The sequence below is a fragment of the Arabidopsis lyrata genome (assembly GCF_000004255.2).
Source record: "Arabidopsis lyrata subsp. lyrata unplaced genomic scaffold ARALYscaffold_8, whole genome shotgun sequence".
NCBI classification, from domain to species: domain Eukaryota; kingdom Viridiplantae; phylum Streptophyta; class Magnoliopsida; order Brassicales; family Brassicaceae; genus Arabidopsis; species Arabidopsis lyrata.
Window position 1 is genome coordinate 1,362,122 of NW_003302548.1, and position 52,884 is coordinate 1,415,005.

At 32.0% G+C, this 52,884-nt stretch overlaps 8 protein-coding genes, 1 long non-coding RNA gene and 1 pseudogene across 10 annotated transcripts; 9 read left to right on the forward strand and 1 right to left on the reverse strand.

Moving 5' to 3' along the window:
- The first annotated feature begins 1,375 nt into the window (after positions 1–1,375).
- Positions 1,376–2,325, forward strand: LOC110230009. The gene is made up of 2 exons (XM_021031523.1): positions 1,376–1,572; positions 1,645–2,325. The coding sequence occupies exons 1-2, from the start codon at positions 1,456–1,458 to the stop codon at positions 2,323–2,325; spliced, it is 798 nt and encodes a 265-aa protein (XP_020887182.1). The 5' UTR covers positions 1,376–1,455.
- Positions 2,326–5,027: 2,702 nt separating this feature from the next.
- LOC9299520 lies at positions 5,028–6,193 on the forward strand. Of its 2 annotated transcripts, none has more exons than XR_002331433.1 (3): positions 5,028–5,094; positions 5,267–5,343; positions 6,132–6,193. It is a non-coding gene; the product is annotated as an uncharacterized LOC9299520 (long non-coding RNA). The 2 variants fall into 2 exon arrangements; XR_002331432.1 differs by having other exon boundaries at positions 5,028–5,075.
- Positions 6,194–6,200: 7 nt separating this feature from the next.
- On the forward strand, positions 6,201–8,091 carry LOC110227752. Its single transcript, XM_021023236.1, has 5 exons — positions 6,201–6,381; positions 6,768–6,894; positions 6,998–7,297; positions 7,393–7,614; positions 7,738–8,091. The coding sequence occupies exons 1-5, from the start codon at positions 6,209–6,211 to the stop codon at positions 7,993–7,995; spliced, it is 1,080 nt and encodes a 359-aa protein (XP_020878895.1). The 5' UTR covers positions 6,201–6,208; the 3' UTR covers positions 7,996–8,091.
- Positions 8,092–10,091: 2,000 nt separating this feature from the next.
- LOC9299521 (pollen-specific protein-like At4g18596) lies at positions 10,092–11,471 on the forward strand. Its single transcript, XM_002863399.2, has 2 exons — positions 10,092–10,383; positions 10,995–11,471. Exons 1-2 carry the CDS (start codon positions 10,206–10,208, stop codon positions 11,339–11,341), a joined length of 525 nt encoding a protein of 174 aa, XP_002863445.1. The 5' UTR covers positions 10,092–10,205; the 3' UTR covers positions 11,342–11,471.
- Positions 11,472–16,096: 4,625 nt separating this feature from the next.
- LOC9299522 (protein LIGHT-DEPENDENT SHORT HYPOCOTYLS 9) lies at positions 16,097–16,988 on the forward strand. The gene has a single exon (XM_002863400.2). The coding sequence runs from the start codon at positions 16,358–16,360 to the stop codon at positions 16,904–16,906; it is 549 nt and encodes a 182-aa protein (XP_002863446.1). The 5' UTR covers positions 16,097–16,357; the 3' UTR covers positions 16,907–16,988.
- Positions 16,989–17,080: 92 nt separating this feature from the next.
- On the forward strand, positions 17,081–20,043 carry LOC9299523 (abscisic acid receptor PYL12). Its single transcript, XM_021022135.1, has one exon. The coding sequence runs from the start codon at positions 19,503–19,505 to the stop codon at positions 19,980–19,982; it is 480 nt and encodes a 159-aa protein (XP_020877794.1). The 5' UTR covers positions 17,081–19,502; the 3' UTR covers positions 19,983–20,043.
- Positions 20,044–29,303: 9,260 nt separating this feature from the next.
- LOC9299524 (abscisic acid receptor PYL11) lies at positions 29,304–30,445 on the forward strand. Its single transcript, XM_002863402.2, has one exon. It carries the CDS (start codon positions 29,468–29,470, stop codon positions 29,954–29,956), a length of 489 nt encoding a protein of 162 aa, XP_002863448.1. The 5' UTR covers positions 29,304–29,467; the 3' UTR covers positions 29,957–30,445.
- Positions 30,446–37,031: 6,586 nt separating this feature from the next.
- On the reverse strand, positions 37,032–38,326 carry LOC110225832 (annotated as a pseudogene).
- Positions 38,327–39,026: 700 nt separating this feature from the next.
- Positions 39,027–41,020, forward strand: LOC9299525. The gene is made up of 2 exons (XM_021015972.1): positions 39,027–40,642; positions 40,763–41,020. Exons 1-2 carry the CDS (start codon positions 39,341–39,343, stop codon positions 40,802–40,804), a joined length of 1,344 nt encoding a protein of 447 aa, XP_020871631.1. The 5' UTR covers positions 39,027–39,340; the 3' UTR covers positions 40,805–41,020.
- Positions 41,021–42,351: 1,331 nt separating this feature from the next.
- LOC9299526 (protein MALE DISCOVERER 1) lies at positions 42,352–46,182 on the forward strand. Its single transcript, XM_021015971.1, has 14 exons — positions 42,352–42,477; positions 42,693–43,024; positions 43,116–43,251; positions 43,329–43,400; positions 43,490–43,633; positions 43,718–43,867; positions 43,961–44,041; positions 44,138–44,187; positions 44,275–44,703; positions 44,785–44,975; positions 45,061–45,193; positions 45,288–45,442; positions 45,577–45,768; positions 45,841–46,182. The coding sequence occupies exons 2-14, from the start codon at positions 42,925–42,927 to the stop codon at positions 46,096–46,098; spliced, it is 2,091 nt and encodes a 696-aa protein (XP_020871630.1). The 5' UTR covers positions 42,352–42,477; positions 42,693–42,924; the 3' UTR covers positions 46,099–46,182.
- The last annotated feature ends 6,702 nt before the right edge of the window (positions 46,183–52,884 follow it).

Sequence of the window (52,884 nt, forward strand, 5' to 3'; positions counted from 1 at the left end):
GCATATGGAATGTTATCTGGGTGGACAACGCATGGAAGGCTATCATGTCCCTTCTGTCAGGATACTACAGATGCATTTCAGCTTAAGCATGGAAAAAAATCTTGTTGGTTTGATTGTCATCGACGGTTCTTACCAAAGAATCATCCATATAGGCGAAGTAGGAATGTGTTCAGAAAAAACAAAATGGTGAGTGATGACTCGCCTCCGATGTTATCAGAACAAGATATACTGACACAATTCAGAGATTTTGGTGTTTTTAAGACAACCGATGTTGGCGGTAATGGACATGATCCTATATATGGGTATGGTCTTAACCATAACTGGCACAAAAAAAGTATCTTCTGGGATTTACCGTATTGGAAGGATCATTTGCTAAGGCATAACCTAGATGTGATGCATATTGAGAAGAACTTTTTTGACAATATCATAAATACAATCTTGGATGTGCTAGGCAAGACAAAGGACAATCTAAAATCGAGATTGGACCTTCCTGATATATGTGAGCGTCCTGAGCTATATGTTATGGACAATGGAAAAGGTCCAATTCCAATCTTCAGATTAGATGCAAAGGGAAAGAAAGCGCTATTTGATTGGATAATCAATAGTGTTAAATTTCCTGATGGTTATGCATCTAATCTCTCGCGTTGCGTAGATATTAACAACGGCAAATTTTCTGGAATGAAGAGTCATGATTGCCATGTTTTTATGCAACGTTTGCTTCCTTTCGCATTGGCTGAACTTTTACCCAAAAATGTTCATCAAGCAATAGCCGGTATGTACTGTTAACTTAACTATTATTTTACTTAGATATATATATATTATGAAAACATATTTACAGGTTTACTAATAAATATATAAAATTACTGCAGGGATAAGTACATTTTTCAGAGACCTTTGCTCAAGATCCCTCACAGCCGATGGCATAGCTCTCCTAGATAAGAACATTCCTTTGATCTTATGCAATTTAGAAAAAATATTTCCACCATCTTTTTTTGATGTTATGGAACATCTTCCGGTTCATCTTCCTCGAGAAGTAGCGCTAGGTGGACCTGTTCAGTATAGGTGGATGTATCCATTCGAAAGGTTCATGTTCCATCTTAAAAAGAAAGTGAAAAATCTGAGCAAGGTCGAGGGTTCTATTGTGGCGCAGAGTATAAATGAAGAGACTTCATATTTTTCTTCGTACTACTTCGCACCTAATGTTCAAACAAAAGCTAGAAAACCAGGCCGCTATGATGATGGCGGTAAGAAACCTTCTTACCACACCGATATCCCAAAAATATTTACAGAAGTTGGGCGGTTTAGCGGAAAACAACAGTCAGTTTGGTTGACAGATGAAGAATACAAACATGTGCATAACTATATACTTCGTAATTGCGAAGAAGTATTACCATATGAGAGGTATTTTAATTCTCTCTATATATTTATTTTGAGTAGATTTTTTTGATTAATTTGATGGGTAACTTTTTCAGAAAATTTGTCCAAAATATCAAGAGCTCATATCCACAGAAAAGTGATAACGAAATAGAGATCATGAAAGAAGAAGAATTTCCGAAGTGGCTAAAATACTATGTGAGTTGAAAACCTCTTTGTTTTTTTAATTGGATTGTACTAAGTTGCTAAACTGTTAATTCATATTTGTAGGTTAAATCAGCGTCTTCTTTGGGTGAGCCAGTTCCAACGTGGCTTCGAGAGTTAGTAGGAGGACCACTTTCTGAGACGATTTCATCGCCAATATATTGTACTCGTGGATATGTATTTAAGAGAAGGACTGCCTCAAAAAATAGACAGACCGTCAACCATGGAGTTGTTGTGCGTACGATGGATGAAGAATACTATGGTGTGATAGAAGACATTTTAGAGGTCGAATATCCTGGACTCATAAAATGTGTGCTTTTCAAGTGTCAGTGGTATGATCCTACAAGGGAACGTGGTGTTCGACTTACCAAATTTGGCGTTACGGAGATTAACTCGTCGAAAAAGCTGAATAAGTATGATCCATTTGTTCTTGCATCCCAAGTCGATCAAGTGTGCTATATTCCATATCCTAGAGTTAAACGCATCCACGATCCGTGGATCACAGCTACACAAATTAATCCAAGAGGAAGAGTAGATGGAGTGAAGGACCACGATCCGATGCAACAAAACTCTGTAGACTCTATTAGTGTGGTTGAACACTCTCTTGAAAACACTATATTGGTTGATGTTGAAAATCTCCATCTTGATGATGTTAGTGTAGGTGGTGATGACAATGCAGATGAATTTGACGATTCTGACAATTCAAGTAGGTCAAGCGACTCATCAGATTCAGATGATCATGAGTAGAACTATTGTTTTTTTTTTTTTGTGAGCTCTTTGTTCCTTCTACGATTTGCTTGTCTTTTTTGGTTCATTCAGATACATTTTCTGTTTAGTCACTTTCTTCTCCCCTTGTGTTTCAGTTCACTGATTTTGCGATTTCGTTTTGAGTTTTTGAGTTCATTGCTCTCGATTTCATCTAAATTATCTTCTGTAAGTACAATCTCAAGTTTACTATTTTAATGACTAACAAGTTGTTGTTGAGATTGTGTTTTGCAGGTTAATCAAAGATTGTTTCAGGTATTGGAGTAATCTACGATTTTGGAAATTCTGTTTATGATTCAAAAGGTCGACATTTTGAATTAAGTAGCAGAGAGTTTAAGGTTTGATTTAGTCACTAGAACAATCTTCTATGGAGTTCACAAGAACCATAGAGTAGAGATTGTTTGATTACTCAGAAGTGGTTTTCTTATGAACTAGCTGGTTCTTTATTGACAATGGTTTGTTCTGAGTGGTTTTATCTCAGGTATCCTGGTTAAAGAGGTTAAAAGTATCAATGAAGAGTTTTGCAAAGCACAAGTTTGTGTGTTGCAGGTTTTAACCTTGGAGTTTGTGTGTTGCAGGTTTGTGTGTTACTACAAAAGAACGCAACTTTGTTTCGAAATTTCGATCCTTGGAGTTTCAAGATTGTTTTTTTTTTTTTTTTGGTTTCATCCTTTGGGTCCATAGCGTTGACAGGTCCTGCTTCGTTTGGCTGTAGATTACAAATCTGATTGCTTTAGGGTTTTGTCTTTTTGCCGATTTTGGGGATGGTTGATCTTTCAATTGAATCCTCAATCTGATTGCTGACATTAGAATGTTCATTCCAGTTTTGTCTTAATTCCCATCTAGTTGGTGAAAGGGTTTAGATTTTGCTTGAAATTTATGCTTCAGATGCGTTGAAGTTGTACTGTTTATAATTCTGTGTTGTACTCGGATTCAAAGTTGTTGCCTTTACATGTCATATATCTGTTTTGGCTATTTCATGCCTCACCATTGAATCCTTCGTTTCAGGCCAATCAACCATTTACGAGAGCTATCTTTCAGGCCTGAGTTCACTTAAAGGGTCCCTGCTTGGTTTGCTTATGAGACTGACTATTGTTTGTGGAGTTGAATAATATCTGCAAATGTCAAGTCTTCTTAATGTACTGCCACATATCCTTTATATCAATGTGTTGCAGTATTACTAATCTAGCTTCTAGGATTTATTCATGTCTATCATTCCTCTGACTAGTGGTAGTTCCAGTCCTCAAATTTATCAGACTGTTCAGGGAGAACGTTTATTTTTAGAAAATAATGCAAAAATGACCCCTTTCTTTGGCTCTCCCTCTCAATTTTCATTTTTGATTCTCATTTGCAGATATATCACTGTAGCTCTCTTGGATACTCAGGACTCTCTAGTAGGTGATTTCTCATCTTCGATTCAAACAAGCGAGAAGTAGTGAAAAAGTCCATTAATAGCTCAAATGCTATTTGCAGGTATGAGTATAAACATTGCAATGGGTTGTACGTTTCAGCATGGGAGAGCAAAAAGCTTAAGTCAGGAAAACGCTAACAACACTAAAAAACCGAATCGTGAGTTTGATATACTACAATCTTGCAGATTAATACTAGTGGTAGTTCCAGTCCTCAAATTTATCTAATTCTCTGGTCGTGGTTGATTTTTATCGCACTGCTGCAAAAATGACCCCTTTCTTTGGCTCTCCCTCTCAATTTTCATTTTTGATTCTCATTTGCAGATATATCACTGTAGCTCCTGTTATCTTCCTTAAGCATAATGTGAGTATTTGATTTCTCATCTTCGATTCAAACAAGCGAGAAGTAGTGAAAAAGTCCATTAATAGCTCAAATGCTATTTGCAGGTGGTAGATGAATATGATGAACAATCTGAAGTCGCAGAAAGGCTCCGTATCAAGGTAATCCCTCTTTAGAATTTTGGTCGCTAACAACACTAAAAAACCGAATCGTGAGTTTGATATACTACAATCTTGCAGATTAATAAGTCCGAGATAGAGCATGGTTAAAAGTGTTCTGAGGGGCTGCTCACATGAAGTCTTTCAAGCTTGAATCAAGGTGGAGAATGTTGAAGTATGATCCAACCTTGAGACTCATTTAGCATGTTGGAGAGAGCTAAGTCAGAACGTTTTGAAAGAAGATTAAGAAGAAGCTACTGGTGGAAAGAGAGGGTCTCAAGTCATAGAATAAAGAGTCACGTGAGTGGAGGTGAGAAGAAACGACACGATGCCGTTTTAGCTCTCTAAGAGAGACTCGAAGCTTCTTCTTCACATACAGTACCAGACGAGAAGATTCAAGATTCTGATTCTCAATTTTCTGGGTTTCTTGGTGAGAGTTAGAGAGAGAGAGAAGTGAGAGAGAGTAATTCTCAGGTCCTTCTTGTTCTTTATCTTCTTATTCTTCGTCTTCTTAGATAGAGAGAGTTAGTGTGAGGGATCTCCATTGAAGAGCACCATTGTAACCTCTTGAAACATTGGATAGTGGATTCGGCTTGTGAGGAGCAATACCTCACCGAGACGTACCTCAAAGTTGCGGTTTGCAACAGAGGGAACTCGTAAATCTCTTGTGTCCTTAGTTTATGTTTTATCACGTAATCGCAATAATCGAAGAAAGCAAATCAGTGTGAAATTGAGTCTGATTTCCAACAGTGATGTTGGTTATTCAAAATCTTGGTTTTGGTTATTCATAATTGTTGTTATTAACTTGATTAAACAAGAACAGAGGTATTGTTTATGAACAAAGGTTTGTTCTTTCATTGAATCTGTCGGCTTTATGTGAAAAGTGTTGTTTATGAAGATTTTTTCAAATTCGATTTGGGGTTTCTCAGTTTGTTGTGATTTTTTGATTGATTGTGGTCTTGAGAGTTTCTTAATTTTATATCATAATTAAGAATTTTCTTTTGAATGATTTGAAGGTTTCTCTTGAGGATTGTACCTTGAACAATGAAGAAGCTTTCACTTTCTAGGAATGCTCTCTGCTCAAAGTGTAACGGTTAGTACATTCGTTCACTCGATGTCATTCTTTTAATACGTTTTTCGGTGTAGCTTTGAATTAGCTGAAGCTTGAACTTTATTTTGATGGCCTAAACTGGTGGTTCTATGAGCAACATGCCACACTTTGAACCTTATACATGATTCTTCAGTTTTTAAATTTGACAATTAAGTCGTAGATTTGGATTTTGCTCTATAATGGTATTGGTTGGTTTGTTCTGTTTTCATCTATCTAATGATACTTACATTGTGGACTGCTGGATTCAGCCAAAGCTACTTACTTGATTTGAATCTAGAATGAAATTAGGATTAGCTTCTGATTGTAAACTATGTTTGTTAGTGGTATTGCAGTGTTCTCTCTCTTTTGATCTAATCTTTAGCTCGTTCTTGAATTCTATAATGGTTTTAGGATTGAAAAAGTTGTGTGTATGGAGATAATTGCCTCTAAAATGTCTTATTCTCTAAATTGCCGCTTATTATTTTTACAGAAATTTAGAAATTGCCGCTGTTTTTTTAGAAAATTTGTTTAGAGAATATATCCCATTAATTTCGGTTGGTTTTACCACAACTATTAATACCCATAACCTCTTATGTTAACCCTAATTTTTATTTAGCGATCCCCACTCCACAAGTTCTTTACTACTCTTCACGTCTCACCACCGTAACTCTTCTTTTCTACAGGTAATTTTATTACTTTTTTGATCATAAAACTGGCTTTGTTGATGAATTTTCTTGTTAATTTCGAACTTTGTAACTGAGTTTCTTTATCTATTTCATGAACTCATGTAGACATGGGGACTTGGGATGACTATATGGCTTATAGACGAAGGATGGACCAAAACCTATTGGGCTCGAGTTCTCAACAGATGAGTGACTCCCCTACAGATGCTGGAGAACCGTCTAGAGTACCTGAGACGCCTACAAATGGACAAAGCTCAACGGATCCAGCAGATTTATTGACTCTGGACCAATTGCTTCGATCTGCAGGCCGTGCAAGCCTAAAAAAACTTGATCCGAGAAGAATGAATGGTGATGGATGGTAAATTCCACTTAAACTTCTGTTTTAATTCTGTAACTTTATTCTCTGAGTTTTTGTTCTCTTAGTAAGATTAGAGAAAAAATGTGGTCCGTGAATGACTTGAATGAGTTGTCATGATAGATTAGTTTATGTTGAATTAGAAGTCAACGAAACCTAACATGCCTTTTTTTTTTTCTTAATCTAAGATAGTAGATTCATTACAGCCGAGTTTGATTATTCTATGTGCAAACACTATGTCTAAGCCACTTAATTAGTTACAAAGTTTACACTATGTCTAAGCCACATAAACAGAGCTATTAGAACAAGCGTATCATTGATTTATATTTATGATCATTAGCGTTGATTTCCTGTTTATATAACTACTCTTATATTTATTAACATACAAGGTTTGAATACACCAAGGGGATTACTAAGGCTGTGAAAAAAATTGTGGAGAGCGATTTCAAAGAAGTGGCTCCTAATTGGTCAACACTCTCAAGCGATACCAAGTTACGTTGGTTCAAAGCATTTGCGGTATGTTTTTTCTATATTTGTTTTGTCAAAGTCTTTATAATTAGTGTTACTATTTAGACATTGTTATCTATTTGATTTTCATTCTTTTTATTTGATCTTGTAGCAAAAGTATAATTGGCGTTATGAGATAACAACACTTGTTCAACATGAGTTTGAGACTTTGTGTGCATCTCGTTTGCTGGGATATGTCCATGAATGGAAAAAGGCATGGAAGCAAGACAAGGGGAAGCCCCAATGGATGTTAAACTCTGTTTGGATTGGTCTTATTGCTTTCTGGGAAAACGAGAAAAGCATCAAGAGAAGCAAAACCAACTCCAAAAATAAGAAGAGCGATCGTGGTGGCTTAGGGATAGCTAAGCACACATGTGGGTCAATGCCATATGTCCGGAGAAGAGAAGAGATGGTAATTTGTTTTATTTTTTGCATTCGATATAGTTTCTATCAAATTCAGTCCAAGTTTTCTATAATGACATATTTGTGTGTTTCAAAACTGTTTAGCGTGATAAGGTGACAGGAGAGCTCCCAGATATGGTTACTTTTATGGAAGCAACCCATAAGAGAAAGTCTGATGGTGTATTTGTGTGCAAAAAAGCTGAGTTGATCGCCAAAAAATGTCGAAACATGGAGCACCAAATTCTTAGTCAAAGAGACAATGATGATGGTGACACTTTGGACACTAACCATCTTACACAAGAAGAAATTGATGCCATTTACCAAGGGGTAAAATGCTGAAACTTCTATTATTTTTTTAATTATACTTCATGTGTTTTTTTTTTAACCATACTTTATGTTTTTAATACTTTTTTCTTATGTGAATTGTAACATGCAATTTTGAAATTCCAGGAAGTTCAAGTGAAGAAAGGCAAGAAATTTGGCTATGGTTCAATTCCGGAAGCTGATCCTAGTGTTGATGCATCTCCAAATTATGAAGAAATGTATCTTGAGACTCAAGAAAAGCTCCAGAAATCGGACCAAGTGATTGAGGGAATGCTGCTGAAGTTTAAAGATGTTGATTTTTGGATTACTATGATGCAGAACAAGTTTCCAAATGAAGTTCCACCTTCCATGATAACAACAATGAACACCAATGGTGGTCTTTGAATTCAATTAGTAATTTGGTTTCATTAAGACTTTAAGCATTTAGGATTGTTTTTCAATATTATGTTTGGATGTTTAAGTGTTTTGAGATTTTAAAATGTTTACTTATTATGATATTTATTTTTATTATTTATTTTTATTTTTATTTATTTCTTAATTTTATAATATTTTTATTAAAAATTACCTAAATAATATATTCCAACAAAAAGTTGATAAATGGTTCATGAGACATTTTGTTGGAAACTTAGTAGAATATATCAACATATTTTCAACGATTAATTTCTGATAAAATTCCAACAATTAAATCATTAGAAGTTTTTCACAAATTTACAAGAAAAATAGCAATAAATTTTCAACAATTAAATTATCAATAAATTTCTATGAAGTTCCAACAAATAAGGCGTCGGAAATTTCTCACACGTTTCCAAGAAAACATTTCAACAAAGTTGCAACAAATATGTTATTAGTAGTTTCCCATAAACAAACTTTCAGAATTATTGAATATTTGTGACAAATTATCAATGACATTCCAACAAAATATATGTTGGAACAATTCGTTAGAAACTTCACGGTAAATTCCAACAAATATCCAACAAAAAAATTATCAGAACTATCCAACAAATTGGTCATAGAATTACTCGATGGAAACGTTTCCAATAAATTCGTGACAAATGTAGATTTCCAACGATCATATTCCAACAAATATATGTTCTATTGAAAATTTATTGGAAACATATAATTCCTACAAATTAACAACATAGATGGATGTTGGAATTTAGCTTTTTTCTTGTAGTGAGTCCACTATGTAGCACCTCGGTGCATTCCTACCGGGGCCGACCGGATAGCCAATAGGATTTATAAAAAAAAGAATAATAATAAAAAAATATTGTTTTATATTGTAGTGAGATATTGATTTTTCTTACACAAACATACAAAAAAATAAAGACACATTCTTGTGCAGAAAAAACGAGATGTAAATGTTTGTGAAGGAATCGCCCTAGCCAAATACAAATGAAATCACAATAACCTCGACTTTTCCTTGAACCAAAGGTACCAAGTGTCCACTACAAAAAAAAGCTCACATTGATAGCACTGTTTTATAGCACGATTTTCGAAATTGCTATCGAAAATAAAGTTGTAATTTGGTTTTGATATTATAGCAGTGCATAAACGCTAAGATATAGTTTTAGTAAGCGGGAAACCTTTTTCACTTACTCCGCCAATTACTTAGCCAATTTTTCACTTTTTCGAGCTCTTTTCTTATTTTCTCTTTTTTCTTTTGTTCTATCTCTTTTCATTTCAACACTTGCTCGAAAACCCTCAAGCTTAACAATTCTGCCCTAAAATCTCTTATACACACTAACTCCATCATCTAGCCACAAATTAAACCCTCAAGCTTAACACTTCTGCCCTAAATTCATAGCCGCTAGCTGTGTAACTTACCGTTGGCCCTAATTTCATATCTATTTTCCGGATAGAACTCCGATTGAAGGCATGTGTATCTTACTCAATTGAGAGACGTCTCTCTGTTTTGTTGACTTGGCCCAATCTTTCTTCTTCGTCTCTTTGCAAAACGATTAAACCCAAATATAATTAACTAATATGGCCCCAACAAATTCTCGAGAGATCCAAAGCTATAATACAAATACTCGGTATGACCAAAAGATACTAACCCATTAATCATTCAAAAAATTTAATGTCATATTCTAAACACATTTTATCACTTCATGAATACCATGTGAAGAAAATGTTATTTAAATACCGATATACTGATGAAAATAATTCATAATCAACTGTTTTCATTAAAAGAACAAGTTTCGTCTATAAAACATAGAAATTTGTTTTTATTCAATTTGACCGTAAACTAAAAGTTATGGGTTCTTCTAATTTTAAGAAAACACTGCACCAAAGAGAGAAAAAAGGGCGGTCAAAAAAACAAATTTAGAAATCAATGCTATAATTAAGGTATAATAAACTAATCATTCTTTTATTCGAAACGTATTGAAACTAATTTTGAAATTTAACAATCAACGATTTTACTTTTTTGTTTCAATCTAAAAATAACAATTGGGCTTCTAATATAAAACCAAACTCGGTGCTCCACGAGAATAGTTGTCCTCTTCTCAAACATATCTCAACTTATTGTTTGAATATAAAAAGAGATATCAAAAAGAAGAGAAGACCAAAAACAAAACCAAAAATCTCTAACAAAAATGGCTTCCAAAGCTATCTTCTTCTCTTTCTTTGTTGTTTCCGCCGTGTGTTTGTCTTCTCTCGCCGGTTTCGCCGCCGCTGATGCTGATGACTTCGATCGTTTCCAGATTCAGGGATCAGTTTACTGTGACACTTGCCGTGTCCAATTCGTTACCCGTCTCAGCAAATTCCTCGAAGGTAGATCTGTATTAATATACATGTATGCATGGCTTTTTTTACCACATGCAAATGTTGCATTGAAAAGAAAATTGATCTAGAACACTTTACGTTTAATAAAAAAATATCATGTCACTTTATAGTTTTGATTTGGCCATGCATATATATATATATGCGTACGCACACTTCTTGCATGTTAGAGGATGCATGCAATGTCGTAAAATAGCTATATCAGTGTCTAAATTCGAATAATTTGATGCAATGTTTTTAGACTACATTTTTCAAATTTCTCGTACATCAGTTTCTAAAATTTACGTTAGACATGAAGCGAGTCTAACCTTAACATATTCAAATCTCCAAAATATATCCTTTTCGCTTAGATCAATATTATTTGTATTTTTTTTGCTTTAAGCGGAGATAGATCTTTTACCCAAACTAATTCTTTTGGTCTGTAGAAATTCGAATATTTTGCCATTTAAAACATTTACCGTGGTCAAAAGAAAACGATGAAAATTTCAGAGAGTAAAATTCGATCCGTGATCTTGATCCATTTTACATCCACTCGAACAAACTATTTATAGTCGAACTATTTATTATTATTATTTTTACAATTGTTGTGTGTGTTTGTGAAGGTGCGAAAGTGAAGTTGGAGTGCAGGAGCAGAACAAACGGAACCGTAACATTGACCAAAGAAGCTGTTACCGACAAAACAGGAAGCTACAAGATGGAAGTAACTGGTGACCACGAGGAAGAAGTTTGCGAGCTTGTTTTGGTCCAATCACCAGACAGTGGTTGCAGTGACGTCAGCAAAGAGGCTTACTTACGTAACGCCGCTAAGATCAGTTTAACGGCGAATGACGGAATCGTCTCTCACGAGACACGTATCGTTAACCCTCTCGGTTTCATGGTTCAGACTCCATTGGCTGATTGTCCTGCTGCTTTCAAGGAGCTTGGTATTGTCCCTGACGTCACATTCTAAGCGAAAGAAAGAGAAAAAAAAAACATATATGACATGAGAGATTTTCTATTTGCTTAATTTTATCAAGTTTATTATCATTATAATGAATTAATATCATCATTAATTAATTTTCGCGTTTTGGTTTTGTTTATTTTGATGTGTGAGTAATATATATTTTGTTGTTCGATAGTAAAAAGAATGTAATTTAATTACATACGGTTGAGGAAATTATTTATTATTAGTTTATAAAAAAAAATAACCAAATTTAGAAGGAAAAAAAGTTTGTCTAAAACATAAGTAATTTGGTTGTGAATGTGATCAATCAAGTTGTTTATTTTACTACAAAATGATATCATCATTAATTTATCGCCTTTTGTTAATTTTTATATGAGTGATACATGGTTATGGTATAGTAAAGTAATTAGGGTGAGGTTATTATCAATTAATTACAAATTAACATTAGTAATAGAAGTTTATTTTTCCTTGGATATGTATAGTGGTTTGTATTAGTGTTGTTATATATTGCGTTTATTCACATTCATCAAACTCACATAATGTATCATTCTATATAGTTCATCTGTATATATTAATGTTGGTACAGTTTGGTTTAACTATGTATAGTCTGGTTTAGGCTTTGGTTTAGTTAAGTAATTTGTATATAAATACTCTGATTGTAATCATATTCTAATTAATGAGAATGAGAGTCAAAACACTAATAATGCATATTGCTGAAAAAAAGAAAAAAAGAAATTTAATGTAGAAAATTGGATTTTAGATTTGAAACCTTGTGAAGATCTAAAAAATAGGGAAGGGTAAATTAGACTCCTAGTCCTAGTTTAAGCTTTTCGATATAATTCTTTCACTTTTGTTTCTAAAACCCTTTGTCTGTTTTTCATGGTATGTTTATTGTTGTTATATTGGTAATGGTTTTCATTTGTCATAACGATTTTTCGAACGTAAACATGTTATATGGGCCTAAATCCGGCTTAACATGTTCGTTCCGATAATTTACTTTTTATCCCGGTCCCTCGTTTCTTGTTTTTTTTGGTTTGCCACTTTCTTACAGCTCCGAAGAACTCCAAATTTGTACATTTTCAATGTTTATTTCTTCGATTACAGTAGCATTTTATTAAATTGTAACATTAATAAAAAATTATATAATTAACTTTTCAATGTAGTAGTATAAATTTATAAGTCTTAAAATCTCATTTTATCTTTTTTTTTTTTATCAATCAGTCAATAGATTAAAAATGTTTTCACAAATTTATAATGGAGGGGATAAACTAAAAACAAGAATACGATCCACCTACTTTAATATGAATTTTTTTTTTTTAAATGACATTGTGCGTAAGGAATTTAATAACAAAATAATTTCATAAGTATGATCCCAGGTGAAACATATGGACCCATGTCCCACGTGAGTGGACTATTTTTATCTTTTGGTTATATAGTGGATGATTATATATTGATGTTGTAGACTAAAAGCATATAGAAATAAATAGATATATTTTTTTTTTTTGTCAAAATAGATATTACCCCCACTCAAGATCTTCTCTTACATATCTTGTCCAATTTATATAAAGCTTCAAGGTTCTATACTTCTAGTCATCGGATTCTGGTTTTCCGATCACCGGAATCTGACCAGCTGTCACCGTCGGCCAACTTTTTCCCGACAAATTAAGGTGTATATACCTCCATGTTTTAGCATATATATTTTTACGTGGTCCGAATATTTGTGTCTTTTAATTATTATGTCCTTGTCTAACTAATGTCCTTATATGTTTAATCTTTTTTTAAAAAAATATTTTCAATCTTTATTTTAATAACTATAATTTTCATGCTTTTTAGACATTTTCGGCTTCTTGATTATTCCATTGATGTGCTCATACTTATATAACACAACTTAACAAGGGATATATATTTTTTTTTTGGATATTCTTGTCACTTAACCTCTAAAGCATTTGAATGTTTTTTTCTTTTTTTTTAGCATTTGGATGTTTATATTTACTAAACTTTCAAATGTAACGTTGTTGTTTAGAGTTTTGTCTTGTTTCTTGGCTATCATATTGATAACTTTTTAAGTTCTGTTAAATTAAGTTTGGAGTGTAAAATACATTTACGGGGATGAATTTAAAAATTCAATTAGTGAGGTAAATGTTTTGATCATGTATAACTTTTGCAAACTCAAACAAAAACTATTTTAAAAAAAAGTAATCATATACATAAAAGTTGGTCAACTCTCTCCATATGAGTGACACATCATCACCCAAGAAAATGACATGTGTCATTCTACATTATTTAAATTAAAAATCAGCAAAATTAATTGAGAGAAAATCAAAAGTCTCATATTATATGCAATAGCATAAAATCTAAAATTGTTACTTAAATAACTCTTTAATTTTTGCTTTCTTTTTCTTCTTTTCATACGAAAACTCTTGAGATCAAAATATCTTATATTCTTGTTGTGTGTATTCATGATAATGAACAAATACTAGAATCTTAGATATAAAAATAATCAGATTATAAATGAAAATGTAAAAATTGATATTTAGAATCAAAAACAAATCTAACAATAAAAATTTTAAGTACATAAGATGAGTCTAATTTTATTAAGTATACAATAACAAACAGAAAAATAAACATAAATTAGCAACAAAAACAATTAACATATTTTTATCTTAACAATTTTCAAAACAAACCCACGCGTAGCATGGGAATTCATCTAGTAGATATAAATAGTTTGTGATTGTTTATAGGATTTTTCCCTAACTTTAATGATCCTCAAAACAATTCCACCAAAAATAAATGATCCTCAAATAGTCATGCTACGTACCTTTTTAGATCCCGGGCTTTTACATAATTACATATATTATATATTCTTTTATTTTCTTCCTTTTTTTTGGTGCGGCCATGGAAACTCGTAGGTCAAATAGTGGAGATGATCTTGATTTTGTGCGTCGTCCACTTTAGACTAAAATATGTTTAAATAATTATCCATTTTGACAAAAACAAATATGCTTATTATAGGCGACATCTTTATAAGAAACCTAATCAAGTTATCTGGAATTTACGTATGATATACCTATGATTATCTCCGAGGTTGCTTAGATATTTCGTCGATTTATTGTTGTTGCTGCTACGATGGCGATGAAATGACAATGACGAAAACGACGTTATAAGCTACATTATTGTGATTATTACAAGAATGATTTAAATATTAGGTATCTATATAGTTTATGTACTAGACTATATTAATTCAACAACAACCACTAAGACAAGCAAGTTGATGAACTAATCAACGAGTCATAATAAGAAAGAACTTCTAAATACCAGCGTAATACAAATGATTGATTTGCATTGCTATTTGCTAGTGGTACAATAAATAGCTTAAAAAATATGTTTTTATGCGTTATGAAAAGCTCGAGCTAGATAGTAATATTACGATAGTATGAGTCATTTTAAAATTAATCAGTTGGAAAAATCATTATTAAAATTTACAGCATAATAATGTGTAGAAAGGTCCATCCATGAGAAAAAAATATAAAAATATATGAATAAAATAGTTAAAATCAAATTAATAAAAAGTTATTAAGAAATTATAGAAAATATGCATAAATGGAAAGAAAGCACCTTCTCGTGTGTCCAACAATGACAGGTCACCTCAATCCCACTCAATAAAATATATTCTCTTAAATTTCTTTCAGTTTGTAAAATAATAATACTTTGTGTAAAATTTTTAATGTTAATATAATTTGAAAAAAAAAAGAAGAAGAAAAAACTAATCATATAAATATGGTCCTTGCTCAATGATAGGCTGGGCAACTGTTTCAAATTATAAAGATAGCCAAGTTAGTTATTTAAAAATAATAAGAGATCAATATCGTTTGGAGCTTAAAAATATCTAGGTTTCATCATTATAAGTTTTAATGGTACCCACAAAAGACTGAAAGGTTCATTTGTATCAATCAGACATATTTATAATTTAATTTGTACACTAGACTTTCTAGACAGATGTTTAAATCCTACTTTAAAACAGACAATTTGCCAATATTATGGTACTATGTGGTTGAATAATCTGCCTTTAATTTGGCCCTATTCGAATTCAGATAGTACATGTGTTTACATATTTCAAACAAATATATAAAATTCTACTAGAAAGTAGTTAATCTAAACTTTTTTTTTTTGGTGGTGTTAAAAAAAAAAACTTAAATTTTTGTTCTCTATCAAAGGTAAATTTGAAAAATATTTTATCATTTTTGTTCTATTTTTGGAAATAAACTCACTATACTATTACTATTTTTTTCCTGGATCAGCTAATAGATCAATAAACTAATAATTGTATAGATAAATAAAATGTTATAGTCAAACGTTATTAATTTATAGAAATTTTATTTTACTTTTTATATGATTACATATAGATCTAATTATATAAAATTAGACATGTTTCGTTAGATTTCAACGCATGAAGAAATTTTAATTAACTATATTACAATACATGTTAATTTTTGATTAAATTTTGACACTTGATAAAGTTAGGTGCGTTTCAATAGAATCCATAACAAAAAAGGTCTAGTTAACTAGATTACGGCATTTATTAATTAACTGATTAAATGTTTTACATATGTCAATATTTAAATTTCAAAATTTTCAATCTTTAAATAAATTAAACAAATTTCCAGTTTTGAATTATGGTTTTATTGCATTTAATTTGAATATTGGCATATGTTTACTTTATAATTATATACCTATATATATAGGTCCACCTAGATAATTATGTCGGAATTTGAAATTAACCAATCAAACTAAAATAAGAATTTTGATATATTCGCATGATATGAATGAAACCTAGTGAATATTTTCTTCTTTTAAAATATAAAACCTATATTTATCTACTTATTCTCTTCTCTTTTTTGGCCAATATCTATCCATATATTCCCTAATAGTTTTTTTTCAAGATCTCTCTTTCTCTTACTTCTAACCCCAACAATAATTTCATTTTCCTTTCCTTTCCTCATCTACACAAAACTTTCTCTTACCATGTCCTCTCACAATCCACCAGATCAACCTTCCTCTTCTAACTCCGGTCGCCACAAGCTACAACCGCTTCTACCGCAAGTTAGCCGCTACGAATCGCAGAAAAGCCGCGATTGGAACACGTTCTTACAATACCTCAAAACCCTAAACCCACCCGTAACAACCTCTCGATTCGAGCACACACACGTCCTAAGCTTCCTCAACTATTTAGACCAATTCGGTAAAACCAAAGTCCATAATCAAGCTTGTGTTTTCTTTGGACAACCCGATCCACCGTCGCCTTGCACTTGTCCTCTCAAGCAAGCTTGGGGAAGCTTAGATGCTTTGATCGGACGGTTAAGAGCTGCTTACGAAGAACATGGTGGTGGATCATCCCATAGTAACCCGTTCGGAAACGGGTGGATTCGGATTCATTTGAGGGAAGTGAGAGAGTCTCAAGCTAAGGCTCGTGGAATCCCGTATAGGAAGAAAAGGAAACGGAAGAAGAACAGAAACGACGTCGTTGTAAAGAGAGATATTTCAAAGTCTTCGAGTCACAATCATAATCGTTAGTCCACTTGTATCTCGATCATATATATATTTTCCAATATAAGGTAATCAATTTCCTTGATTCACATTATTAGATTTCACTCAATCATTAGACTTCAATCCAATAAGAAAACAAAAATTAAGAAATTTACTTGGACCAGTTGTTTTAAAAAAAAACTAATGGTGACTGAGGTAAATTCATGAAAAAAAAATCTCATATGAGAAATTATGTTGCTCATCTGGTAATAGTACTTTTCACAGCTAGGATTATTAAGATTATTTTATTTTATCCCCTACCTTTTAATATAAATTTGAAGGCTTACTCGTGTGTGAAACTGTGAATTGTAAATGAGAAAGAAAAAGTTGTGTGGCTATAGCTTTTTAACCTAATCCCAAACCACTAAATTAAGTCTTATATTTTATGTGTGTATAGAGAGCTTAACTTTTTACTTACTCAGAAATAAAGCGTAATTATCCGCGTGTTTCTTAATTGGGCCATGTATTTTATAATATATATAGATCTAAGGTCTGGTATACTTGTAGCTTTACGTTGGGTCTAATGGCTAAGTTTTTTTTTCCTAATTTGAAGTTTTATGATAATACTGACTAATCTATTTTTGTTGTCATCTTAAATCAAAGGAAAAAGATAACTACATAATATTATCACTAATATTAAATCTCAATACTAATCTAGGATGGCTTGATTAATTAATGAGGATTCGTTAGATAACGCAAATATGTACAGTAATAAAAAAAATCTTCTTACTTGATATAACGTTTAAAGACCATCAGATACATTAGGTTAGCTGTTCTTGACTTAGAACATCCAAGATGAACTTTTTGAAAACTTAGATCCTAAATAGGATTTTTTTTCACCATGGTAGAAGTTTTGGTCATGTTTCTGGGAGTAGTATTGCGTTAGTTATCAGTTTTCTTATGTTTTTGTAATTTTTTTTTTTCTTGGAAGATATATATATCAAGAGAGTATTAAGAGGACAAAAAAGGGGACACACTCTCCAATTTTTTGGACACAGTTTTGAAGCCATCATGCCCGGTTAAATAGTTTTACTTTGAGTCCATTTCTAAACTCTTTATAAATGTATTGATATATAAGCCAAATATAAATGTCGTAAGAGCTTGTAGTCTTTATATATCATACATTAAGTAAAAAAAAAATCTATAGATCGAAAACCGGTAAAAAAAAAAGACAAATAGAGAAGATATAAGAGTGTTTAAATATTCCGTCGCAAACGAACACATTTGGTTTGCGGGAATAGTTTTAAATCTATAAGAACTCAAATACTAAATTGCAAGCAAAAGTCTTTGCCGAAACCAACTTAATTTATAACCGCTATTGAGTGAAAACGTAAATGTCTCCTTGTTTCGAATCAAAATCGTCACAGATCTGAGAATGTGGGATTGTGATTGAGATTTTGGCTCTTTTGCCAGTCAAGTGTCAATCTCAATGTTTTTAAATGAGATTAAAATTTGGAGTTGAAAAAAAATTGTTTTTATTTTTATTTTTTTATAAACCCTATCGGCTGATACGGTCAGCCTCGGTAGAAACACACCGAAGTGTTTCAGAGTAGACTTCTCCCCAAAGGGCCACCACACTGTCTGTCCCGAGTTTGGAATGATTTCCGACTAATGCCATGAGTAGTCAAATCACCTGTTACTGGACTACTATGTAATTAAACTGTTTGGCCCAATTCCCAGATTTTCCACCCATATATAGTTTTTGTTTCCAGCATGGATCGAATCTTGGTTAATTCCTTCAAATATTTCCCCAATTTTTAACTACCACTGAACTACAGCTGTGTGGGCAAGCTTGTTTTCAAACTATAGGTGTTAAAAAGTAATATTTACCGGAATCACATTTTGGTTTAACTTTTTATCTCGTTATGAACTACCAGCCTCAACGTAAAAACTAAACTAAAAGAGTGATACTATAGCTTGGGCTTAAAATGGATCTATAAATTTTAGGCTCATTTGGCCTGTTTATTTTTCTTTTTGTCAACTTTTTTCTTTTCTTTCAACATCTGTCAACTATTTGTTTCTTATAATACACTATAGATGTGTGATTTAAAAGTGTGGAACGTGTGAACCAACGTGGAACAATTATTTGCCCCTAGTTTTACCACAGTCCATGTCATATAATCTGCCAAACTTAACCGCAAAATGTTCTTTATATATAGTTTTGTATACAACTATATATTATACAATTGATTGTCACAAAAATAAATTATGTAGAAAATTTTATATATATAACTATACATCAGATGCTACACTGTTTGATTTCTTAGCCAGGCTGTTTTAATTTACGTATTTTGTTTTTTATATGCATGAATGTATATCACAATTTACTTAAACCAAATATTTTATTCGAATGTGTAATTATGTCATATAGAATATTTACATTATTTTTCTTGTTATGCTTTCACAATTTCATAAATATAATGTTTCTTTCAGTCGGCCTTATTCTACTGATATTTCTCATCTTTTTGTCGACCTATAGATATTTCTCATATATATACTAAAACTTGCCACTTCATTAATATTTAAGACAACAACCACAGCGCTCGGTAGAACAGCAAAATTGTAAAAGACTAAACAAACACTAATGAAAACGTCTCAAAAACAGCATGTATGCGGTTCGACATTAGTACAAACTATCAATGCTCCATTACCTTTAGTATGGTCAATCCTACGTCGTTTTGATAACCCAAAAACATATAAACAGTTCGTGAAAAAGTGCGAGCTACGCTCGGGAGATGGAGGAGAAGGCTCTGTCCGTGAAGTCACGGTGGTTTCCGATTTTCCGGCGAGTTTCAGCCTAGAAAGATTAGATGAACTTGACGATGAGTCTCATGTGATGGTGATCAGCATTATTGGTGGTGATCATCGTTTGGTTAATTACCGGTCAAAGACGATGGTGTTTGTGGCGACGGAGGAGGAGAAGACGGTGGTGGAGGAGAGTTATGTGGTGGATGTGCCGGAAGGAAATACTGATGAGGAAACGACGTTGTTTGCTAATACTATCGTTAAGTGTAATCTTAGGTCATTGGCTAAGTTATCGGAGAAGATGGTGGAGCTCACGTAAAGTTGTAAAAGACGTGTGACTGTAATAATAGTTAGTATTAATATTAAGATTTTAAAACTCTTATTTTACGAGGTTTTAGATAGCAACTAACAAAATATGCTTATTCGACGGGGCAAAATATAGGTTGTATAATTATGTATTTATATGGTGGGCAAATAAACCGAATCGAATGTACCGAAATCGAAACCGAAGCAAAAAAAACCAAACCAAATCGAACAGAAAATTTGAAAATAATCGAATGATTAAATTCAATAACCGAAAGAACTGTAACCGAATGGGTACCGAACCGACATATTTCGGGTAACTGAAATACCCGAAATACAATTATATTTTTGAAAGTACTAGTTATTTATAGACCAAATAATCAAAAATACTAGTTATTTATAGACCAAATAATAAAAAAATACTTAAAAATATATAAAAATAGTAAAAATATTCAAAAATACCAAAAAATAACTGAAATATCCGAAAATACAAAAAAATAACCGAAATATCCGAAAATATCCAAAGCAAAATAACTAAATGGATACTAAATTTGTAGAACCGAAAGAACCGAAACCGAATGGATACGAACCGATAACCGAGCAGATAACCGAACGTCCAGGACTAGTCTTGTGAAATAAAAAATAGTAGTTAATTTTTTTTTCTTAAATTATCATTAATATATGTTTTCCCAAAAGTATATATAATTCTAGTTTAAATCCATTTCTAAACCCTCCTTTCTAAAATGTATTGATGTAAGCCAAATTTTGAAATCACTCATAACTTAAAATCATTTTTTCTTTTGATTAAAACTCTTGTTGTAAAGACTGTGAGTACTAACTAATGTGTCCAACCAAATATATGTGACAGCGGATTAAGCGATGCGGGACAAGCGGATTAAAGGGTGCGGTGCAGTTTAAGTATAGTTCATGCGGGAGAAACGCATCATGCAGATTAACTGTGGATAGTAAAAAATAAGTGGTGTGGAACAATGTTTAAATGGTGTATATTACAAGTGCGGTACAACTACAATAATTATTAAACTTTGACTAATTATTTTTAGCACTTTAAATTTTGAAAGCATTTTTTTTTGAATTGAAATAGATAATCTGATAACATTTATTTGTATAATTTTTTCAGAATTTTTCAGTTAAAAAAAAATAGTTAAACAAAAGAAACCGCACTTCAAAAATCTAAACACACCATATTTTGGTCTGTTCCTACAGCCACATGGGAAACACCATTTTCTTCTTATAAGTTAGACCGCCACAATAATATTAATTTTTTTATTTTTATAATCAACAACAGCAAATAACCAAATAATTATGTTGAATGGAAGATGTAAGTGCGGTTGTTAGAGTCCCACATCGGAAAGAAATAAAATACTTGGGCAATATATATAGTATGAGGCAAACTTCCTCTCTTGAGCTAGCTTTTGGGTGTTGAGTTAGGCCCATTACTAATATGGTATCAGAGCAAAGGTTTAACTTTCTTGAAAGTGGGCTACCATCCGTGGATGTCCAGTCCTGAGCGTGAGGAGGGTGTGTTAGAGTCCCACATCGGAAAAAAATAAAATCCTTGGGCAATATATATAGTATGAGGCAAACCTCCTCCCTTAAACTAGCTTTTGGGTGTTGAGTTAGGCCCATTACTAATAGCGGTTTTACAAGATCCGCCCCGAAACGTGTTCTCCATTCACGGCCTTAAGATACTCTAATTCGTTATGCGTGTCTTACCTTTTCATTTGAAATTTAATGCGAAATAGCGTTTTTTAGCATGTGCAAGTGAAGAAATCAACCATATATAATTCACCTTGAAAAAAACAAAAAAAATTTAATGGTCCAATTTGTTTTTGTCGACTAGAGTGGTAATTAATGTAATTAAGCCTTGGTCTCCAACAACTCGTTTTTAAAGAGGCATAATAATTTAAATTCTGTTATGTTGTGAACTGTGTCATCTCATTAATAGAATAAGGGATATATATACAATGATAATAGCAGGATACATAGAATAAGGTAAAATCCTAATGGGCCATGGGCCGGTTATGGAGTCCATCCATATGGTTTATAACACTCCCCCTTGGAAGACATAACCGTGCCCGATACTAAACCGGGATCTCTATAATGCGCTGGGGAATGTTGCCTCATTAAAACCTTATCATGAAAACCCAGTGGGACAAAACCATGGTGAAGGAAAAAGAGTACAACACGCATTACTCCCCCTGATTTGAGCATCACTGTAGATCCTTAAGTCCGCGCATCCCGATCTGATGAATGAGCTTCCGGAACGTTGAAGTCGGCAATGATTTGGTGAATAGGTCGGCTGAATTCTCACTTGACCGGATCTGTTGAACTTTGACCTGACCGTCCTTCTGTAATTCATGAGTGAAGATGAACTTAGGCAGAATATGCTTCGTTCGATCCCCTTTGATATAGCCATCCTTTAGTTAAGCAATACAGGCTGCGTTGTCTTCAAATATGATGGTCTTTGATGATGTAGTAGTAGTAGTAGTAGTAGTAGTAGTATTAGTAGTAATAGTAGTAGTAGCTGCGCCTTGAGGAAGGCTGCCTACGTACCCTTGGAAGGGATCAAGCCACACGTAGTTCCTATTCATTGACCATGCCATAATCTGATCTTATGAATAACCTGCATCAGCAAATCAAACTAAACCAAAGCAAACTGGATCTTCTTTGGTTAGATCAGTATAGAATAAACCCAAGTAAACAACGCAGGAAGAATAAACTTTAAAATTTAATCAAACCTTCCTTTAAACCTTTCTAGTGCCTTTGGGTTGATCATGAACTAAATTTAGACAGGAGACTCACGGCAAAAATGTTTGGTCTAGTGTGTCTAGCAAAATTCATTAGAACTCCTATGGCACTGAAGTATGGCATTTCCGGACTGAGTGGATCACTATCCAATCTGAGGCTTCTCACCACCATTGGGCCTGGTCAATGGGCGGGCCTGGTCCTTATTAAATTTCCTTGAGTACTCTTTCAGTGTATGCCATTTGATGCACAAGGATTCCATTATTCACGTACTCAGGTTGTAATCCCAAACAGAACTTAATTATTGCCTAGGTCTTTCATTTGAGATTCTTTCTTTAGATATACTCAACTGTTTGGGCGATTACCCAGAGGTTTAAATCATTCATATACACTTCTATGATTACAAATCCTTTGTTTGCAAACTTCTTGATAAAAATACATGGACTGATCGGATCGTTTTTATAGCCTTCTCTGATGAGATATTCACTTAACCGGTTATACCACATATGTCCGCTTTGTTTCAGTCCATATAAGGATTTGTCCAGCCTTATGCAGTGCTGTTCTCGAGAATCTTTCTTATCTTTGAGCTCAATACCCTCTGGTAATCTCATATATTATCCAGTGGACTTATATAAATATGCAGACATTACATCTATTAGCCGCAAATCTTTCTCTTTTATATAGCCAGACTTAGCAAAGATTTAAATGTCTTAGCATCCACCACAGGGGAGAATATCTCCTCTATTTCTGGTCTTTGTGTGAATCCTTGTGCGACAAGCCGTGTCTGACATATTACGCTTTCACTATGTTTATTTCACACAATCACAAAGACTCATTTGTCCCACTGGCTTTACATTGAATGGTGTCCTTTGTATTGGACCAAACACATTCTTCTTCTTAATGATTCTTAGCTCCACGTTTTATGGTCTTGTACCATTTTAATCAATCAGGTCTTTGAGTGCACTCTAGTATAGACGTGGGCTCCTGATCCTCATTCATTTCAGTTGCTACCTTGTACGCAAATATTTTATCATTGATGTCGACATCTTTTCGGTTCCATTGTATTCTAGACATGATATAGTTTATAGAGATCTCTTTACACCTTCAGGACCTTGAGGTTTGGCGTCCCAAACCTCATTGATTGGTACCTTAGGGTTATGTCTATTAGCCGGCCATGTCTATGGTTTCTTGAACCTTCTCGGTTTCCCTTGCACCTTTCTTTGATTTCCGAGGGTTCTTGTCTTTGGAACCTTTTGGGTCTACCACATTTCTTACGTGTTGTAGCCTCTGTAGCAACTTGATTGTGTTCCTTGTGAACATCAATACGTACTGGTGCATTACAAGCTGGTATGTACGATTTTGTTACTCTCTTTGGGTCATTATAGGAATCTTGGCAACTGTTTTAGCTAGCTTTTGCAGATATATAGTCTTTTGGATCTCTGATGGAGTCCGAGGATCTTGCCATGTGAAGGATGTTTGATTCCATGTAAGTTCTTTGACCAGCTTGTTAGTCTCTCCACCCAGTGTTGGGAAAACGGATTCATTGAGATGACAATCCTTGAATCTGGCCTTTGGCTCGAGATACTTAATGATGGTGGGAGAATCATTGTTAACGTATATTCCCATCCCCTTTTGAGGTCCCATCATTTGCTCTCTGTGGTGGTGCAATGGGTACATAGACTGAACACCCAAATGTCTTAAGATGGGAAACGTCTGGCTCATGACCCGTTAGCAATTGGGATGGGGAATATCTATGCTCACTAGAATGGCCTGATGCGTATAAGCTCTTGTTGCATGTAATATTGTGTGTCCCCAAGAAGCTACTGTCAGTTCAAGTATGGACATGTGCCACGGGGTATACTACTCTCCCCCTCATGGACATATTGTAGCCATAAAACGCTTGAGACATAATTTACCAGCATTATCTAGACATATAGTCTTAAGTATGTGGGCTCACAGACTTATGGTCTGGGCCAGCAATCTAGCAAACACCAAGTTTCTAGTTGCTTTGACTGGTGATGACCTTAGTATGGGTTTCCCTTGTGTACATGCTGCACACGTGAGGTCCTTAAGGAGTGTGCCCTTTTGATTTTAATATCAGCTTTACGCATCATGTTAGAACCAGGCTGGCCAAGCCGGTCATGCCATTAGTGAATTTCTCAGTAAACCCTTTTGTTTACTGTATTAGCCTCTATCATATTGACCTTGGCATAGTAAAGGTCTATGACGCGGGTATAGTCTCTAAGACCTTCTCATGGTCTTGGGTGCTCTTAGTAATATATGGGAATCCTTTGTTCCCTTCACCCTTAGTTTCAATGTGGAAACCATTCAAACACTTTTCTTTGAAACTCAACAAGGCCCCTTTGAGCTGGGTGAATATGAAGCATCTGAGGATGCGTGCCCTTGGGAATATGGGCCTGCCATGGGCCTGCCCTTAGCCTTCACTAAATTTAGCTATACCCGCAATTTGGCTAATCAACCATGTCTTTGGATATTTTGTTGGCATTCCGAAGTCTCATAGTCATCTATCTCATGGTCGAAATCTTCTTCACCATTGTGATGAAATGAGCTTCTAGATTCTTTTCAAACTCTCTTGATAGAGATCAATGAGATGCTTAGGAGTCATGCACGTCTTAGTCCAATGGTTTCCCCATTCCTCATCAGTGGCAAACAAGTTTATTTGAGTGTTGTGGTTTGGGTATACCACGACCTCTAACTCGATTACGACCAAAGTCGGGTCGGCGGCCTTAACCATATGAATGGTTTCCTTGATCATATAAATTATAATTGCCATGATACTTATCTCTTTGGACGTGGTTAGACTCTTTAGTCTCTTTAGGCTCTTTAGGCTCTTCAGCCCAATGGGCTTCTGATAATGGGGTAGGACCAGGAGGTCTCATTTCACTATTCATAACTCATTGTTTTGCTCAGCAAGTAGCAAAACAAGAGTTTAGACTTGCATATGTGGTAAAAACCTTTTTTTTTTTTTTTCTTCACGATATTGTTGCTGAGGCAATATATTGTTTGTGTGAAAGGTCGAGAATGCTTTCTTTAGCAAGTCATTCTCAGTAATTTCCTCACCACGGAATCTCAGTATTGACACTATTTTAAATAGTGCTGAGTTATACTCATTCATGGATTTGAATTCTTGGAATCTGAGATTCTTTCGATCGAATCGGGCTTTTGGGTAATAGCACCGTGTTTTTTTTTTCAACTCTGTCCTGAGGTCCAGAGGATTCTTAATAGTGAGGTACTGATTTTGAGACTCTCATTGAGGTGATGGCGTATGTTAGTAATCGCCTTATATCTTTCTCTTCTAGTGACATTGTTTCCTTCCATAATAGATTCACCAAGCCCTTTTTCCTTTAGGACAATCTTAGTGTCCAAAGCCCATTTTAAATAATTGTCACCAGAGGCATTGAGTGCCGTGTATTCATAATAGTTGATTTCTGATATCTATAATCAGTGTTCTAAAAAGCGGTCTAGGCGGTCGCCTAGGCCCCGACTAGGCGCTAGGCTCTCATGCGACGCCTAGATAACCGTCTTGACCGCCTAAAGTTACATAGATCTTGTTTAATGTATTTTTTTCAATTTTAATTAGAGTTTTATTTATATATATAGTTATACATATTTATATATTGTTTAATATAAATATAAATAAATGTTTTATCTAGTTTTGTTTATAATTTCATAATTTTTAGTTTTATATAGACATTTTATATAACTTATATATATAATATCATATTTATAATATTTTATGTTATAAACGTCTAAACCGCCTAAAAAATCGCCTAGGCCCCGTTTAGACGTTCTAGGCGCTAGGCACTGGGTCACCACCCGCTTAGCGCCTAGCGCTTTCTTGAACACTGTCTATAATATATAGAGTTAAATGAGAACTCATGTAATCGGTTAGACCAAGTCATGCGGTATTTGAGACCGAGCCATGCTTGTCTTCAGCAAGTGTTTTCTAAACAATCATGTTATATATATATATGGATAAGTATCATGGCAATTATATGGATGAAATCAACCCTAGAAGATTGATCTAGTATGCAACAACCAAACAATCGGATCATACTAGATTAGGATATTAGGATTTCGCGGTTAAGTTTTAGGGTTTTAGCATCCGCGATTTATAGTACTAGGGTTTTTGCTAGGATTTCGGTTTTATGTATGAAACTTTCTATTTATGGAAACTTTCCTTATATGGAACTTTCCTTTTATAGAAAATTTCTATTTCTCATCTAGAAAGAAATTCTAAACAATTATGTACTTTAGGGTTTTGGAATATTTCCTTATGAAGGGGTTTCCTATTTTGGTAACTTTCCATTTTGGGAAACTTGCTATTTTAGGAAACCTTTTATTTTGGGAAACTTGCTATTTTACGAAACTTTCTATTTCTGTAAACTTTCTTTATATGGAACTTTCTATTTCTGGAAACTTTCCATTTATAGGAAGCTTGATCTTAAACCGTGACTTAGGGTTTATTAAACCGGTTTAACCTAGGATTTAGGGTTTCGGTTTACTTTCGGTTTAACCTAGGGTTTATATTAAAACATTCAATCTATCATGCCATTAAACATCTTTCCATTCACTAACTTCTCAATTAATTCTCCAATCATAAATCAAATCACATCTGCCAATTTTCATGCAAATTTTATCTTATCAAACTTTAATTGGATCATGTATATAAAGCATAATAAATAAATAGCACTTATCTTAATTGGAGAACTGAAACAGAGACCCGAGATCTGATACGGAGATTGGAAACAGTTATGTCTCTTAGCTGGTTGGGACCTCCTACAAAATCTCAATATATATAATCCTGATTCCTGAGAAACTCAAAATTTTGCTCATAGAAACATGGCTATTACATTAGTAAAAAGAAAAAAAATAGGGTTTCTGTAATATACTGCATAAAACAGTTCAGAATCAATAACATATAATCCGTGCATAAATCGTACAAAAATATAGACAGGATTGATAATAAATAATCCGTGCAAAATTTGTGCAAATCTACAGACAGAATTGACAACAGATAATCTGTGCAAAATTCGTGCAGAAATACAGATAAAATTGATAACATATAATCCGTGCAAAATTTGTGCAAAACTACAGACAGAATTGACAATAGATCATCTGTGCAAAATTCGTGCAGAAATACAGACAAAATTGATAACATATAATCCGTGCAAAATTCGTGCAGAAACAAATATGAACAGAAAACTTATCTCGATAGAGTTTAAAATTTTGTTTGCAGAGACAGCTAGGGTTTTGGTTTTGGTTTTTGTGAGAGAGATTTAGGGTTTCGGGATTTTTTAATTTTTAGGTAAGTGGCTATCGTGCTGATAACGTGTTGTGAACTGTGTCATCTCATTAATAGAATAAGGGATATATATACAATGATAATAGCAGGATACATAGAATAAGGTAAAACCCTAATGGGCCATGGGCCAGTTATGGAGTCCATCCATATGGTTTATAACATGTTATACTATTTGGTTGTAGCTCAATTGTTTACACTTTTTTAAAAAAGAAGGAACTCATTATATTCTAGTAGATTGAAGGGCCATTTCAAACTATTTGTAATTGTAGGTAATATTTAAAAATTTATTGACGATAGTTGGTAAACAAAATTTTTAAAAAAATTAAACCTCACTTTATATACATATTTAATTTAATGATTTTCTTAAACAAAATTATGATTGTTCAATTATCCTACTTACACATGCTATATAGATTGCATGCAAAAGTCTTACCGAAATTCGTTTCATCTCTAATTATATTGATCGAGTGAACTCGTAAACGTTTTTTAATCTGTTTCATTTTATTTTATTATGTGTCTATTTTTGTTTTAGATTCAAATTAAAATGTAAGAGATTTGAAAATATGAGATTGCGATTCTGAGATTCTTTAACCATTTTTATCGGTTTCCGGTTAAATTATCTTTACCTTCTGAAAAAAAAGTGATGCTGTTTTGGGCTTCAAATGGATCGTTATATTGTAGGCTCATTAAGCCTGTTCTCAACTTGCCGTTTTAAATGTCCTGCCTCTCATCTCTTTTTTTTTTTTTTTTTTGTCAACTTTTTATAACAATATAAATGTGTGATAAATAAGTGTGGTTCGTATGAACGAAATCGAAAACGTGGATCCATTGTATGCCACTAGTTTTTCACATTCCATATGTCATAACCCTCCAAATTTAACCGAGATACATTCTTCATTACAATGACGTTACAAAACAAATTTTCATTTTTAAGTTTATAATTTAGTGTTATATATTTTATGGACAAATATATATCTATATATATATAGTCATCATATGCTACACATCCTACACTGATTAATCAGTCTTTCTTTTAAAGTATTTTTTTTTGGTTTTATCTGCATGACTGCATATTACAATGCACTCTTTTAAATATATATATATATATATATATATATATATATATATATATATATATATATGTATTACAATCTACTTTGAATTTCTTTTTATCATCTTATGTTATACAAAATTACAAATCAACAAAGTTTCTTTTTACTTGATATTACATTTATAATTTGCAGAAAACACCAAAAATGACAACTCATATTATTATTTTTAGTCGGCCTTGTTCTAGATATTTCTCATATAAACACTAATGCATGGAAGCTTCATAAAGATTTGAAGATATTATCATACAAACAACGGTCAATAAACGGACAATCTCGTCAAAATACCATCAAACACAAATGGATACTTCTCAAGAATATCATAAGTGCGGTTCCACACTAGCACAAACTATAGATGCTCCACTATCCATAGTTTGGTCGATACTCCGTCGTTTTGATAACCCTCAAGCCTACAAACAATTCGTGAAAACGTGCAATCTAAGCTTCGGCGATGGAGGAACAGGCTCCGTCCGTGAAGTGACGGTGGTTTCCGGTCTTCCGGCCGAGTTCAGCCAAGAGAGGTTAGATGAACTTGACGATGAGTCTCATATGATGGTGATTAGCATTATAGGTGGTGATCATCGTTTGGTTAATTACCGGTCGAAAACGATGGCGTTTGTGGCGGCGGATGAGGAGGAGAAGACGGTGGTGGTGGAGAGTTATGTGGTGGATGTGCCAGAAGGAAATAGTGAGGAGGAAACGACGTCTTTTGCTGATAATATCGTTGGGTTTAATCTTAAGTCATTGGCTAAGCTCTCGGAGAAGATGGTGGCTCATCTAAAGTTGTAATTTTTAGATTCTAGTGTTAGTTTTTAAGAATTAAAATCAGGATAGCAACTAGCAATAGTCATGTTCGAGGGGAAATAAGTAAATATATGTATAATACTAGATATATGGTGTATTTGTTAGTAACTTAATTAGTATGTCCTTAGTATGTTACGTTTGTTCTTTTATTTCACTTTTTTATTCTGTTGCACTCAAACTTTTGTAATATTTTAAAAACTAAAATAAAAGGAAATAAAAGTAATGTTATAGTATATGTAATTTTGAAGTGGTAGAAATCTAGAAATAGATTCTTTGGTGGGCTCAGAGCTTTTGAATGATAGGCAATGGATCTTCCACGATATCTAAAAGTAGTTGTCATGTGAAAGACAATCACTAGTTCTACCCTGTCCTTTTTGTTGGAAGTGATCAAGTCTTCATGTTTGTTTTATTAAGAGTAGTATAGTATTAACATGTAAATCATTTGTATCACTCATAAGATATGAATGATATAAGTAACCGCTAAGTAGTTATTGTTGAATGGTTGTGTCTCCACATTGAGGCATCTGTTAGAGATGCAACTCTTAGTCCAATTGTCCAAAGTGTGTCTTGTAAACTTATAAATATTGCTTTCACTATCTAATAAAGATTAACACATAAACACATTGAGTGTCCAACCAAAACAGAGGAAGAGAAGACAAAACAGAATAAAATCTGTGTTGTCCGATCCTTAAACACTTTGAGAGTTCAAAGTTCTACACTTTTCACCTCCGCAAATTTAGGGTATTGTTTTTGTTTTCAGGTTAATGAAACATGCTCAAAATTTGAAAGTCTTGTACATTAAATGTAGAGTCGGTGGTTTTTTTTTGGTCCAAGCCTCCAAAGTTTTTAAGTAGTTAATTAATTTTCAAAAAAAAAATATATATATATATACATATAATATGTAAATAAATTATTTATTGATAAAAGATAACAAAAACATTAATAAAAAGATCATGACTTCGAATATAGAAATGGTTATATTCTAAAAAAATTGTAAAGATATCCTTCATGCATACATAGATTAGAAGGTTATGATCCAAATTCCACAGTTATATAAAAAGAGAAATTCCCCAAAATAGCACTAAAAAAAGTTTTATGGACAATTATAACATATATTCAATAAGCTTCCAAAAATAGCATTAGTACACTCACTATTAAGTTTTTGTTTCAATAGTATTATCACTAGTTTATTTTTTTTTCAATAATACCACAAATTTTATATAAAAACTATTCAACCAAAATAAATTCTAAATATTATATATGGGTCCTCTATTTCTAATATCTCCACCATTTAATATTGAATTTGTGTTATTATGTTTGGGTTCCTTATTTCTAATGTAGGGTATATATATTCATCACTTAAAAGATATTTTGATTTATCTTAATATTAGTTTGTGGTATTATAGTTGGGTTTCCTATTCCCAATTTAGGGTATATATATCCACCATTTTAAAAAAATTTGATTCAATTTAATATTAGGTTAATGTTTGCTTTTATTTTCTATTTTAATTAAAGTTTAGGGTGCTATTTATGGAATTTTAGAAATATTGTGCTAATTTTGGAAAAAAAAACTTTTCTATGGGCTATTTTTGTCAATTGCCCAAAAAAAAAATATATTACTTTACTATTTATTAAAACAACAAAGGTCTTTATTTTTAGTGTAAAATTACTTTTGGACGGACATAGATTCGAAGGTTATTTGGTTGTTAATCTGGTTTATTTTTCGTTCCATTATTTCCATTTTATTGCTGGGATGATAAAAAAAAACTTCCTCGAACACCTTTGTGTTTTTTTTCCTTCAATTTTAACATTTTAATAGAAAATTTTCCTAGCAACAATAAAAGTTATCAAATTTATGGAACTTCTATTTCATCGTATAAATGTGTGATATATTATTTATTATCATTAAACATGTTAATAAATTATGAGAAATTATTAAAAATGTCCCTTTTTCAATACCCCTTTTCAAAAATGCCCCCTTTGAGAGTCCATTTTTAAGTTTGCCCTCTTTTAATTTTTAATGACCATTTTACCCTTATTTGAAACAAAATTAGGTCTACAAAATATAAAATATTTTTTGGCGGGAAAAGTGATCCCGCAATTTTCCCGCCAAAACACTTGTAAAAACCTTTAAAATACCTTGTAAAATTTTCACGTAAAAATTTTTCCCGCCAAAAAAAATTTTTTGCGGAAAAAGTGATTCTGCAATTTTTTTGGCAAATTTTTTTTGGCGGAAAAAATTTACAAGGTGTTTTAAAGGTTTAACGGAGTATTTACAAGTGTTTTGTAAGGTTTTACAATGTATTTTAAAAGGTTTTACAAGGTACTTATAAGGTTTTATAAGGTATTTATAACTTGTAAAACCTTATAAAAAACTTGTAAAATCTTATAACTTGTAAAACCTTATAAAATAGCTTGTAAAATCTTATAATATCTTATAAATACCTTATAAATACGTTGTAAAACCTTTTAAAATACATTGTAAAACTTTATAAATATCTTGTAAATAACCTTTAAAATACCTTGTAAATTTTTCCCACCAAAAATTTAACGCCAAAAAAATTGCGGAATCACTTTTTCCGCAAATAAAATTTTTTGGCGGGAAAATTTTTTGGCGGGAAAAAATTTTACTGCAACATTTTACATGGTATTTTAAAGGTTTACAAGTGTTTTGGCGGGAAAATTATGGGATCACTTTTCCCGCCAAAAAATATTTTGTATTTTGTGGATCTAATTTTGTTATATTTCCTTATATATTTGTGATATCTTTTATTAAAAGAAGGGTAATTTAGTCATTTTGTACATAAAAAAGGGTATTTTTAAAAATGGACAGCCAAAAGGGGTATTTTTGAAAAGAGGTATTTTAAAAAATGGACAGTCAAAAGAGGCATTTTTGAAAAGGGGTATTGAAAAAGAAACATTTTTGTGAGTCTCCCATAAATTATTAAAGATGTTAACAAATTATAATCCATCTACAAACATACTCAATGAAATATTTTCTTTGATCAACTTTTTCTTTTATACCAAAACACCATATATGCAACTTCCTCTCTATATGAAATATTTTCTACATGTGATTTTATATTTTCCAATGTAAATTCAATAAATCCTATGTGGATTTTATGCTTATTCACCTTTTATTTGCTAATATATTGTTATTAAAATTATTTATAGGAGAAAATGAATCTATATACTATTAAAAGAGAAGTACAAATGAAAATGGGTCGGGTTAAAATCAGAAAATTGACCCAAAATTCTGAAATCGGATCTTTGAAATTTTTTTGGAATATAAATTCGAATTAATAATGAAAAATCGAAATAAAATCAAATATTTATGGAAATCAAATAAAATCTTATTGTACTTATGGTAACTAATAATAAAAGCATATTCCAAACAATATTATACATTAATTACGTATAATAAATTTGTTCATATATTTTTGGGACTAATTCCATAACAATCAACGTTTTTGTCATTAATTTCGCTCATGTTAGCCAATTATCATTAATTAAAAGATATTTTACTTGCTTCTAAAGATTTCTAGAAAATTTATCACAAATAACCCATCTGTTTTATAAATTAAATTGATATTTTTTATTTTGGTCGTGTAAATTAAATAGATATTTTATTTTGGTCGTGTAAATTAAATAGATATGAAATCCATGTAACTAATTTTAATTTAATTAGATTAAATCGAAATTATGATATTTTCATACCTATAGCTTACCAAAGAAGATTAATTTTCAGTTTATAAAGATTTCTTGAATATGATTTTAGAATTATTCAACAAGATGATAAGTATTTATTAAATTTTGTGAATCATGAAAAATAATAATTAATTTTTAATCATTACTTCATCTTTCAATCTCTCATCTAACAAATAAGATACATATTCTATTATTACTATGTTCAAACTTCATTTTGTTGTATGACTAAATAATATTCCCATTAAAACTGTCAAAGCGAGTTGATTTGTCCCGTTAAGTCCATTTTGCGATAGACAAAAAATATTTTGACTTGTAGTTAGTCGGTCCGCACGACCCGCGGGTAGCATATATGAAATACAAACCCGTCCCGCGAATGTATGCGGATTTGCGGGATTGTCCATGGATTTTGTTTAAATAATTTTAAAGTAACCAAAATTTAAAATACTACTAAAATAAATAAATAAATCAAAATACTATTAAAAGTTTGTTTAAATTACCACATGTTGAATAAATTATAATTTTATCAATAAATACTAATATGCGGGCTGATCCGCCAACCCGCGGATGAAAACCGATTAAACCTATGACCCACTGCGAATATATCCATGTGGCCCGCTTATTTGCGGGTTTAATATATTTTCTCAAATCTGTCCCATAGTGAGATGATGTGGGCTCGACCCGCGGTTTTTGATCTATTTTGACTGCTCTAATTCCTATGAATCGTCTAATTTTAGAATTTTAAAACACAAAATTCTATTTTGTAAATCATAATTAATACAATGGGTATATTTATAAATAATTTTATATTTTCTCTACATTATGAATATTTATAAGTATACTATACGATTCGTTCTACTAAAAACACAAACACAATATTAAACGCAACGTATGTAAACCAATATTCTCCCGCGGTGGACCGCGGGTCCGATCCTAGTTGAAGTTATTATAAGAAAAAACTATTAATTATAATTTATTAATTCATTTTCTACTTTAACCCTAATATTTTGTTATTAGCTAACAACAATTAAAGGAGAAACTGAATTAAAAATTTGTATTAAATTAAAAAACGTCAATTATTTTGAAACAAAAAAATGCTAAAACCTCTCTTATTTTGGTATAGAGAGAGTAGGTATTGTGGATTCGAAATTATACCAATGTTACATGTAGTAAAACAAATTCTCCTTATATCATATTTAAGTATTATATCGATTATTTGCAAAAAAAAAAAATACAAATTTTGTTTATTGTTGTCAAGTAAATCGTTATTGGTTAAAATCAAAGAAAATAAAATCATTTATTGGTAAATTTATAAATGTTAAAAATATGATGTAATCTAGAAAACAAACTTGTGATAACTTTCTTTCCTTTTTTAGATTTTTTTTAAACACTCCATTAAAACGTTGGCCCTTTTTTCTACATAAGAAACAAAATTGCCGCTGGTGAATTGAATGCACATTTACAGACACTTTTGAAGAGTTTGGTGTTTAATAAATTATAATAAATGACAATATTGATAATTTGTTATCTTCTTCACCTTGTTTCGATGCATCTAAGGTCCACATTATTGATTACACGAAGGTACGCCTTGCTTCGTTTTGGGAATTGTTTTAGAAAAGCAAAAAGTATTTGGTGAGTTTTTGTTGTTTGCCAATATACTTTCATGATTTCCTTTTAAAATAGACCATAAGTTACAAGTTACAATATATAACGACTACAGTAAGCCTAGGCATTCGGGTACGGAGTATCCGATCGGTTTTTTTTCGGGTTTCGGGTCTATTTGGATAGGAAGGTTGTAAACCAGAGAGAGTTTAGAGGAAAGTTATGTATTCTATTGATCATCGTTACACATCTTTATATACACATGAAGAGATAACACCAAATATCCTCTAAGTATCCCGAATCCTTATCTCAACAAGATATGGATTTATCATCAACTTATTCTACACACAAGAGATCTTTATCGAATATTCTAGAATGTTCTAGAACTATCTGAACCATCCTTAACACGCCTCCTCAAGTTGGAGCGTGTAAGTTACGAATGCTCAACTTGGACACCAAGTAATTGAAGCTTGAGCTTCCCAAAGCCTTAGTCATAATGTCTGTTAGCTGCTCCGTTGTTCTGACGTGTTGTGTAGCAATAAGACGATCTTGAACCGCATCTCTCACACTATGGCAATCTGCTTCGATATGCTTTGTCCGCTCATGTAATACCGGGTTCGACGCAATGTGCAAGGCATATTTACTATCACAGAACATCTCCATTGGAACATCATGCTCTACTCCAAGATCCGCCAATAACCGCTTCAACCATTTCAGCTCACGCAAGGCTGCCGCCATGGCTCTGTATTCCGCCTCGGCTGAGGAATGAGACAACGTATCCTGCTTCTTTGTCTTCCAAGATATTGGTGAACTGCCTAACAGCACAACATACGCAGACAGCGATCGCCTTGTTAGTGGGGACACGTAGGCCAGTCTGAATCGCAATACGTCCGTATATAATATCAAATAATATTTATGGTATATTGAAGTTCATTTACAAAGAATTATTCACTTTTTAAGTATATATATATATTTTTTTTTTTTAAAAATTTTTTTGTCTAATATTCTATTATTTCGCAAATTTTTTTGGATTGCACAAATAATTTTGTTATACGACTTTTAAGTTTTGAATTCATATTTCATCCCACTTTGTAAATTAATTTTCTCTTAGTTTTCCGTCATTTCGCATTTACCTAGTGTTACCAGTCAGAATCATACAGTTAGAATAACAGCTTAACCAAAACCACTATTCACGTGCCACGGATAATTACGTTAATGATAAGAACTTATTTGTTTTGGAATACATATATTGTTTTTTTTTTTTTTTGGGCAAAGAATACATATATTGTTTTGGTATGATTTGTTATGGAATATCAACAATGTCGTTTACTATAAGACGAAATGTCATTTCCAATATGTTTTTTTTTTTTTTGTTAAAGTTTCCAATATGTTTTTTTTTTTTTGGTGTGTAAAGTTTCCAATATGTTTAGAATTTCAATCAACATAAACTAACACTAGTAATTGATTAATATTCATCAATGGAGTTGTTCACGAGAATCACAACCATATAACAGTCCAACAACAAAAGTTGAATTGATCCTATCGAAATTCGAAAGTCATCTTTTTCCAAACAAAATCTTGAAGTTGAAGATATCTAATTTTTCTTTTTGTTATTCTTCTTTAAATTTTTTAATTTAAATATAATTATCATTCCATCAATTCTTTTTTTTTTTTAATCAAGGTATTATATATATCACAGTCTAAACAGCATCATCCATCAATGGAGAATCCAAGGAGGAGAAGCAAGAGTAAGTAACAACAAGTAGAAGCTACAAACTATAAATAAAAACCATATAAAACAAATACATTCCAATACTAAGTAAAAACAGAGAAGCGGTAACTTGGTAAAAGCAAGATCATAACACTCGCAAAAAGATCAAACATAAAGCTCCAGGCTTGTAGCTGATCCAATTGAATCCACCATATGCTTATAGTATGCTTGCTTCTTGTTCCCCATCTTCAACCCATAAAATGCATAGTAGCAGAAGGTATCCAAAAGTCACTTGAGGCAACTAAGCTGTATCATCATATCGCCTCAATGAAAAAGTAAAACCAGTTAAGGAGCAATGGCTACCAAAAAGTAATCCAACCAAAGCCATTCATTCTGCCTGTAAAAGGAGACTTATGTTCTCGACACCTGAAAGCAAGACGTACCCCAAAAAGCAGTGACTGCAAGAGCATAAGGGTACATTACACTCTTAAGTCAGAACAGGCCTCAAGAAGACCTATGGAGTAGGACCTGACACCGGGTAAAAGCGAACTCCCGGTTCTTTTCTACAGGCCCTGATGTTTCTCTCAGTAGAGAGATCAATCCGCTTACCCTTCTTACCCTTAGAGCATTCACCAATCTCATACTTAGCCTTTCCTTTACCTTTGAAGTGATGAGTAGAGGTGGAGCTGAATGAGTCAGAACTGGAAGGTTGAGAGCCCACAGCAGCAACATTGTCAAAGAAAGGAGGTGCAGCAGGAAGAGGAGGCTGAGATATTGGTGAAGAAGAGGAAATGTCTGAACTATCAGAACTGGACAAAGGAGCTTGATCAATGCTGTTGTTGGATCCATTACCTTCCTCCCAACGTGGAACTTCAAGTATTTCCTCCTCCTCATGGTGAGCCACAGGAGCAGCTAAGAAAGGACAGTTGTCAGTCTGATGATTGATGCGGCAACAGTTAGTGCAAATTCTTCTCAACCTTTCATACTCAAAACCTATCATAGCATTTTCTCTTGATTCAAACCTGACACGTCTAAAGAACCTGAGACGATCAGTGAATACAATCCTGAGCTTAACACGGATAAAGCCAACAAAGGTCGAAGTTTGTTCATTGAAATCCAACTCCACTACTGGCCCCAAAGTGCCCGCAATGAAACTTACAGTCAACTCAGAGAGGTAAGGAAGAGGAATACCTCTTACTTGAACCCAGAGATCAATAAAAGTCAGAAAGTCAGGTCTAGGAAAGTCTTGCCACCTTTGCAAGGCAACAAACCAATCATTAAACACACAGGGAGTCCTCCTCAAAACAGACAGCAAGTCAAACTCATACTGAAAACGAAACTGCACACTTCTGTCATCAAGGATACGGCCATGGACTCTAGCAGACATTCCCCAAACCCTAGGTAAGGTCTGAATAACACCACGAAGCGTCTGATCAGTAGGATTCAAAGGTCTTCCAATTAAGCTCAAACGATTACTAGCAACAACACTAGCATAAGCCTCATGAGGAACAAAAAGCTCTGGGTCATCCCTACCCAAAACCATGTCTTGTAAATCATCCCATAAGTCATCAGACATTTTGAAGTGAGAAAAGCAAGGACGTGAGAAAGAAAAAAGTTACAAGAAGAAGTAACAAAGTAAAAGAAGATTATATAGGAGATGAGAAAGTAAAACCTAAAAGAAAGCTCTACGAGAGAGAAATTAAAAAGAAAAAGGGAAATTCTAAGAAATCAAAGATAAAGATGAAAAAGTCAAAAAAGACAAAACTAGGAAATCTCCCCAATAAAAGTAATAATTATAGAGATACCCACTACTTACTGAGGAAGGAAATGAAAATCTGTTTTTTCCAAAAAGTTAAAACTAACCTCCTAAGGAAATTGACTAAGAAGTAGATATTTACTGCAGGATAATAACAGAAAAGAGGAAACCTAAATAGAAGGGAAAGGTGAAATATCTGAGGGGAAATAATCAAAAATAAAACGTTTCTCTCTATCAATTCTTTCATACCACCATTTTTTATAAATCAAAACAATAGTAATTGATTTTTTTTACTGCGATCATTCTAAAATTTACCATAGAGACACTTTTATTTATTGACTGACTCTTTAGTCCCCTAACATTCATTTTTCAGTCCTCCCTATAGGCCCATATAATTTCTTTAAATCTTTTTTTGTTTTCTAACAAATGGTGTTATATCTCTGATAGCAGAGCAGAAAACATCACTAACTCTTTAGATTCCTTTTCACTATTTTATTTATTCATTTTACACATTCTTGATTCTTGAACTTTCTTTAAAGTTTTTTCTTTTTTTTGTTAAAGAGAGTTCTTGAAAGGATTTTTATCAGAAGCAACAATGGAGGAGAAGAAACTAAATTTAGATGCTCCATTCTTATCCGTGAGGCGAGTTCCTACTAAACCAGAGGATCCAAACGAATCAGAGAACACCAAGAAGAAGACGACGACAACGAGAAGGAGAAAACTCAAAGATTCGTGTCAAGAAACAGAACATGAAACTCTGATTCGACTATTACAAGACCAGAGTTTCGACCATGTAATGGAACCATCTTCAGTTCCTTTCAAATGGGAACAAACACCTGGAAAGCCAAAGGATCAAGATACAATAATCGAAGAATTAGACCTAATCAAAGCTTTGGAAATGGTTTCTTCAACCGCAAGTTTCTCTGTTAATTGCAGTTCAAGTGGAGTAAGTGAGTTCGAGAAGAAGAGAGATGGAGACAGATCGAGTAATGATGTATCAAGAGATGACGTCGTTTATGAATATCGTGATCTCATCATGTCTAGATTTTTACCAGCCGCGGAAGCAATTGCCATGAAAAATAAGAAAGAAGCTTCTCGATTTAAAGAGGAGAAGAAGAAGAAACAGAGCATTGCTCTACAGAGAGTCTCTATGGCAATTAATCAAGATTTAAACAACGATGAAGATGATGAGGATGATGATGATGATCATAATCATGTCGATGGTATTGATGCAACGGTTTACTCAAATGATTCCAAGAAAGCTCAGTTAGGGTTCTTGCCATGGTTCTGTTCCAAGAACTCAGTGGATGTTCTTAATCCGTTACTTTCTCGGATCAAGACATGTCAGGATATTGGAGTAAAATCGGGGAATATAATAAACCCGAAATCGCTAGATTCTGTTTACAAAACAAAATCAGCATCACCGAGAATCTTGAAAACAAACAAGGTTATGAGTAAGTCTCAAGAAATCTATGAAACACCAAGACTTTCAAGAGAGATTTCCAAAATTTCTTTACCGAAATCCGGCGAAACACTCAAGATCCAGCGAAATCCTTCGAGGTTGCAACGAACAACCGATCAGAATCAGAGACAAGAAATTAGGTTTCTTGTGGAAGAAGTAAAGAGAAGGAGCAACAGAAACAAAAACAGGTCAGAAAATCTCTCTGTTTCTCAACCTCCATTGCCTAAAACTCCTTCAGAGTCGTGGCTTTGCCGGACACTTCCGAGAAGCTCTACCACCTCCTCCGTATTCTCCGGCCAATTTGCCGTCGTCGTCTCCGGTCAAGCCGCCCGTTTCAAGAAGAAGATGGAGCAAAAGACTGAATCTCAGTCTATACATTGGGAGACGATTGTGAAAACATCGAATACACACCATGATCATGTTCGCTACTCAGAGGTATTTATTAATCAGTCCTAGTTAGAAGAATTTTCCTAAGAATCTTTGTCTCTTTTTGGTATTTTTATATGCTTCGATAAATTTGATGGGTTTTTTTTTGGATTATGTTCAATTGTGCAGGGGCTTATTGTTGTTCATCCTACTCGTCAACATAAATTCTGAAAACCGGAATAGTTTGTACTTCATACCGAGTTTCCTTTTTTTCTGGCACAGAAAATTTGTTAAAATATTGTACTCCATGAGATCATGATGTCGGATAAATCCGAATTTCGTGTCGGACCGGATCGGGTTAGGTTGGAAATAGCCACATTATTTTCACCAATATCAACATCAATTGATCCAAACATTTGGAATGCAAACTCGTCGTATTCATCCAAACATTTGGTATGAAAATTTGTATTCGTTCAACCATTTAGAATGAATTTCTTTTAAATAATTTCATGGTAGTAGATTTTATATAATTATAAAAATATATTGTTATTGATTATACTATTTACACATTTAAAAAAAAATCTTAGGTTTATTCAACTGGTGTTTTACCAAAACACCTAAAATCTTTTGCTATTGAAATCTCTCGGTCATCATTTTTCTTTTATGATTTTTGTCCATGGTGTATGAGAATGATTTTCTAGTTAAAAGTACAAATTAAGATTCAAATTCATCCAATCCGTACATGGAACCGATCTAATTGAACTAAGCCAAGAAAAATCCTAACTAATTATTGAGTTGAGTTCTACATCCAAAATCCTAAACTAAACTAAAAAAAAAAAAAAAAAAAAACCAAAAACTGAACAAATTTCTATGTCAGATAAATCTAATATGATTATGAATGATTTAGGCCCAACTAAGAGTACATCAAATTATATCCTCGTTATGATTCTTAAATAAGCCCAACAAGTGCCAACAATTTTCATTTAAAATAAAAATCTAATCATATAGATGAAGCATCAACTAATAACAACAGTATTGAAAAAAAATTGAATAAACAAATGAATAAAAAAGTATGGAGAAAATAATTAAGGTTGACTACACATTTAAAAATTGATTACATTTTAAATATAAAGTAGTGGGTGACATGTACTATATAGTCTATAGCACATGACTCGAAAACTAATAATAATTCCATGTAACATCGCTTATTATATTCGCCACGTCACTAAACACTGGACCGTTGATCATCACACTAAGTAATATCCAACGGTCCAATATTGGCACGTATTTCCAAGTCAACTCTAATTTAAAATGGATTTCAATTATATCATAATTAATTTTTGACTAATCTTTCGCGCCATATGTATATGTTCACGTTATTTAACAACGGATCAGGAATAAAAGACCAAAAAAATGAATTAATTTTTGATTTATGCGAATATAAACATTTCTATAATTATGGAAAATCTAAAGGAAGTTAATAGGGTCTTACTCATTGATAGGAAATTTTTAAAAATTAAAAAACAGAGACAGTTTTGTGGGGGAAAAATTGTTAAAAAATAATTAAAAAATAGGAAAAAAAGATTCGACAAGAGAAAGAGAGAGAGAAGAGAAAGAAAAAGGAAAGAGAGAGGAAGGAGAGAGAACCCACCACCCTTTGGCCCTGGAGAGACCAAAGATGGTCGAAGAGAGAAAACTCTGAGATCATCATCTTCATCATCACCATCCTGCAAAAACAAGAACAAATCAGAAAATATAAATCCAATATTTTTCTTTTAAACAAAATTATACCTTTTTAAAGTTTTTTTTAATAATCATTTTCTATTTTCTGGGGAAATTTTTTTAAAATTTTTCATTTCTCAAACCCTATACCCAATTCTTGGTGAAGAAGTTTCTTCTTTAAGGTAATTATTTGATTTTGTAATGTTCTTCATTTTCTGGGGGAAAAAGATTAATATTTTTTGGGTGGGGTTCCATGTTTTTCTTCACATTGCTTCTTCAAGAGGGTTATTCTTATTCTTTCTTTTTTTTTTTCTTCTTGTTTAATTATTGTTATACATTTGTTGTTAGAGTTTTGATATTTGTTTGTTTGTTTCTTGTTGGCTTTCTTTTTCTCCAGGATTAACAAGAAGAAGAGAATTAACGTACGAGTTGTTGACTCTTTAGGACATGAACATTTTTAGGGTTTTGTGATTTTGCAAAACTGGAAACAATGAGAGACCCTGATTGTTCAATCATCAACCTCGTCGTTCTTCTCCTACCAAGGATTCTGTGAAATTTGTATTATTTATTTTATTCGTTCATTTAGGAAAAAATCTGGCGATTTTGTATAGCATTGGTGTATACCTAAAATGGGTTGTCGATGGAATCCAATTGGGTTCCAATTCTCTTGCTTTATGTTCTTGATCATTACCCTTCAATCTCGGTCCTCGTTATCCCTCGAATCCGAAGGTATACAACGTTTAAATCTCTATCATTGTGTTATTTTGGATCATTTTTTTATAGGGGGTTTTTAGTTATGGTTGTTTGTGATTCAATGTAGGATACATATTGTTGAAATTCCGGGAAAGAGTTGATTCTGATCCTCATGGAACTCTTGCAAATTGGAATGTTTCTGATCATGATCATTTGTGTTCTTGGTTTGGTGTTACGTGTGTCGACAATAAAGTGAAGATGCTGTAAGTAATGTTTTTTTTTTTGTTTCTTTATGATTCTTGTTGCAAAAACTAACGAATGAATTGGTTTTGTTTTGTAGGAATCTTAGTGGTTGTTCTTTGGGAGGAACTTTAGCTCCTGAGCTTAGTCAATTGAGTGAATTAAGATCGCTGTAAGTGTTGTTTAACTGATATTTTTGCTCTGTTTCTTGAAAGAAGAAGAAGAACTAAAACTAATTCTTGTTTATTTATTTTTTTGTAGAATACTATCCAAGAACAAACTCTCTGGTGACATTCCAAAGGAATTTGCGAATTTCGCAAAGCTAGAGTTCTTGGATTTGCGAGATAATAAGTTAAGCGGAGTAGTTCCACCCGAGCTAAACAAAGTGTTGACACCAGAAAACTTGTGAGTTTTAAAGGCTTGTAGTGCTTTTGATTTAATCCAAAACAATGTGTTGATACAAAATGTTCTGTTTTTTGGTGGATTCAGGATGCTTTCTGGTAACAAATTTGCGGGTTTTATGGCCATAAAGTTCCTGAAACTTCAATCGCTATATAAAGTCCAGTTGAACAAGAACCGGGAGCTGTCTTCGGTTTCCGCTGATGTCCTTGACTGTGTAAATAGAAAACTTGGATACTGGTAATAAAAGTTTTAGTCCTTTTCTTGTTAAGATGGAGAAATCTTCGCTTTGAGTTGGCTTGTGTTTCTATCTAACTTGAATTTATTTGACAGTGTTTCAAGGAGAAGTTTACTAACAAGAAACAAGGCAAAGGCATTCGTATTGCGGATTAGAGCAACTTCAAGACATTACATGAAAGCATTTTCTTTTCTCTCTCAATACTTTTGGTTTGATTTGTATGTTTAAAATCCTCCTGTGTTACTGATTTTCTATGTTTTATGTCTCTTCAGGGTCCGAAGGGAATCACACGGCGAGAAATATGTCGTGAATTATCACCCAAGTAAGGCTAAAAGATGACTCAAAGCTCTGCAATTGGAAACACATAAAACTCATAAGTGTCAATCATATTTCTTTCTTTTTTTTGCAGGTTATTCAGGGAACGAAACTAGTATCTTCAAAAGGCGTGAGTTACTCGAGGAAACAAGCAATTTAGCGGCTATGCCGGCGCCTGATGCGCCTAGTCCTTCTCCTGAGATTGTAACCAGAGTGTTTCCTCGAAGCAGCGGGTCTTTTCCCGCATTAACTAATGCAAAGAAGAGAATACCTCCATTGATCTCTCCTTCTTCTCCTTCTCCTCCTACCAACAACACCATCGCTAATGATCCACCGAGGAAATTCGAAGAAAAATCGAAAGGGTTTAAGGACGTTTGGTTGTATGTTGTTATTGGTGTTGCTGCTTTCATAGCGATGCTGATAATTGTAGCGGTTATATTCTTCTTCCGGAAAAGAGCTGTGAAGAGTATAGGTCCATGGAAGACTGGTTTGAGTGGACAATTGCAGAAAGCTTTTGTTACTGGTAAAAAAAATTGTTATAACAAACTGATTTTTGCTCTGTTTTCGGTTTTAACATAATGTGAGAAAAAAATTTCAATTTCAGGTGTACCTAAGCTAAACCTGTCTGAACTAGAAACAGCCTGTGAAGATTTCAGTAATATCATTGAAGCATTTGATGGTTACACTGTCTATAAAGGAACTTTGTCAAGTGGCGTTGAGATTGCGGTTGCTTCAACCGCGATTTTGGAAACTAGAGAATGGACAAGAGCTATGGAAATGACTTACCGCAGAAGGGTAATTAAAATAAACAGAGGTTTTTTTTTTTTTTTACCTTTTTACCAAAAATCTTAACTGATGTTTGGAGAGCTTAAATTTGCAGATTGATACAATGTCAAGAGTCAACCATAAGAACTTTGTGAATCTAATTGGATATTGCGAAGAAGATGAACCGTTTAATAGGATGATGGTTTTCGAATATGCTCCAAATGGAACTCTTTTCGAACATTTGCACGGTAACAAACATCAAAATCTGTCTCCAAATCAAGATCATGTTAGGCTTATTACTTTTATTGTCACCAACCAATGTTCTTTGTCTTCTTTGTTCAGATAAGGAAATGGAACATCTTGATTGGAACGCGAGGATGAGGATAATAATGGGAACTGCTTATTGTCTGCAATATATGCATGAGCTTAATCCGCCAATCTCACACACTAAACTTGTCTCATCAGCAATCTACTTAACAGATGATTACGCAGCAAAGGTTCTTACTTTCTTGGTTAACAAGAAAACTTTTTCAGTAGTTCTTTCTTTCTTTCTTGCTTAACAAGAAATCTGTTGTAATATTGTTATTGATTCTTAATCAAACCCATTACGAAAACGTTTTACATTTTGTAGGTCGGAGAGGTTCCTTTCAGCGGACAAACCGGGAGTAAACAGAGAAAACCGATGAGCGGTGATTTAGACCAATCTTTATTGCCATTACCACCTGAACCAGAGACTAATGTCTATAGCTTTGGAGTATTAATGCTTGAGATAATCTCTGGAAAGCTCTCAGATTCAGAAGAAGAAGGATCAATTCTAAAATGGGTAAAACTCAAAACATGAAAATCAAATCTCAATATTTCTTAAACTTAACACTTTTACTTGTGTTTCTAACAGGCATCAAAGTATCTGGAGAATGATAACTTGAGAGATATGATTGATCCTACACTAACAACGTTTAAAGAAGAAGAACTTGAAGCTATATGTGACGTGGCAAGACACTGTCTGAAACTTGACGAAAGCCAAAGACCAAAAATGAAAGATGTGATCGAACAATTGAAAGAAGTAATAAACATATCTCAAGAACAAGCAACACCAAGACTCTCTCCTCTTTGGTGGGCAGAGCTTGAGATCTTATCCTCTGAAGCTACATAACCCATGAAGAAGAACGATTCTCTCTCCTCCTCTCTCTTTCTATTCGAGTCGTCACACGTGTCAGAGGTTCTCACGCTCTTTCTCTCTGTCTATTTACCATAAACGTCGTATGTTAAAAAAGTTTTTTTTTTTTTTTTTAATATTCTTTCTATTAAATTTGTTTTGTTGGTTGGTTTTGATAGTGTATTTGGAATCCAGATAATATAACGATGTGTTTGTATAATTGTTGTATACTATCATACATATACCTATTACGTATATATTGTACGTATTTTGTGGTGAAAAGTTGTTTGTAACTATTAACTTAGGCTTCTTTTCTAGATTTTTAACACATTCTATGATATTTTCAATTGTGTCTTTTACAGCAAATGAAATTCTTTTGTTAGTAATAACTAGATGTTAACCCGCGGTACACCGCGGACCTAAATATTATTTGATGTTTTTTAAATTATTAATTTAAATATTTTATTTGACATATATGAATTTTTTTGTTAATTTAAATGTATATATTGATACGCCGTACACCGCGGGCCTATATTTTTTTAAAACAAAAATTTTTTTTAGGATGATCTATAAATATATGCTATTGTTTTGTTTGATTTAAATGTATAGTACACCACAAACGATATTTTATAACTAAAATTTTGAAATTTTAAGTTGTATTTGTTTTGTTAATATTATTTATTTTGTTTAGTGTTTCAGATTGTATAATTATATTTTGATTGTTAATTCTAGGATTTCACCCGTAGTATATCATCTTGTATTAATATCGATCCAATCCCGTCAATAGAGTTATTTGGAAGTTTCCTATTTTTTTTGTTTTTTTTTAATGTATGATTAGTTCCGTAATTGTAGTGTTTTCTTTGAGTGAGTAGAAAACTTCTTGCTAAGCAAGTATAATTAAAAATATATTCATAATATAATATATTTGGAAATGATTTAGGAAAAATATAAATTAGCTATGTATTATGCTAGTAATATGATAGAGATTACCAATTTTATAGGAAAGAAATCGATCACATTTATGTTTATTTTTAGCATTCAAATTTTATTTTATTTTTTGGTAATAAATCTTTAATGCCATAACTAAAAAACGTTAGAACAAATTAATTTTTTTATTTGCATTAAATTGAAAGCGTGTATCAAATTAAATATTGATTTGTTAGAACAATATATCAATTTATTGAGTTTTTTAGTTATGGCATTAAAAATTTATCATTGTTTTTTTTTGTTAGCATTTAAATAGGATACCATTTGATTTGAAAAATATGTGTTTGTTATAACTACATATACGATTTCTATATTTTCAAATCAATAATTTAATTTTGTTTAAATGTTTTTATGGAATAAAGCCAATTAATAATGAAAGATTCTATTGAAGATTTTCATTGAATATTCTCCAAAAATGTATACATATAGATAGGGATTATTTGAATATTTCATTGAATTATGTTAGCATTAAATATATAATAATATTTGTAATATTTCTATATAGAAATAACTATTAATATATTGAAAATATTACCAATAAATGATTAAAAATAATTAGTTTCTATTTGCTAGATGTATATCCGAGATTATTTGTAGATTTATTATCTTTTTATATAGAAACAAATTTGACAATCTAAAAAAATCTTTCATATATTATTTATAGAACTATATGTTTTACTTACTTTTTGTAGTTACTACAAAATTGTGAAAAATATATTATCAATAAAGAATTACAAAATCGAAGAAATCGTGACTTCAATGTTCGGATTCTTTTGGTGATTAAAAGAATCAAGAATTGAAAATAACACCAAAAATTAATTTGAAAAAATGATAATATTTGTAAAAGTGTAAACACGATAAAACCTTAAACCTCAAAATATTTGATCAACATTCATTTTCATTTTCATTCTGACTCCCCAAAAAATATTAAAAATATCACAAGCCATGAACTCCTCTCTTTTACTCCATCATCTTCTTCTCCACATCTCCATTATCTAGCAACATTCGACCACGATGACTTCCTCCACCACATCTTCTCCTCCACTCCTTGGCCCTCCTCCATCCTCGGTGACGATCCTCACCCAACTTTCGATTGTGTTGCCATCATTGTATAACCATTTGTAGATTATTAGCAAGTCCTCCAGCAAAGTCGAGAAGAATATTCCCGATGCTCCATCCGACTGTGCTCTTTCTAGTGAACTTCATCTTTGTCTGTGAAGAAAAGAAAACACATGAATCTGAATAATGCAGAGTCAATCAATTATGAAAAAAAATTAAGGTTTGGAACCGTTCTGACGCTTGTCATGACTCATGACGACCTGAATTGAGCTATAACAATGAACACATAAAACATTATCATCAACACTGTTTAGATTACAGTTAAAAGAATAGATTTAATGCTCTGCGCAACAACTTACTTGAAGATCGAGATGAGCCATAGCCAAGAGTGTGTAGGTAATGCTATGAAGAAACATATAGCTGTAAATGCCCACACAACAACCACAATACCAGATCGAAATGATTTCTTTGTCTCATAACCATCCTAATGACGTAATATCTTGATAGGTTTAGACCTTGGAGGAATGCAAATGAAGCTTCCATTGGGAGATAAAAGTTTCTTTTGTTAGGAAAACGTTGTTTTGGAGTTCGACGATGTGAGAAGAGGCCAATAGCTCGAGTATTTATAGTGGTTTAAGTTAGGTCACAAAGATCTTGGTGACCAAGCATAGTATCTTTGAAATCATAACAAAATTGGAATAAAATATATGTAATCGTTTAATGTAAAGGAATATGCCATGAAATTTGTGTTTAAAGGTAGTAATTAGTTTGGATAGATAAGATTGTATGAATATTATGCATCATAATTAAGGAAAAACGAATTGTTTTATAATTAATAAATAGTATCCATATCGTATAATATCATAACAAAATCAAATTCTAGATAAGGAAACAAAAATATTTAATAGTAATTAGTTAAATTTCCATAATAAAATCGACAATGTTAAGATAATATTTCAATACCACGATTTTTTAAAAAATATGAGAAAAAATTAGATTAGGAAATAAGATTAAACCGAAATATAAGAGTAATTGTAGTCATAAATGGCGATTTTTTTTATTACAACATTTCTAAAATTTCTTATCCAAGATCCGGATAGAATTAAACTCGGGTAAAACCCGGATCCAAATGAATTAATGCAAAAAAAACCCTGTAAAAATGTATATGTAGATATTGTAAGACAACTCTTTCAATAACAAGTAAAAACACAAACTTAACAATATTAACATAAGGATTATGTAGACTTTTTTTGTCGTTATAAATAATTGATGGCGGGACCAATTGACAAGGATTTTTATTGTAGCTAAGCTTTTACAATAAGTTTTTGGCTGTAGAAAATTTAGTTGTACAGACTGTGGCTGTAAGTTTAAAATATTTATAAATATTTAATGAAAATAAAACTTTGCCTATGACATGTTTTAATTAAAAAAAAATCAATAGCTTACTAATATTTATTTAGTATAATTTTAAGCCTAAAATTTACCCGATAAACATGATGATTTAGACTTTGATGCTGATAACAATTAATTATAAATTAAAAGTAAACATTGAAATAAAAGCAATTAGGTATTATGAAGTCACTTGATATCACAATTATCTCTTCTCGTCTAGTCATGGATTTGAATTTTATTTTTACCGTTGATGTTTTGATTTTCTTGTCTATTGATAAAAATTTGTTAAAAGTACTGATTTTGAAAATTTAGTTAATTTCTTTTACTCCAAATTTTGATTTATTTAGTATCATAATTATTATTCTTAGAAATTTATTATTATTTTTATTAATTTTTGTCAGAGAAATTTTTAACTTTTATGAACTGAGATTTTATTTTTAACATTAGCTCCGGTCTCCATATTTTCTAGCACGACTCTGATTACAAATTGTTATCATCAACCAATCGAATTTAAATACATGCAGTCATAATGAACAGGGGCGGAGCCAATTAAGAGGGAGGGGGTCAGTTGACCCCATAACATTTTAAAGTTTTGAAATTATAAGGTAAATTATCTAATGATTTTAGATATTTTGGTACAAAATTTCCTAGTTGACCCCTATGTCATGCCATAATTTTATGTCTTTGACCCTATTTATATTTAATTTTTCATTCAACATTAATTTTCTTTCTATGTTTGTTTTGTTTTTTCCTAAAAAATATTACAATTCTCTAATATTTTTTATACATACTGATTCTTTTTCTTTGTATCATTGGATATCTTGTTTTTTTTTGTCCTTTTTCTCAAAAAAATTTTCACATATATTTCTATAAAATATCATAAATCAAGATAAATATATTATTTAATATTAATATGTAATTAAATAAAAATAATAATATATATGACCCCTATAAACAAAAATCTTGGCTCTGCCACTGATAATGAATATACATTCCTATAAAAAATTACAATTTTTTTACAACACACAAGTCACGAATTGACTATTTTACATCAAAATATCATATGGACAATGTTTTGTATAACATATTTGAAACCACAACAAACGGTTTTATCTGTAGTATACATTAAATTTTCTGATAAGTTTTGTATCAGTAATTAATATATAGTCAAAAATCGAATTTGGTGTAAATTTGTTTAAGCTTTTGACAAATTAAGCAGAATTTTCACAATTAGATAGATTATATTTCGTTTATTTTCTTAAAAAATGTGTACATACTTGATAGTTCATCTTAAAATCTAAAACAAATTTTTAAGTAGGAGAAATCTAAATCTTTTGGATTAAAAAAAACTATACTAGAAGATCACCACTAAACCAAGGACGTTTCTCAAAAACATTTTAATCTATATATACATTTTTGGAACACTTTTAGCAAATAAATCCTGAGGTTGGGCAGTATTTACAAAGAATGTCATTGTAATTAATTAAATAATTTCGAAAATTTAAATCAAAGATATTAATTGCCAAAAAAATCTTAACATAATATCTTAACTATAACTAATCATTTCCATAATATCTTAAAGATATTAATTAATTTTGACCAAATCAATTTTTTTAAGTAATTCATTTTTTAAATATATTTATTTTAATGTACATTAATTAAATTATGGTTACTATTCGTTATTTTACAAACTCATTTTGCTATATTACTTATTATAAACCAAACTCATTTTCGCTATAAATAATTTATTTAGTTATAAATTAGATTAACTTCAAAAAAACATTATTACCAAATATATAAATATTATTTATGTCTACGGAAAAATATGTTATTTTAGATTATTATTATTATTTCATAAGGTTTCAAATATTATGAATATTTTAACTTTATTAGAATTTTATATATTATTAATTTTAAGAAAAATTGTTAAAAATGCCCTTTTTTCAATACCCCTTTTCAAAAATGTCCTTTTTGAGAGTCCATTTTTAAGTTTGCCCTCTTTTAATTTTTAATGACCATTTTACCCTTATTTGAAACAAAATTAGGTCCACAAAATACAAAATATTTTTTGGCGGGAAAAGTGATCCCGCAATTTTCCCGCCAAAACACTTGTAAAAACCTTTAAAATACCTTGTAAAATTTTCCCGTAAAATTTTTTCCCGCCAAAAAATTTTCCCGCCAAAAATTTTTTTTTGCGGGAAAAGTGATTCCGCAATTTTTTTGCCAAAATTTGTTTTGGCGGGAAAAATTTACAAGGTATTTTAAAGGTTTTACGGAGTATTTATAAGTGTTTTGTAAGGTTTTACAATGTATTTTAAAAGGTTTTACAAGGTACTTATAAGGTTTTATAAGGTATTTATAACTTGTAAAACCTTATAAAAAACTTTTAAAACCTTATAACTTGTAAAACCTTATAAAATAGCTTGTAAAATCTTATAATATCTTATAAATACTTTATAAATACGTTGTAAAACCTTTTAAAATACATTGTAAAACCTTATAAATACCCTGTAAAAACTCTTTAAAATACCTTGTAAATTTTTCCCGCCAAAAATTTTCCCGCCAAAAATTTAACGCCAAAAAATTTGCGGAATCACTTTTTCCGCAAAAAAAAATTTTTGGCGGGAAAAAATTTTACGGGAAAATTTTACAAAGTATTTTAAAGGTTTACAAAGTTTTACAAGTGTTTTGGCGGGAAAAATTGGGGGATCACTTTTCCCGCCAAAAAATATTTTGTATTTTGTGGACCTAATTTTGTTATATTTCCTTATATATTTATGATATCTTTTATTAAAAGAAGGGTAATTTAGTCATTTTGTACATAAAAGGGGTATTTTTAAAAATGGACATCCAAATGGGGCATTTTTGAAAAGGGGTATTGAAAAAGGGGCATTTTTGTGATTCTCCCTAATTTTAAACTTATAAGGAATTTAAATATTATAAATATTTAAATTTTATAAAACTTTTAAAGTATCTATAATATTTCAATTCTATAAAAAAGTTTATATATTAATAACATTTGAACTCTATAAAAATTATAAATATATATACTATAGAGATAATTTAAAAGCAAACTTTTAAATTTACTCGAATTATATATCTTCTAAATAAAATTATTATTAAAAAGAAAAATAACATGATATTTAATTTCATGGGACGGGATTATATGGTGTGACGGGTTTGTGTCGATATTAATACGGAACGATATACTACGAGTGAAATCTTAGAATTAACAACCAAAATACAATTATGAAGTTTGGGTCGATATTAAAACTTTTATGAAGTTTCAAATATTATAAATATTTAAATTTTATAAGAATTTATAAGAAGTTTAAACATTGTAAA

Excerpts from the sequence above, each read along its gene's own strand:
- LOC9299524 (XM_002863402.2), top strand. The coding sequence starts at position 29,468 with ATGGATACTTCTCAAGAATATCATAAGTGCGGTTCCACACTAGCACAA.
- LOC9299525 (XM_021015972.1), top strand. The coding sequence starts at position 39,341 with ATGGAGGAGAAGAAACTAAATTTAGATGCTCCATTCTTATCCGTGAGG. Across the intron at positions 40,643-40,762 it reads ATCATGTTCGCTACTCAGAG|GGGCTTATTGTTGTTCATCC; the intron begins GTATTTATTAAT and ends TCAATTGTGCAG.
- LOC110227752 (XM_021023236.1), top strand. The coding sequence starts at position 6,209 with ATGAGTGACTCCCCTACAGATGCTGGAGAACCGTCTAGAGTACCTGAG. Across the intron at positions 6,895-6,997 it reads GTTGGTTCAAAGCATTTGCG|CAAAAGTATAATTGGCGTTA; the intron begins GTATGTTTTTTC and ends TTGATCTTGTAG. Across the intron at positions 7,298-7,392 it reads TCCGGAGAAGAGAAGAGATG|CGTGATAAGGTGACAGGAGA; the intron begins GTAATTTGTTTT and ends AAAACTGTTTAG.
- LOC9299521 (XM_002863399.2), top strand. The coding sequence starts at position 10,206 with ATGGCTTCCAAAGCTATCTTCTTCTCTTTCTTTGTTGTTTCCGCCGTG. Across the intron at positions 10,384-10,994 it reads TCTCAGCAAATTCCTCGAAG|GTGCGAAAGTGAAGTTGGAG; the intron begins GTAGATCTGTAT and ends GTGTTTGTGAAG.
- LOC110230009 (XM_021031523.1), top strand. The coding sequence starts at position 1,456 with ATGGGTAACTTTTTCAGAAAATTTGTCCAAAATATCAAGAGCTCATAT. Across the intron at positions 1,573-1,644 it reads CGAAGTGGCTAAAATACTAT|GTTAAATCAGCGTCTTCTTT; the intron begins GTGAGTTGAAAA and ends TCATATTTGTAG.
- LOC9299526 (XM_021015971.1), top strand. The coding sequence starts at position 42,925 with ATGGGTTGTCGATGGAATCCAATTGGGTTCCAATTCTCTTGCTTTATG. Across the intron at positions 44,042-44,137 it reads GCAACTTCAAGACATTACAT|GGTCCGAAGGGAATCACACG; the intron begins GAAAGCATTTTC and ends ATGTCTCTTCAG. Across the intron at positions 44,976-45,060 it reads AAATGACTTACCGCAGAAGG|ATTGATACAATGTCAAGAGT; the intron begins GTAATTAAAATA and ends TTAAATTTGCAG.
- LOC9299523 (XM_021022135.1), top strand. The coding sequence starts at position 19,503 with ATGAAAACGTCTCAAAAACAGCATGTATGCGGTTCGACATTAGTACAA.
- LOC9299522 (XM_002863400.2), top strand. The coding sequence starts at position 16,358 with ATGTCCTCTCACAATCCACCAGATCAACCTTCCTCTTCTAACTCCGGT.